This window comes from Mytilus trossulus, chromosome 4 (assembly GCF_036588685.1).
Source record: "Mytilus trossulus isolate FHL-02 chromosome 4, PNRI_Mtr1.1.1.hap1, whole genome shotgun sequence".
In the NCBI taxonomy this organism is placed as follows: Eukaryota; Metazoa; Mollusca; class Bivalvia; order Mytilida; family Mytilidae; genus Mytilus; species Mytilus trossulus.
This window is the reverse complement of record NC_086376.1, coordinates 52,660,192-52,721,139: the sequence shown is the minus strand read 5'-3', so window position 1 is coordinate 52,721,139 and position 60,948 is coordinate 52,660,192. Positions and strand designations below refer to the sequence as shown.

Sequence of the window (60,948 nt, the reverse complement as noted above, 5' to 3'; positions counted from 1 at the left end):
ATAAACAAACGACAACCACCGAGTAAATGGCTCCTGACTTGGGACAAGCACATTCATACATAATGTGGCAGGGTTATAAACATGTAAGTGGGATCCCAACCTCCCTAATCTGGGACAGTGGTATAACAGTACAACATAAGAACGAACTATAAAAATCAGTTGAAAAAGGCTTTACTCTGTCTCATCAGATGGACAAAAATACAAGCAAGTTCTTTCTTTCAGTAATATGTTTTAATGTCAATATGAATTACAATGTATGTTGATTTCATATTCAGAATAGAAGAAATAGATACTAGTAATCAGGATCATTATGAACAAACTATTAAAGAATTAGAAGAAAAACTTAGGAAAGCACAGGTATACTTCTTATTCTATATCCTTACTAGTAAAAGATCATTGTATACTTATGTTGTATGAATAACCTTACTTTTAACTTGAAATTATAACATCCATAATATATATCATTGTTTTGTGTTTTGCTGCACGTGCTTGTTGTTAGCATTTAGAGTTCATAGTTAGGCTATTGAGGATCAATACTTAGTCACATTCAAAAAGAAAACAGCAGCAAGCAGATAAAGTTTTCCAAAATTGTGTTATTAAATATATTTATTCCTGGATAGAATATTGTGGTGAATGTTTTGTAAGTTTCCTGAGGTAGTTACCCAGAGAGTTAGTTAAAAGGGTCCTTATTTTCACCTACAGGATGTGATGTCTGAGCAGTCTAAGGCAACAGCAGCCAATGCAGAGGCTCTGAATAATCTACTGAAGAAACTGAAGTCTAAGGACGAGGACATACAAGAGTTGAAGGAGAGATCTAATAAAGAAATGTCAGATCTCCATAACAAACTTCAACAGTTACAAGCAGAACTTAATAGAAAACAACTAAGTTCAAAGGTAGGTCAAGTTTTCATGAATTATTAATAAGTTTTTTCAACTGTTTGTCAATATATAACAGTCCAAAGGCATTTCATAGTTTTGTTTAGGTCTGAGAATTATCTTTTTTTAAAGAATTTGGTATCGGCAAATGGCAGAATTGTCAAAATCTTCTAAATTTATTCACATATTGTTGAGTCTGGTTGATTTTGATCCAGGCATATGATATAGATACTTTTAAAGGATGACTGAATTATATTAAAAAAAAAGAAACTATTATAGCAACTCAGATTTATATCTAATGATTATATAGAAATATTAGCTAATAAGTCTTGTACTAATAAAATATCAAATTTATCGACAACTTTAAACTGATTTTGTTTTATTTAGAGTTCAGAAGACCAACTTATTGATATTGAACAGGATCACAGACAGGGCATAGACAAACTTGCTGGAGCACTTAAGGATAAGGACAAAACTATTGAGGTAAGAGGGAGAATGTAACCAAGCTTTTTAAAATTGTTTGTGTGTGAAGTTCATAAGTCGTTTTCATTTCTGCGCATTATTTGTTGATGCCCAGTTGTCTCATTTTGATCTGAGTCACAAACAAGTTTTCTCAAACACTGATTTGTCACAGAACTGAATTGGATTGATGATTAAAAGTTTCAATATGCATCTATAGTGTACCATACCAGTTCATTTTTTTTTTAAATTGTTGAAAATATAGGGGTTGTGTATTTCAATGATGGCTTATATCAAAATTCTTGAACATGTCCTGGATATATTAATATTTTAGTGTTGGCTTAAGAAAAAAAATCTGTGTTACTATTAACATAGAGTGTATATGATTTTAATATGTGTTGCTTGTCAATTTATGCCAGAAAAGATAAGGAAAGATAATAGCAATTTCACAGGCAGTTGTATAAAATGACAACAAATAACTATAGATCTTATTATTTATGTAGGCTTTGGTAGAAAGTTGGCAGGAAAAAGACAAACTAATCAAAAGATTACAGCAGGTAACTGCAGCTTCACGTGGAACTATAATGGATAATAACAGGCTTAGAGATGAGGCCGATGAACTTAGGAATCAGTTAGCTAAGAAAAAAGGTATTCACAATATAGTTTTAGTCTTAGTGGGGTTTTTAAAAGAAAAACTAAATTAAAAATGTCCTATTATAGGACTTTCATAACTGCCTATAAGGTATGGGTTTTCCTCATTGTTGAAGGTTGAACAGGTTGAACTTATAATTTTTTTGATCTTCATCATTTTGATTGCTGTCTCATTGTTAAATATATATAATCATATCACATTTTAAAGTGAGATTTATTTTATGGAGATCATTGATAATTTTTACCATAAAAATGAAATAGAATGTTTAACAGTTGAAAGACTTGCCATTAAATGTTATCATTGAAAGAAACTTAATCAAATACTATCATTTCACAGATGAAATTAGCGAATTAAAGCTTCAGTTAGACAGAGATGGATCAAGGAGTCCCAAAGCAGGATTTCATGTAGCCTTAGAGGAACTGAAACTTCAATTGGCAGTTAAAACAGAGGCTCTTAAAGCTGCTAAACAAACAGAAGAAGACTTCAGGGAACAAATTGTAAGTTGGAGTGAAAAACTTTGTTAAACCTATGTGAAGCTTTAATTTTTGATAGATGGGGCATTTAGTGTAACCATTGTCTGTTGTATGTATGTCAGGACGTCCCAAAATAAGTTTGTGTTCACTTACTTAAGTTTGCCTTTACCAAATGTTAGGAAATTATACACAATGCTAATTCCCATAAATTTTATAAAACACAGTTCAAATTTGGATGGAGTCACTTTTACAGTTCTCAAGTCGCAAATGTATGTCTTTATAACAGTATCAGGATCACTTTTAATTTTATTAGCAAAAAGTATGTTATCTTTCATTTTGTTTCTAATTTTATAGAATTCTTTACGAAAGCAACTTGAATCGGCTCACCAGAGTATGAAAGAAGTACACACAACAGAAAAACAAGTGTACTACATGAGAGACAACTCTGATGGAAATGGACATTCTGACCAGGTTAGAATTATCTCCCTTGGAATATGTATTTATTTATTCACTGAATAGATCTTTATAATAAACATTTATGTATTAAGTTTAAATTTGGTAGAAGATTAAAGAAATTATCCAGGATGTCAAAATATTCAATGTGTTTTTTATATAAAAAAATAATGAAATTCTTAATCAACTTTCCTTGAAATATTAAGTATGGTTGAACTAAATTATAAAAAAAATAGGTTGTTCAAGGATGATATGTGTTTTCTTTTCACAGTACCAGGACTTCATACAAAGAGAATTGAATGAGTTGCAAAGGATTCAGGAAGCTGAGAAACAAATTCTGTTGGATCTAAAGGAAAAATCAATGTTGTGAGTACTTTATTATTTTTATTGCTTTCAGACCCCTCTATAATGTAATTGTTACATATAGAGCCCATGTAAGTCAAACATATTCTTTTTGAAGGAGACAATTTTGAATTCCATATTCCCAAGACACACAACTGATAAAAAAACTGATTTTATTCCTAAAAGTTTATTAACTTTCAAATAGAAAATAATATGTTTTTGACAATATTTAATATTATAATTCTTAATTCTCAATGTCAATAAAAAAGTAAAACAAGATTGAGTTACTGTTTGTCTAAAGGAACAAATATTCCACACACACAGACCTGCCAACTTTTGAAAATCTCTATGGGGGATTTAGCGCGCGACAAGATTTTTAAGGGTTACAATTTTAGCGACTTTTTTGTGAGCATTGTTTTTTACTCCTAAAACAGTCTAAGTTCTCTTCTTTTTTCTGTTGGTATACTAATGATGAGCTTATAGGCCTTGATTTCTTTTATTTGCATGATTCTTGTACTATTAAATTATAAAATTGACAAAATAACTGAAGAATAGAGAAAATGGCATTAAAAATAAAGGATTCAAAGTAGAGACCCACCCCCTTTTCCCCCTCCACAGACCTTTTCATCTATGAACCTTGACTAAAAACACCTAGACAGATTTTGATTTAGTCTTACTCATGGTCTTATCAGTATCAATGAGAAAATGGATAAAATTTGAGTTATCTTTCTTTGTATTCAGAGGTGCTCTTACCGGCGGAGGCTTATACAGTAACACAGTAAAAGTGTATACAAAATGGCGTCGATTTTAAATCAACAGACACACGATGTCTGGTTTCAAAAATTAAACAGATTTTAAGATAAACGATGTTTTCTTGAGAGTTCATTAGAGTTCTCATCTTTCAATTAATTATGATTTTGCTGTGGAACTACGGCAAATGTTTCAAATTGTGCTTGTATGATGAATTGATTATTAAAAATTGAAAGGCTGTTTGACCAAATTTGTGTATACAAATTAATTTTGAGGACTGTTACGACCAATTATCTAATCTGATTACATACATCCACTAATTATGACACCTGTTGTGACTGTTGATTAGCGTAATGGTCATTAACTTGTCATAATATGTCCCCAGGTAAAATGATTGATATTTTTAAATTGATCAGAAAAATCGGTAAACAATAATTTTTTTGGGTATATTTGTTGAAAATCGGGATTTTGACTAATTTTACCACCCCGATATCGGGATTCGGGTTGAGGGGTAAAAATCGGGATGATACCGCGAAAATCGGGATAGTTGGCAGGTCTGGTCTGCACACAGTACATTTAAAGGGGATTAATTATGTTGATATTTAATGGAATATTTTCATTTAAATCATAATTTGAATTAAAATATAAAATATTTGATTAAAAATGAATTCAGCTTTGTAGTAGTCAATTCACTAGTGTGAGAAATTAATTAACTGGTTAAATTAAATTTTACAATCAAAATTAAAAATGTATCACAATAATTTAACTGTTATAGAGGGGGTAGACCTGACAAACTTAAAGGGAAAGATAATTTGTCTATTTAGGAAAATAAATTATTATACTAAAATAGTTTTTAAATGCATCAATACAGGAAAATTATTCATTAAAAAGAATCAAATATTAAAACTTATGTAGATTTTAAAAGCAGCAATTTTATATTCTATAGTGAATAATTCTTAGTACCCTTCTGAAACCCCTATAATGATTTATAAATGAGGGGGAAATCTAAATATGCTATTAAGCCAAATATGTGGTGAACTGTCCATTGGTCAATAGATTTATTCCAATTTTTCTAATGCATGTCCACCTGATTGTGTCTGAGGTTATGGATTAAATCTTGAAAACTAGGAAATAAATATTTTGATAATCCAAACATTTCTTATTGACAAATGTTTTCAACAGCTGGTATACATTTTTAGAGAAATGTATTATTTTTCAGTGAGAAATCACACAATATAGAGGCTGAATTAGCTGCAATACAGACACTGAAAAGAGAATTAGAAGCTGGAATTCAGAGGAATAATAAACTACAGCAGCAATTGGAACAACAGAAATCCAGGTCACCCAGGAAAGGTAACTCTTCCCTTCTCATACATTTCTGGATTGTAAAATATGTGGTTTTGAGATATTTTCATTGACACTAGCTGATATACAGTTATGCAGATATTTTTTTTTTGTTATTGTCGAGTTGATTTATTTTATTGAGGACTGAAATTGATTTGTATTAGATGCTGGTTAAAAAAGTGGAAGAAACAGGATGTCACCGTTGATATGGTTACTGTTCATATTACTATATCTATGATTGCTATTATATTCTTCTATGCAATTTTTATGCCTCACCTACGATATTAGAGGGGCATTATTTTTTCTGGTCTGTGCGTCCGTCTGTTTGTCCATACGTGCGTCATTATGTTCGTCTGTGCATCCTTCCGTGCGTCCATCTGTCCTGCTTCAGGTTTAAGTTTTTGGTCAATGAAGTTTATGATGAAGCTGAAGTCCAATCAACTTGAAACTTAGTACACTAGTTGCTTATGATATTATCTTTCTTATTTTAAAGCTCAATAGGACTTTTGACACCAATTTCATGGTCCACTGAACATATAAAATGAAAGTGGGAGTTTCAGGTTAAAGTTTTTGGTCAAGGTAGTTTTTGATGAAGTAGAAGTCCAATCAACTTGAAACTTGTACACATGTTCCCTATGATATGATCTTTCTAATTTTAATGCCAAACTAATTTTTTACCCAATTTCATGGTACATTGAACATGAAAATGATAGTAGAGTGGGGCATCCGTGCACTTTGGACACATTCTTGTTATGCATACTTCAGAAGAACATAATTGTTTGATTTTTTCAAGGGAAACAGAAGACCTAATTATGTTTATGCTTCCTTGAAATTTTAAATGAATACTTAAGGGGAACAGATTTTTTTAATTTTTTTTTTAATTTACAATATGTGAATATGGGAACAGTAGAACTTTTTTTAATGATTTCAGGATCCAAGGATAGTTCACAGGATGACCATTTTGACATGGAAAGAAGATTCAGTGACCAGTCCAGTGATACTGCTAATACTTCTGACTCCAGACGGTCAAGTGACACCACTCCACGTAATCAAGATATTGAAGTTCCACAACATTCCTACTCTTGGCCATTGGTCCAAAATAAAAAGCCACAGCTTCTGAAAACCTGGTCGCCATCATCAACAGATTCTGATATTCCTTTGAATCGTCAGAGCTTGTCAGAAAAGTCTGCACCTATGTTGAGAAAGTTTATTCGTCAAATGAAAAATCAGTTTGACAAAGCTGGGAAAGAAAATGATGAATTACGCCGTAAAGTAGATGGTTTTGATAGTCGAGAGATTCCAGGTAGAAATGATAGTGATGTAAGTAGTTTACCCATAATGCATTTGGAAATAGAAAGACTGACACAGGAATTAAGTGTGAAAAATGAAGAAATCAGGAAACTCAAATCGAGCATAGGCTTTGCTGTTGATAGTATGGACTTGAATGATGTACCAAATTTAACAGACTTGCAAAATGAAAACTTGAAATTGAAAGTACAACTTGGTAATCTTGAAGAATTGAATATGCTTCTTAAAAAGCAGATTGCTTTAAATTCACAAAGTGCTAGTCCAGATATTCTCAAAAGTCTTTTGATGGAAGCTAGAAGCAGATTGCAAGCCCTAGAGGGCAAACTAGAAGCTACTGAGGGCACTGTTAGACTAGCTAGAGGCAGATTGCAAGCCCTAAAGGGCACACTAGAAGCTACTGAGGGCACTGTTAGACTTCAGACCAAAAAGATGAAATATTATCGTAACTTATTAGAAGAAAATGGACTAGTATTTAAGAGTCCTCTAGGAATTCGCTCTAACAGTGAATCAAACATTGTCATGGCTCTTGGAGGTAGTAACTTGTGTAAGAATAACCAGACTCTTTCTTACGATAACATTCCTGAATTACTGGTGGACTCACAGACAGAATCTTCAGAGTCTGATTTCTCAGAAAAATACGAAAGTTACGGAAATACAAATAATGTTTCTGAGTTGAAGGACCAGGTCAGACAATTGAAGATAGCCATGTTTAAATATAAAGCTGTAATAAAATCAAATATGTCACAGGTACGTACAACTATTTATTAAGTCATTGTACTTTAAAAAAAAAAAAGGATATGTCAATGGCACTGTGCCAAGGTTTTTTCAATTTCTAGTTGTATATGTTTAAAAGATTTAGGTTTCTAGAAAAAAAATTGATTCAGATAAAAATTTAAAAGAGTAATATGCCTTGAACAGGGTTACTTTTTTATTTAGGTTTTGGTAAAAATGGCTTCATAAATACTTTAGAATCTTACATAAATTGTAAAGAAAACAGGATTCTGAAGACACTTTTGAGTGGTTGCGAGACAAAGTGGTAAACGGTTAAAACAGCAATGTCAAGATATTTGTAGCTGTAAATTTTCAACATTGTTTTTAGTATCTTAATTATCATTGTGCATGATTACCTGTTTGCTTGCAAGAGGAACAAAAATGTTTTGATTATATTTTCAGTCTTAATACTTTTAAAGTATGAGAATGATGCATTGAATTAAATATTCAAACTAAAAGACATTGTTAATAAAAGGTCTTCACCAACAATTATCCGATTTGATGTCGGGTATACTAATATAGTCCAGTCAATCTAGCACAAATTTGACCCTAACCTGAAAGTAATTGCAACAGAAGATTTTTAAGTTTTAATCTTAAGCATTATACCCCAAATATACACTGAAAAAAGTCCCATAAAACTTACTTGAGGAAGACTGAAAAAATCACCATTTAACATTTTTGTTGAGATTTGCATTGAAAAGGGATATAATTCTTGCAAAAAGACAGAAATATCAATAAAAATTTATACAAAATTATAACTTTACCGCTTCTATTCATCAGAATGTATTGATTCTTGATTTTGTAGCGCTCTTTAGAGTATAACAAACAATTCTAAAGGTGTTTTCATATATTTTATCAAGCTATAATCTTGATTTCGTAATTCATTAGTTGACCATTTATTGAATTTTTTTAGTTTATGTGGTTAACAAAATGTGGCTCGGGCATATAAAACTTTTGGTGATAAATGATGTTTCATGCTTAAGAATAACATTTCAGCAAGGGTTGGGTCACCGTGACCTAGTTTCATGATACAGTGTCTTGGTTAAGTTGTGTATAGGACAATATTTTCATATAGTCAGGAATATTTATAAATGACTTTTCAAAATGCCATTCCACTGAAACCAAAAAAAAGTATTCAGTAACAAATTAGTCATTGTGACCTATATGTCACATTTGACTGAACTTTATTTCAGTATCAATTGTGGTACATAAATGACACTTTTCTGACCCAATTTATTTTCAACAATTTCAACAAAAATTTGAAATTGTATGACAAGCTCCAAAATTAATCAATTTAAGCTTCCATTAAGTAATGATGAAATGCAATATCTTGACAATTTATATTCTTTTATTTGATAAATACTCTTATTTTAGCCTTATTTTTGACAGATGAAGAGCTTAAACACCCTTGTTATATAGACATGTTAAAATAGTTCTTGTTTCACTCTGAATAAAAGTGTTCAGTTTGGGCGGTATTTTGTTATTTTCTGAGTAAAAAATAACATAATTTATTTTATTTGCAGGACTTTTTTTAAGTTTAATTCTCAATATCAGTCATGTTATCAGTTGTTTTATTGATATGATGAATGAAATTCTCAATATTATTGGTTCTTACCACGAATGTAAAAATATCTTGATTTCTATAAGTATTTACATGAATTGTTTCATTGAAATCTATTATTCATTATTTTTAGGTGGCAATTTGTTTCATAAATCACTGTTTTGATGTTGGCATCTGTTTATAAGAATCATTTAGATTTCTCCTTTTGCGAAAAAATGAATATGCATATCGTTATGCTAGTACTACAAAAAATATCTTATCCTTTGAAAAGTTGTGTACAAAGGAAAACTATGTATGCCATTTTATATACTTTGCAGGCCAAGGCCCAGAAATTAGAGGAAACAGGTGGTTTTGTAGCTAAACATACATGTCTAAAGGAAAGGATAAGAAAATGGGAAAGAAAGTGCCATGAGTGAGTATTTTAATTACTGTATTAGACTGAATTACTCTCTGCTTACAAAAAAAGCATCCCTTTAAAAATGTTCAATCGACAATAACGAAAGCTTAAGAAATATCCATGACAGATAATAATTGAGGGCAGTATAGGAATGAAGATATTTAATGTATTTGTACGAGATATGGCCTGCTCTCATGCAACTTTTTGAATACTATTATCTAGTATCTTAGAACTATGCATTACCTTCATTCTTGTTGACACACTTTGCAGAATCCACCAATTGTTTTTTATCAATTTGTATTTATCCTATATATGAATGAAATTTTTACTACATAACATAAAGCAAAAAACAACTAATCAGTTATAAATGGGAAAAATGACAAAAATCAGAAAGGAAACAACTAAGAAAATTAAGTTGTTTAGAATAGAAAAAAGAGAATGAAAATGGGAAATGTATCATAAAGACAAAAACCTAACCACAAAGTAGAAAACAGCCCAAGGCCACCAACTGGTCTTCAACGCAGCTAGAAAATCCCCCATATGGAGAGCAGCTGAACAATAAGGGATACTAGTTCAGGGAAATGGAAGCAAACAAAACATAAAAATGAACCTGAATTAGAAAAAAAACATAGAAGACTAACAGCAACTAGAAGTTTATTATATGTTTAAAAAATTATAGTACAGCATGTTTGTTATAATGGTATAAATGGATACAGTAAAAAGTTTTGTATCTTTTTGATAACGTTTTAATTTATTATTACAGAATTGAGTGTTATTACAATGAGGCCACTGCTAGAATAAAGAAAAGTGCTGATGTTATTGTTAATAGAATGTTGATAGAAATAGAATCTGGAGGAAATGTCCGCTTTGAAGAGGGTTCTCCTACAGATATCTGGTAAGAGAGAAATGAAAATAATTTAGAATTTTAAGATACTTAAGTTGCTTAACTTTTTGTAAAATTTTCTCAAAGATAAATGCAGTATATGTTATGTGTAATGCATTCACAAAGATTTCATAGGTATTTGACCTCAAGGTTCATCGAACAAAACCTGTTTCATTGGCATTTTCTCAATTTTAATACACTAGTTCAGGGAAAGCTTGTTCGCGACCTAGAATTCTGAGTGGGTGAAACGTTTAATTAAAATTCATACGAGAATATGCGAGATTTGAACGAACTGGGGGCAAAGTCATATATGGTACACATCAATATTCGATGTTTAATAGGCGTTTATTAGGACGCCCGCCGCTTTCCCGAATACCTGTGAAGTCGTTGAGTGTCATCTGTTTTTTTGTTTGTTTATGTTTAAATTAAATAAAGTAAAATAAAAATATTTTGAAAAATTTCGAGACATGGTGTTTGAAAATTACGGGAGAAAATTGGAAAAGAAATTTGAAATTACGGCTTGCAAATAACCAAAACGAAAAATTTGATAAAGAAGATACGATCGGATCCTCCAAGTCACTGGAGGCTGTTTCGAACTTTGAGGAAGTTTATGTGAAGAAATATCATTTTTGGCGAATGAGATCTGAATAATTTCCTAAAACATGCTGGCGTAATGGCATTAATTGCCAAAACAGTATATCATACAATGGTGACACTACACTATATATAGATAAACAATATAAATACTATGATTGTTTGTAAAACGGAGCTTTTTGAAAAGTTGTTGCTGGTCATCACACATAGTCGCAATGAATGATATTATGCGATGTCTTCAATAACAAATAACCATGGGTTCATAAATGTTATGTTTTCAATATTGTATAATTAATCTGATAGCTAAAACTTGGAGCAGTATATACGTTCCTTGCTCAAACCATAAAAAATAAGTTCACATAAAATCAAACAGCTACAGGTCGTCATATGGAATAAAACTCTTAGCAAAAAAGCTGCACCCACTAATAAGATATATATACAAGGTCTTTACTCTGACTGTTGCATTTAGAACAAACGAGTGAAAATTCAGCGCAATGTAGAACAAAATATTTTCGACATTCATATATCATTATCATGATCTTGAGATGCATGGATATCATGGATATACATTTAACTTGCAACTGGACGTTTAAACAAAACGATTATTGATGACTGCGGGAATATATTTAACCTCAGACAAAACATAAAATTAACTGTTCAGGAAAAACGGAGTCCATCTAGTAGTAAAATACGGAAAAATAAAAATAAATATTTGCAAAATTTTGCCCTTGATACTGTATTTTGGACATAAAGAAGCTTCTATCCCAATTTCCCTAAATTCCATCATGTTTGACAACGATTTTGATGTAAAACAAAACTTTAACCACAGAATGAACTTAATGCTGAAGTAGTCGGCGGAATCTAAGATCGCTAACTATCGCTTTCGCTAAGTATCGCTTTCCCGAAACTTGTCAAAAAGAAGCTTGTATGTCAAAAGATCCAAGTAGGCAGTTATTTCACTCATAAATCTTAAAGACCTCCGTGTTTTCTACAAGACGACAATAATTGATTTTTTTGGTCTATAGGGGGGAGGGTGTGTGTCTTTTTTCTATAGTAATTGTAACATAACAATTTTTTCTCACATTTAGTATCATTTTTCTACATATTAACGTGAATTTTCTGACACAAAAATAAAATAACAGAACTGTTCATTAAAAGTATGTAATCAAATGCCAAACTATATATGTGTGTGAAAATTTACTTTCAGTGAACTTGAGAAACAACAAAAAAATATAAATTATCTTTTATTCTGTTTAAGATCTTATTAAATCTGTTTGAAATTAATTAGACATTCTGTATACAATATTATATATGCTTTACAATATGTCAAAATAAAATGCTGAACGACCCAGACCCCCCTCCTTTAAACAATTGTCAACATTTGATGCATTTCGGAATTAAGCACAATAAACTTTATGTAAATTCAATACACGCATGCAATCAGGGCTTTATATATTTTGAACATATATGTTAATGGTACCTAATTGTCAGAACATAATTATGATTATTAAGGGTATAGTAATTGTATCATAGGCTAACTGTCGCCTGGTGATGTTAATAGTTTAAGGTAAAACTTCATGATATTGTCCATTTGACTTCTATATATTTGCAGAAAAAAATTCTTAAAAATTCATTTTTAAAAATTAATATTTGTTTTCTTGATGTGTGTTGATATATAATACATACGAACTCTGACTATTAATTTCATAATTTTGGGTCAATAAATAAAAAAGTTTCCCATTAGGTCTCTATGTTAATTTCATTTTTTGAAGTGTTGATTACCTGATGGAGTAAGTATAAGTAGTGTAACGGCCTTCCAACCAAAACAAAAACAACATACATGTGCTTTTAAAGTTTGTTTATTTGTACCATGTGACTTTACCAATTTAAATATTAAAGGACACAAATGAAAATAATCATCACTTCAGATTATTGATTTTATATCATTATATAAGTTGACTATAACTATACACAAACTTTTCATGCTTTTAGCATGGTGAGTTGCATAAAAAGACAAAGAGGCTCTGCGAAGTGTTATTAAAAAAACAGACTAAAGTTAATATACATTAAGGTATTCATTAATGTGCAAAATGCACATCTAGGAAGCAAACAATTTAGAATATAATTTTTTTTTATAGTTGATAAATTCTGTCATAACTCATGTTCACTAACATAACATATGAAGGTAAACATATAAAACAATATTCATTTTCATATCCTCTGCCTATAATGTACTGTTTTACAAGTTTGTACTATATCTAATGTTTTTTAAAACAGAAAATGGAAAATGCAGAATCTATCATACATGTCATATAAAGAACAATTATAACAATCACATGACATGAAATCTTATTTTGTTTGTTGGTCAGTATAGGTCATCTTTATATTCAAATATACAAAGTCACATGGTACAAATAAACAAACTTTAAAAGCACATGTATGTTGTTTTTGTTTTGGTTGGAAGGCCGTTACACCACTTATACTTACTCCATCAGGTAATCAACAATTCAAAAAATAAAATTAACATAGAGACCTAATGGGAAACTTTTTTATTTATCGACAAAAAATTATGAAATTAATAGTCAGAGTTCGTATGTATCATATATTAATATACATCAAGAAAAAAATTATTAATTTTAAAAAATGAATATTTGAGAATTTTTTTCTGCAAATATATAGAAGTCAAATGGACAATACCATATGCCCTAGGTGTTGATTGACTTTTATTTTTATGACCTAAGATCAGTGCTTCAGATATAGCACCCGTACCTTCTTGAATATATAGACAATCTGCTAAGTGAACCATTGTGAACATCACAGCATGAATCTGTCCATTTTTGGACGAAGGTAACACTCAAAGTCAGGTGACATCAAACCGTTCCTTTTGTATTTAAGATTAATTAACATAACGGTTAAAATATTCTGTTTTAATATATCAGTGTAATCTTCAGCTTTAGAATAATGTGACAAACTTTATATATAAACTAGTATTTGGTTTTGAAATATGCTATGCAATTATTTAAATCAGACTCATATAATACAAATTGTATTATATGTCTCTGTTTAAATGCAGCTTGGAAAATTAGATCACATATATTATCAAAATATTATTGTATACTCTGTAACTTCTGTTCTCTGTTGTCTTTTGTTTTTCATATATTATATATTTTCGTTTCCCATATTATACATGTATATGCTTCTTGAAATACAGTATTCATTAATCTGACTACAGTAATAACGATGCCGATCTACTGATAATGCCCCCAGTTCGTCAAATCTCGTATCTAATTAGTCGATAACGCAAAATCCCGATCAATCTTGCACATGCGCATTGTTTCCCTGAACTAGTGTATTGTTGTATCATCTTCTTACAGCTGCCAAACAAAAAGTAGATTTCTGTTTTCATGAAATACTACTTTATTTCAAGTTTTCCTATACTATATGTAAACTTCTCTAGAATAATATTGAATATGCTACAGTAAATAATTTACTATTTTATAGAAATATACATTGTAGAATCCAGGTCACTAGGGAACCAGATGGAACTGTATATAAATTTAAAGTTGATTTTTAATGTTACAATTTTTTTCTATCTAGAATTTATGTTTGTCTTACTGATAATCCTGATATCTCTTTGTCTTACTGATAATCCTGATATCTCTTACTGATAATCCTGATATCTCTTTGTCTTACTGATAATCCTGATATCTCTTTGTCTTACTGATAATCCTGATATCTCTTACTGATAATCCTGATATCTCTTACGATAATCCTGATATCTCTTACTGATAATCCTGATATCTCTTACGATAATCCTGATATCTCTTACCAGGTTTGTCTTACTGATAATCCTGATATCTCTTACCAGGTTTTCATCATGTCCTGATTTGGTGCTGTCCAGATTTTGTGCTAGTGATTATAAGGATCACAATGTATCGGGAATCAAAATCCACAGGATAATAAGGATACACAACAGGATGTTACGGACACGGTTTGACGATATCTTGTCTTCCATTGTGGATGATCCTGATGGAGAATACTATCCATGTAACAGGTAGGTATATATGAAATAATATTACTTGTAGGAAAAGGTTTCTAATGTTTTGTTGTGGTTTCATATTTATGTACAAGACAGTACACAAAAACATGGTATATCATCCACATAAATTGAATGTGATCAGTATTATAGAAGTTTAGAAAGGAATAATTATTCCACATAAAAAAGAAGTGATATATGTCATTCTGTTCTTTGTTCATCTTATGGGTCAAACCAGGCTTGAATTTATTTTGGCCTTATTGATTTTATTGAGTTAAAATTGGGTTGTTATACTTCAAGAGAACTGGCTACAAAAAAGCATATGATATATACTCATATCAACAAGTCTAAATTTAAAACAACGTTCAAACCTATGATTACGTTAGATAAAAACAGCAATTTTTATATGTGGCATGTAAAAACAAATTACGTTGTAGAGGTGTCTAAATACTCATATATATATGTTCTCGTATTTTAAAGCATGGAAAATACAATTTATTATATTTTTAAAAGTCATCTATATTTAATTTAATAATACATGCTACCATAGCTTGATTTATTTTATTATTTCAGAAATACAGGCTACAGAAAGTTGTTAGAATATTTATTTTGGATGCAGGACCCACAGTTATCTAATGGTGCTAATGAACAAGGACATTTGTTAGAGGAAGGTTTCCTAGAGGCTCAAACATATAGTGTAAGTTAAATTTCTATGATTTATACTTTTTAGCTCACCTGGCCCGAAGGGCCAAGTGAGCTTTTCTCATCACTTGGCGTCCGTCGTCCGTCGTCGTTAACTTTTACAAAAATCTTCTCCTCTGAAACTGCTGGGCCAAATTAATCCAAACTTGGCCATAATCATCATTGGGGTATCTAGTTTAAAAATTGTGTCCGGTGACCCCAACCAACCAACCAAGATGGCCGCCACGGCTAAAAATAGAACATAGGGGTAAAATGCAGTTTTTGGCTTATAACTCAAAAACCAAAGCATTTAGAGCATATCTGACATGGGGTAAAAATGTTCATCAGGTCAAGATCTAACTGCCCTGAAATTTTCAGATGAATCGGACAACCTGTTGTTGGGTTGCTGCCCCTGAATTGGTAATTTTAGGGAAATTTTGCTGTTTTTAGCTCACCTGGCCCGAAGGGCCAAGTGAGCTTTTCTCATCACTTGGCGTCCGTCGTCCGTCGTCGTCCGTCGTCGTCCGTCGTCCGTCGTCGTCCGTCGTCGTTAACTTTTACAAAAATCTTCTCCTCTGAAACTACTGGGCCAAATCAAACCAAACTTGGCCACAATCATCATTGGGGTATCTAGTTTAAAAAATGTGTGGCGTGACCCGGTCAACCAACCAAGATGGCCGCCACGGCTAAAAATAGAACATAGGGGTAAAATGCAGTTTTTGGCTTATAACTCAAAAACCAAAGCATTTAGAGCAAATCTGACATGGGGTAAAAATGTTTATCAGGTCAAGATCTATCTGCCTTGAAATTTTCAGATGAATCGGTCAATCGGTTGTTGGGTTGCTGCCCCTGAATTGGTAATTTTGAAGAAATTTTGCTGTTTTTGGTTATTATCTTGAATATTATTATAGTTAGAGATAGACTGTAAACAGCAATAATGTTCAGCAAAGTAAGATCTACAAATAAGTCAACATGACCAAAATGGTCATTTGACCCGTTTAGGAGTTATTGCCCTTTATAGTCAATTTTTAACCATTTTTCGTTAATTAGAGTAATCTTTTACAAAAATCTTCTCCTCTGAAACTACTTGGCCAAATTAATCCAAACTTGGCCACAATCATCTTTGGGGTATCTAGTTTAAAAAATGTGTGGCGTGACCTGGTCAACCAACCAAGATGGCCGCCATGGCTAGAAATAGAACAAAGGGGTAAAATGCAGTTTTTGGCTTATAACTCAAAAACCAAAGCATTTTGAGGAAATCTGACATGGGATAAAAATGTTTCTCAGGTCAAGATCTATCTGCCTTGAAATTTTCAGATGAATCAGTCAATCGGTTGTTGGGTTGCTGCCCCTGAATTGGTAATTTTGAGGAAATTTTGCTATTTTTGGTTATTATCTTGAATATTATTATAGATAGAGATAAACTGTAAACAGCAATAATGTTCAGCAAAGTAAGATCTACAAATAAGTCAACATGACCTAAATGGTCAATTGACCCCTTAAGGAGTTATTGCCCTTTATAGTCAATTTTTAACAATTTTCATTAATTTGGTAAATTTATGTAAATTTTTACCAAATATAGTTCTCTGTTACTAATGGGCAAAGTTCATGATAGATATAATTGTAAGAAGCAAAATCGTTCAGTAAAGTAAGAACTTCAAACACATCACCATCACCAAAATACAATTTTGTCATGAATCCATTTGTGTCCTTTGTTTAATATGCACATAGACCAAGGTGAGCGACACAGGCTCTTTAGAGCCTCTAGTTTGTTATTATCTTGAATATTATTATAGATAGAGATAAACTATAAACAGCAATAATGTTCAGCAAAGTAAAATCTACAAATAAGTCAACATAACCAAAATGGTCAGTTGACCACTTTAGGAGTTATTGTCCTTTATAGTCAATTTTTAACCATTTTTCGTAAATCTTGGTAATCTTTTACAAATATCTTCTCCTCTGAAACTACCAGGCCAAATTTAAACAAACTTGGCCACAATCATCATTGGGGTATCTTGTTTAAAAATTGTGTGGCGTGACCCGGCCAACCAACAAAGATGGCCGCCATGGCTAAAAATAGAACATAGGGGTAAAATGCAGTTTTTTGCTTATAACTCAAAAACCAAAGCATTTAGAGCAAATCTAACAGGGAGTAAAATTGTTAATCAGGTCAAGATCTATTTGCCATGAAATTTTCAGATGGATTGGACAAACTGCTGTTAGGTTGCTGCCCCTGAATTAGTCATTTTAAGGAAATTTTGCTGTTTTTTGTTATTATCTTGAATATTATTATAGATAGAGATAAACTGTAAAGGGAAACAATGTACAGCAAAGTAACACCTAAAAAGAAGTCAACATGACCTAAATGGTCAATTGACCCCATAAGGAGTTATTGCCCTTTATAGTCAATTTTTTTACAATTTTCATGAAATTTGTTAATTTTAACTAACATTTTCCACTGAAGCTCTTAGGCCAAGTTCAATATAGATAGAATGATTGTAAGCAGCAATAATGTTCAGTAAAGTAAGATATACAAACACATCACCATCACCAAAACACAATTTTGTCATGAATTCAAATGCGTCCTTTGTTTAATATTCACATAGACCAAGGTGAGCGACACAGGCTCTTTGGAGCCTCTAGTTTAGTAGTGTTGTCAATGGTTAACTGGTTTATAACCGTTTGAACGACTGAATACCAAAAACACTACTCGGTTAACCAGACTTTTTTTTCAATTTTGATAGATTTGATATAAATTTGAAATGAAATCATTAAATAGTTATGTTGTCTATAAAAATTGTTGATGTGGTTATTAATTTGACAGATCAATTATCCAGTAAATTGATTGCTATTATTAATAAAAAAAATATAAAATTAATTAGAACCCTTATCTCTCAGCTCAGGGCAAGATCTTAAGGAAACATAATTAGTATATATATTTTGTTAACAGTAACTATAAATCAGTTATACGATTAAGTTTTCCCCTTTACTTTATTATTTCATTTTTGTTCTTATATTGTGTAGACCTACATTTTAATGTGCAATTTCCGTTGTGCAAGGCTTTGTCATACTTTAAACGATATGCTAACTCAAAAATGGTGAATTGCAAACCTATGTGAATGTAATCAGTGTATACTTGATAGTAGGAGTAACAAGCTTTGACTTAATCATTTTAAATTGAAAAACTCCACATTATTTTCAGAGACAACAAGAGAAAATGAAAGAAACATCAGTTTCAGACATATTAAATTCTACGAGATCAAAAAGTTTTTCTTTATTTTTCAATCTGAAATTAGTACAAACACTATAGTTGATATGGTGTATTTGATTATTAAAAGTCAAACCTCACCAGGAATCTTCATAAACAAGCATTATAATACCAAAGTACACTGAACTTCAATTAAGCGTATTATAAAAATGTAAATGTATGTCTCTGATGGAAGATTGTCACATTAACACTCATACCACATTTTCTATATATATATATATATATATATATGTGTAGGGTACTAAAGATAAGGCCTTCAAACATCAACATAAACTACCAGTTGACCGGTTAATCGGTTGAACGATTATCCGAGTAACCTGTTAGGCAAAAGTGTACGATTTGACAACACTATTTTTTAGTGTTAATTTTTTATTGCCCCCTCTATTCCAGGGGGCCAAATTTGTGGATCTTTATGTATTTAAAAATGCAGGTTTTTATTTTTGTGAAATTTATCGCATTGCAATAAAAAAAAACATCTCAAAGACCTCAAGTTACAGTGATACTTCTATAGCACAAGGCCAAAACAGAAAATACTTGAATTAGGCAAGTTATATGTCATTAATTTTTGTTGACTTAATTTTCTTTCTTTCTTTTAGGATTTGGGAAGAGATGGTGCTGTTTCTCTTAGTAATAGTTTGAGTTTAGCAGATAGACATCAGAAAGAACATTTAACCAAAAATGGCAAGAATTCAGATTATAGTGATTCATGTCCATTTAGATATGGTAAGTTAATACTCAAACATCATAATCTTATTGAATGTTTATCTTCATTCATCTTCTGAAATGTGCAATATATTTGGTGATTTTTTGTAATTTACACATTTGATTTTATTTTAAGTTTTTCAGTGTCAACATTATTTGATTTTATCTAAATTCTGTTCATTTTTGTCGAGCCTGCAACTTTTGTTGCAGAAAGCTCGACATAGGGATAGTGATCCGGCGGCGGCGGTGTTAGCTCACTTCTTAAAAGCTTTATATTTTAGAAGGTAGAAGACCTGGATGCTTCATACTTTGTATATAGATGCCTCGTGTTACGAACTTAACGTCAGTCACATGTCCAATGTCCTCGACCTTATTTTCATGGTTCAGTGACTACTTGAAAAAAAAGTTAAGTTTTTTTGTAATGTTAAATTCTCTCTTATTATAAGCAATTGGATAACCATATGTGGTATGTGCGTACCTTGCAAGGTCCTCATACCCATCAGACAGTTTTCACTTGACCTCGACCTCATTTCATGGATCATGCAGTGAACAAGGTTAAGTTTTGGTGGTCAAGTCCATATCTCAGATACTATAAGCAATATGTCTAGTATATTCCTTGAATGGAAGGACTGTAAGGTGTACATGTCCAACTGGCAGGTGTCATCTGACCTTGACCTCATTTTCATGGTTCAGTGGTTATAGTTAAGTTTTTATGTTTTGGTCTGTTTTTCTTATACAATATGCAATAGGTCTACTATAGTTGGTGTATGGAATGATTGTAAGGTGTACATGTCTAGCTGACAGGTGTCATCTGACCTTGACCTCATTTTCATGGTTCAGTGGTCAAAGTTTTTTAGTTTTGGTCTATTTTTCTAATACTTTATGCATTAGGTCAACTATATTTGGTGTATGGAAATATTTTATGATCTTTATGTCGGTTACGCAGGTTTTATTTGACCTTGACCTCATTTTCACGGTCCATTGCTAAGTTTTAAGTGTGTGTGTTTTGGTCTGTTTTTCTTTATTTATAAGCAATAAGTCAACTATATTTGTTGTATTGAAGAATTGTTAGCTGTACATGTCTGTCTGGCATGGTTCGTCTGACCTTGACCTCATTTTCATGGTTCATTGATCAATGTTTCATTTTCTTGGTTAATGTTGAGTTTATGTGACAGTTGTAATAAAGCTTTATATTTAGGTCTATCAAGATAGTATCAAGGATTAGTAAAGAAGGCGAGACATTTCAGTGTGTGCACTCTTGTCTTGATAATTGCAAGATAAAAAAAATCCCGGGAATATGACATGAAAAATAACTATTGAAAATAGTAAAAACATAGATGAACAGAAAATAAAATCTGTCTTTAAATATTTTCAGGTCAGTTGGTTATTTCTAAAGTTTATCTTGGTAAAAGTGTCAAAGCTTTAGATGATAGACAGTAAGTGAACTTTAAAAGATTAAAGTTAAATAAAATGCATGTAGCGAAATATATTTACAGAGTTTTTCCTGATTTTTTTGCTTTGTCATTGAATTATTCATTCGGATGTTTCAAGCGCAAACATGACCAGAATATCGTAGATTGCAATGCAATCCAAAAAAGATTGCAAACCAATCATCGTTTTAAGTGAACGATAATGATAACTCCCGAAATACCCTGAACGCTCAGAAATTTGTCAACAAAATAATACACGATACGGAGATACGACAATAACAAAATCTCGCGACGATGTCCATATATGATTGGGAATTTTAGAGCTGAAAATTGGGAAAAAAAGAGCATATTTCTCATTGGGAATGGGGCCAAAATTCAGCCCCAAAATGAGGGTTGGAAAATCACTGATTTAAATTATTTATGTCACTACATTCTTTAAAATCATTTTTTTAAATCGTTCAAATTTTACTACCATACAAGTAATCTTATTAGTTATCAAAGGTACCAGGATTATAATTTAGTAAGCCAGACGCGCGTTTCGTCTACACAAGACTCATCAGTGACTCTCATATCAAAATAGTTATAACCAAAACAAATACAAAGTTGAAGAGCATTGAGAGTCCAAAATTCCAAAAAGTTGTGCCAAATACGGCTAAGGTAATCTATGCCTGGAATAAGAAAATCCTTAGTTTTTCGAAAATTCAAAATTTTATAACAAGTGTGTTGTATTTTAGGCTCTACACATACAAATAATTAAAGTATTTACTATACCCCATGCAATGAGTTCAGATAGTAAGGACATACTATGTAGTTGTGCATATTGGCGGGAAATTGCGATTCAATTTTTTTTCTAGGAGTAACGCCCCTTTGAACTTATTTGCTTTAATGTACTACTGCAACAGTTTGTCATCGCAACTCCTCTCAAACCACACAACAGAATTTCACGAAACCTTTTCAGATAATAAGGACATACTATGTAGCTGTGCATATCGACGGGAAATTGCGATTCATTTTTTTTTCTAGGAGTTACGCCCCTTTGAACTTATTTGCTTCAATGTGCTACTGAATAGTTTGTCATCACAACTCCTCTCAAACCACACAACAGAATTTCACGAAACCTTTTCAGATAATAAGAACATACTATGTAGTTGTGCATATCGACGGGAAATTGCGATTTCAATATTTTTCTAGGAGTTACGCCCCTTTGAACTTATTTACTTTAATGTACTACTGCAACAGTTTGTCATCGCAACCCCTCTCAAACCACACAACAGAATTTCATGAAATTTTGTAGATAATAAGGACATACTATTTAGATGTGCATATTGGCAGGAAATTAATTTTTCTTGTACAATTTTTTTTTCTTTCACTTATTTAATTTCTCCAATGACAATGTGGGGACGTGGGGTATGTGAGCGACTTTGCTCACTAAGGTTCTTTAATTTTATAATTCTTTACAAATATTTGGTTAGATATTCATGCAGATAATAATAATAAAAAAAAATAGAAATGTTTTACTCAAACATTGAACAGAGAGAATTGAAAGCATTTAGGATAAAAATATAAAAGATTTCTACTAGCACACATTTGTGCTGTTAATTTATTGCATTTTGGAATTAGGAAAAGCTTTATAAAACTCAAACTATAATTATATTTAAGACTATGTCCAACATTCTTTACTCATTAAATTTGATGACAAAAATACTGTTTTTTATAACAATCAGTCAATGAATTTAGATGGTCACAAAACCTTTTATTGTTTTTCAGAATAAGCAAAAGTTCATATCCCAAAATAGATGCTGTGTTCAAACCAAGGAAGATGTGTATTTCTATCGGTGAGTTTTATCGTGTTGTATAACAGCAACTATTACTGTTGTTAACAACACTTAGGAATATTGTTTTGCATACCTGTCAACCTGTGATGATGAAAATGCAGGTCATGACCTGCATTGAAGAATCAAATCTCAGGTCATAACGCGTACAAACTTTTTCGAGCAGAATTTCAATATTAATGGTTCATTTTCTTAAAATTTAAATGAAAAAAAAAAAACCAAAACATCAATGCATGTTCACTTGGTTAAGTCATTTTAAATTCTATTAATTTTTTTTTTATTGCACTTTTAAAACTTTTTTTTATAAATTTGAGTATCCTGTTTGCTTTTTAAGATTGTGAAACACTACAATATAAAGTGTAATTTTAGAAGGTTTGACATTATTGGCTCTCTTGCATTAAAACACATCCTCTGTTAGTTAAAAAGAAAATTAGACTATGTTAAAATATAGTAATACAGTTAAAGGAAGTATAAATGTAAAATATAATTTTCAACTATTTTTTAAAAATTGTATAAAGGTATAAAAATAATGATAAGTTATTTTTCAATATGTATTTGAATTTTATATTTTAATTATTAAATATTTTTCACCTATAAAACGTAAATATAAGGAATAATTTTGAATACTGACAAATAAGGGGAAGTAAATCTTGGTTGAAATATTTTTGTAAACGAATAGAGCAATTTATTTACGACCTAAAGCTAAGGTAATTGGTATTAATTAACAGTGTGTGTTGACACCAAAGCTGTCAAGTGAAGCCATGCACTTAATGGGTCACTTAATTTGACAGTTTACATAGCTAGATAAACTTTCTGTTCATGGAAGAATTACGAATTTGCCGCGGTATTTCAATTGAATATTGCTTATGAAATAAAAAATACGTGAAAAATCGGGTCATTTTCGGAATTCCCGCGTTATATCAATGACCTTCCGGGTGATCCCTCAGAATTGTGAAAATCTCTGGTCACACCCGCAGAATACGGGTCAGTTGACAGCTATGGTTTTGATTTCTGATTAGTGACACACTTTATGTTTATCTCAAACTCCATGAAAAAGACTGGACAAAATCAGACAAACATTTACAGATTTTCATACAGAACATATACTGTGCTTCTGTTATTTAGATTTTTAATCTGAATGACTTTTAAGGTGTCTAATACTAAAACATGAACTCAGTCATTCCTGCTTATATTATTCAGAGACACTTTTTCCTTGGAACTCGTACATTTTTAAATTCATTTAAAATTTAAAAGATTGGGAAAGTAAATGGCTTCTTTATGTCAGCCTTGTAAAATTGCTGAGAGCAAGCCAAATTCTTCGTTAACTAAATATTTCCGCCATACCTGTCAACCTGTGACGATGAAAATGCAGGTCATGACCTGCATTGAAGAATCAAATCTCATGTCATAACGCGTACAAACTTTTTCAAGCTGAATTTCAGTATTAATGGTACATTTTCTTATTATGTATATGGAAAATACCAAAACATCAATGCATGTTCACTTGGTTAAGTCATTTTATTCTAATTCATTATTATTTCATTGCACTTTTAAAGATTTTAATAAATTTGTGTAATTCAGTTTTATGTTCTTTACTTTTTGTAATTATGAGATACTAGAATTTTTTTTCAATTGTAATTTAAAATGTTTGAGACTTTTGGCTCACACAGCAACTCTGAACAGAGTAGGAAATTAGACTAAGATAAAATATAGTAATACAGTTAAAGGCAGTATAAATGTAAAAAATAATTTTCAACTTTTTTTTTTTAAATTGTATAAAAGTATTAAAATAATGAAAAGTTATTTTTCAAAATGTATTTGAATTCTAAATTTTTTATCATTTTATCTTTTTCACCCATAAAACGTAAATATAATGAATAATTTTGAATGGTGACAAATTAGGGGAAGTAACTCTAACTCTATTTGTAAACAATGTAGAGCAGTTTATTTACGACCTAAAGCTAAGGTAATTGGTGTTAATTAACAGTGTGTTTGACACCAAAGCTGTCAAGTAAAGCCATGCACTTAATGGGTCACTTAAATTGACAGTTTACATAGCTAGATGAACTTCCTGTTCATGGAAGAATTACGAATTTGCCGGTATTTCAAAAGAATATTACTTATGAAATCAATCGCAAGGCTAAGAAATACGGGTGAAATCGGGTCATTTTCGGAATTCCCGGGTGATTTCAATGACCCGGCGGGTGTCCGGGTGATCCCTCAGAATTGTGAAAATCTCGGGTCACACCCGCAGAAAACGGGTCAGTTGACTGGTATGATTTCCGCTGTTTTCAAGGTGACAATTAAGATCATCTTTTATCTGAAAATACCAAACAAACATTCATATTCAAAAGAAGGTTCATGATTCATCTCTGTTCCCAGGGAACTGCATTTTTTCATGATTGACAGTTAATAGAAAGGAGTTATATTAATATATTTGTCCTATTTCAGAAGGTGATACTCTATGTGAATGTAGCGCCAGACAATGTGAGTGGTATTTATTTGACAACAGACTTGTACTGCCAGAATATGTGGTAGAGTTTGAATATGTCACAAAGGTAAGAATAAAACTTTTGAACTTTTTGTTAAGAATGTATATTACTCTGTTTCAAAATAACAAGACTGTTATAAATTGATAGTATATAAAGAAACTAAAAAAGCAGAAAAAAATAAAGTGTCTAGCTGTTTGCTTGTTTTTGAGATATAAGCCATTTAAAATTTGGCAGGATATATTTCTCTCTAGACTTTGCACAAATTTAACATTGGCACCCTTTTCTTTTAAGAATTATGAAAAATAACATGAATTCTATAGGATTTTCAAATATGGCATTTTAGAATATATTTAATTTAATTGTGAAAAGAAAACTATTCCTGGGATTAATTGGGAAAATTTAATAATGACAGACAGTACATGGATAAAACCAGAGGATTCCGAAAAATTTGACAAAATTTCAAAAACAAGAGGAGCAAACATCCTGAATCTTGATGTGAACTCTCTTTTTGATCCTTTATTGGGTACCAATGTACAAATTATATGAGAATATTTCACAGCACATAAGCTTGTACATGAGGTATTATTATTCTTTTATACTTTGTCAAGAAAGGCCTCTGGAATTGCTAATTTAATGACATTTCTTCAAAATTGTTATAATTGTGCAGTTGACTAGTTTATTAGCTCACCTGGCCCAAAGGGCCAAGTGAGCTTTTCTCATCACTTGGCGTCCGGCGTTAGCTTTTACAAAAATCTTCTCCTCTGAAACTACTGGGCCAAATCAAACCAAACTTGGCCACAATCATCATTGGGGTATCTAGTTTAAAAATTGTGTGGTGTGAACCAGTCAACCAACCAAGATGGCTGCCACAGCTAAAAATAGAACATAGGGGTAAAATGCAGTTTTTGGCTTATAACTCAAAAAACAAAGCATTTAGAGCAAATCTTTTAGCAAAGCATAGATTAACTTGTGTTAGCTGCATATAATTGTGAGATTTGTTACGTTTTGTATAAATATTCAGTCAAAGAAATATATTAAATGTCACAAATTATAATATACTGACCTACTTTAGAAACGCAACACTAGATTATTTTTGTGTTATTTTTGAATGAATTTGTCACCATCAAAAGCCATGACTGCCTGTTACAGACTCCAAAATGATTGTCAGAAAGATCAACAAATTCTGTCTGACATGTTTAAGGTTCTGTTTTACACCTTCTGATTTTGCATTTGTTCAACCCATTAATTGGTTTTGGCAATTATGCAGTTGGAACATGAGAGCTTCAAGGGTTGTCCTTCAGTCAATTCTTTGGCAGTTTAGTTGATTGAAAGCATTTATGGTATGAATCTGTTTTCAATGGCACTCTGCAGTTTGATTAGCAGTTAATGTTGCGGCCATAAACATGTCTTGCAAATGACGTTGTGTATTCAAATTTTGTTGATGTTTCATTGTCACAACACGTTGATCTGTTCATTTATGGCCAGCAACAAATCATATCTACTTGTATCGTTGTCGGAAGGACAGTAAAACGAGATTCTGAAGTCATAAAGTATGGTTGCAGCACGTTTATGTTTTCATGTTTGCAGTATTTTTAAGGGCTAATTCAGTTTTTTAATTATCAGTCTTGGCCAAATGGAGATGCAACATTTTTAAACTGAATAAAGTGAGGCAAAGGATTGAAAGAACTGTTTTACAAAGCCAAAAAATTGAAACAATCTTTCATGGGTCCAAAATTTCGCTTTAAGTAATTTGTGCGACTTAAAAAATTTGGTATGTCCAATAACCACAGATAAGTCAGATTTTGATTTTTTGTAAGGAGAAAGGAGTATGATAAGCATGAAAAGAAGTTATAAGAGAATCAAACAAGATTTGTTAAAAAAAATCAACAAAGTGAGTGTTGCGTTTCTAAAGTCGTTCAGTATACTATATAAGATTAAGCTTTTTTAAAAATACCCTAACAGTGATTTAGGGTTTTCTTGAACAAAAAGCAAAAAGTATAAAGTGATGATTGTAATTATTATATAACAGTTTAAACATGTATACATGTACTGTAAATATTATATAACAGTTTAAACATATACTGTAAACCAACTAAATTTCGCGAGCGATTTATTTTCGCGACTTTCGCGAGTAGAAAAATAACGCGAAATTAAATCGTCGCGAAAAGGAATAACCTGGCTCTTTCCCTATCAAACCGCATAAAGTAAATAAGAAAATCGCGAAATTAAATCGCCCCGAAGTTGACTAACTTGGTATAAACGCGAAATAAAGTATCCGCGAAAATAAGTTGGTTTACAGTACATCATCGTCTCATGGGTTTTCATTCTATTAAGAATGCATTAATACTGTGATGTCACACTTTCCATTGAAAAAGCATGCATAGTACAAATTCATATGACAAACAAAAACATGATCTGACCATACATGTACTGCAATTGTTATATAACAGTTTTAGCATATATACATGTACATGTACTAACATTTTAGATAGAAAGACTTCGAGCCTTACTGCAAGATCCTGAGGTAACAAAAATAAACTTTGCCAGTTTTGATGATTTGCCTCTACCTTTAGATCTTAATATTAAAGTGAATGGTATCTGTGTTGAAAAGGCTACGCTGTTAAAGGTGAGAAAATATTTAAACTTGCACTTCTATATATGGCATAATTCTTAATGTGTATGTGTCTGTCCCTAGTCAGGAGCCTGTTATTCAGTGGTTGTTGTTTAGTGATGTGTTTCATCTTTGTTTTTTCCTTTATTTTTTGGTACATAAATTAAGCTGTTTGTTTTCTCGTTTGAATTATTTCACATCTGTCATTTACATGTAGGGGCCTTTTATAGCTGACTATATGGTATGGGCTTTGCTCATTGTTTAAGGCTGTATGGTGACCTCTAGTTGTTAATTTCTTTGTCATTTGGTCTCTTGTGGAGAGTTGTCTCATTTGCAATCACACCACATATTCATTTTTATATTGTGAAGGTATGCTTTGTCTACAATGCCCTTCAACTTAATTGCTACTGAAATTTATCATTTTAACATTGTTGATGTGTCTGAACAGAGTCTTTCCATTAACAATTGATTAAATTGGGGACAAAATTTTAAGCTTACTTAAGATGTAAGCACTGGTCCATTTTTTAAGGTCAACACGTCTCTATTTTTTGTCATTTTTTGTTGTCAAGCCTGCAACCTTAGTTCCAGATAGGTCAACATAGAGATAGTGATCCAGCAGCATTAGTTTACTTCTTAAAAGCTTTATATATTTCAGAAAGCAGAAGAACTGGATGCTTCATACTTTGTACATAGATGCCTAATGTTATGAAGTTTCCTTCTGTCATATGTGTATTGCCCTTGACCTCATGTTAATGGTTCAGTGACCACTTGAAAAAAAAGTCCTGTATTGTATAGTTGATGTCTCATTTACTATCATTTATACTGATCAAGCTACAGATTTTACGTTGAATAAAATAAAAAATGTAAAAAGTGTTTATACATTTGGTGTATAGAATGATTGTAAGGTGTACATGTGTAACATGCAGTTGTCAGCTGACCTTGACATTTTCATGGTACAGTGGTCAAAGTTAAGTTTATGAATTACAGTCTTTAATATGCAATAAGTCAACTATATTTGGTGTATGGAAATATTTTTATTATGAACATGTTAGTTTCACATGTTTTATTTAATTGACCTTCAACTCATTGTATGGTTCATTGCTCAGTGTTAAGTTTTTGTGATTTGGTCTGTCTTTCGTAAGCCATATTCAATTATAGGTCAACTGTATTTGTTGTATACTATGGAATGAATGTAATGTGTATATGCCTGTCTGGTAGGAATCGTATTACCTTGTCCTCATGTTATGTGTACTTGTAGTAAAGCTTTATATTTAGAAATATCAACATAAAATCAATGGTTGTAAAAACGGCGAGACATTTCAGTGTGTGCACTCTTGTATACAATATATTGTGGATTCATTTTTATTCGTGGTATACCAATTTTCGTGGGTCACAGCGAACCACTCGTTTAAGAATTCAACAAAGAATAATCCCGATAAATGTGTATGGAGTCTGCTGTTTATTTCTGGTTATGTTATGCAGTTCTAGTATAGTGTTGACTAGCAATAAACATTGTAACATAATTCATGTTTTTTTTAAAAGAAGATACAAGTATTTTAATTAAATCAATAATAAATATATTGAATATCAGTGGTATTTTACTTTTTAAAATAGATTAAAATTGTTCATGGAAAATAACAGCAAGTTCTTAAATACTGTGTCATAGTTTGGTTTACTAGTGATTAAAAATTAATAGGATTAAGTACGGCGATATTGCCCGTAGGTGATATTGTTTATGACAGGAACATTTATTTTCACACCTTTTACTTATGTCTGTTTATTATATCGTGATTAGGGAAATGAGCATTCAATCATAAAACTTTGATTGCCTTATAGAATCCCGACAAGCATTTATAAATTGTAAAACAAACAAATAATTAGTTGTCTTTGTCCATTATTGTAATAGAAGTTTTTGATGAACACTTTAACCTGAAATGACCAAGCGAGGATTTTGACAATTCAAAACTTTTTCAATGAATTTCTTTCTTCTTTTTTGTTTGTTTTATTATTGATCAAACCAATGAGGTTATATGTTCTCCTAAATCAAAAAGAAATCCACCAATTATGTATCTAATTTATTTTGTTTTGTAATCAGCAATCCACAAATTATTTTTACGTATACCACGAAAAGTCTTTTTTACTCTATCCGCGAAAATAAATGAATCCACAGTACAATGTATATTCACTTTTACTACCAACTGATAGATTAAAACAATCTTTACCATTCAGTGATAACAAGCACTTTTTTACATTTTATATTGTATGATGTATTTAAATGAGTAGTTATTGTTAGGGGCCATTAGAAATTTGAATTGAGATCAGTTTTGGAATAAGGAAAAGGGGGATGTGAATTTTTTTTAATTTATATTCAACAGCATAGTGAATTGCTCAAAGACCAAACAAAAAATTTAAGTTCATTAGACCACATTCATTCTGTGTCAGAAACCTATGCTGTGTCAACTATTTAATCACAATCCAAATTTAGAGCTGAATCCAGCTTGAATGTTGTGTCCATACTTGCCCCAACCATTCAGGGTTCAATCTCTGCGGTCGTATAAAGCTGTGCCCTGCGGAGCATCTGATTGAAATCTTTTACAAAAATCTTCTCCTCTAAAACTGGTGGTTCAAATTTAACCATACTCATCATTGAGGTATCTAGTTTGAAAAATATGTGTGGTGATCCTGCCAACCAACCAAGATGGCTGCTATGGCTTAAAATAAAACATAGGTGTAAAATGTAGATTTTGGCTTATAACTCAGAAACCAAAGCATTTAGAGCAATTCAGACAGGGGTTAAATAGTTTTGGAAGTCAAGATCTATTAACCCTGAAATTTTCAGATGAATCCGACAACTGGTTGTTGGGTTGCTGCCCCTGAATTTGAACTTTTTAAGGAAATTTTGCTGTTTTTGGTTATTATCTTTCATATTATTATAGATAGAGATAGACTATGAACAGCAATAATGTTCACCAAAGTAAAATCCACAAATAAGTCAACATGACTAAAAAGTCAGTTGACCCCTTAAGAAATTATTGCCCTTTATAGTCAATTTTTAATAATTTTGTTAATTTTTGTTAATTTTAACAAAATATTTTCCTCTGTAACTAATGGGCCAAGTTCATTATAAATTGATATAATTGTAAGAAGCAAGAATGTTCAGTAAAATAAGATCTACAAACACATCACAATCACCAAAACACAATTTTGTCATGAATCTATCTGTGTACTTTGTTTAATATGCACATATACCAAGGTGAGCGACACAGGTTTATATAGATTAGACTGTTGATTTTCCCGTTTGAAAGGTTTTATACTAGTAATTTTGGGGCCCTTTATAGCTTGTTGTTCTGTGTGAGCCAAGGCTCTGTGTTGAAGGCCATACATTGGCCTATAATGGTTTACTTTTTTTTTAATTGTTATTTGGATGGAGAGTTGTTTCATTATCACTCACACAACATCCTCCTATATCTATTTAACTTTAAACGGTTAAACATTCTGTTATTTTTCAGTGGAGAGGGTTGGAGGCTGAACGTTATCAGACAGCATTAGATCAGAGAGCTAATGCTCTCAACAGCAGAAAGAAATTAGAAAATGACATTAAGGATCTTCGACAACAAGCAGAGTTAGCTGTTTTTGTAAAGGAAGATGCTGTCATTCAGTTTAAACATGTACAGGTTCAGATGAATGACAATCAAACAGAACTTGATGAAATGCAAGCCTCCATGAAGGATATAGAAAGGAAACTTGAGAATTATAAAGCTGATGTACTGAAATTACAAGAAGATTTGCCTGCTTCTGACAGAAGAAATCATGAAGCTGAAAGAGATGAGCTATATATATTTACACTGTTTACAAGTTTGAGTTTTGGTGGGGTTATTTTAATGCTTAAATTTAAAACAATGCAAAATTTGTAGTTTCCGTTCTCTAACTTAAAGATGCCTTAACCAAATATTATGAAACTTATACACAATGTTTTTTACGTACCACAAAATACAGATCAAGATGAATTTGGTGGCGTCACTTTAATAATTATCGAGTTACGGCCCTTGATCATTCCAAATGTACCCCACGTGTGCATACCAAATGTATCCTTAAGGATAATATTCTCCATCATGTATCTTGTCTTGTAACAGAGGATTTTAATGGTCTGGTTCAGCATACAAAAATTTTAAAAGTTCTTATGAAAAACAAATCTGTCATGACTGTTGACAGAGAAAAAAAATGATAATTTTTTTTATCTAACAAATTGTAATATTGTCAAAGAAGGAAGTGGGGGGAAAATATGTGATTGAGAACAACCATTTTTGACACTAGGAAACATCTCTTTTGTGAACAAAAAGAGACTTTAAATGGTATTTAAATTGCTGCTTCTCTCAGAAGCATATATATAGGAGTATAGAGTAAGAGAACAGACTGATAAAATTTGAGTTGGAATAATGGGACCAGAATAATCACCAGATTAGGGACTTGTGACTGTTATCTTGTAAGTCAGCTTCTTAAATTTACACTGTTTATTGGACTAGAACATGTAAGCAGATATCTCCTTGCCATGTTGATATATAGGCTTATATGTTAGAACACTTGCTGGTGGATGTAAAAGATTGATCAATAGACTGGTACCAGTGGTTAAAGTATAACAACCTCACTCAAGTAATTATATGTCTCATTTATGGGCATTATGTTTTCTTGTCTGTCTTTTTGTTCTGACTGTTTTTCTGTCTGTCTGTCCCACAAGTAAAATTTTTTGGTCGAGGTAGTTTTGATGGAGTTAAAGTCCAATCAACTTGAAATTTAGTACACATGTTCCCTATGATATGATTTTTGTCGATTGTCGAAAAAGCAAAGTAAGCGATCCTACATTTCGTCGTCAGCGGCGCCCACAAATATTCACTCTGTGGTTACAAGTTTTTGAAATTTTAATAACTTTCTTAAGCTAAACTGGATTACTTCCAAACATGAACAGAAGCTTGTTTATGATCACAAGATATAGTATCCAGAAGTTAATTTTGTAAAAATAAAATTCCATTTTTTCCGTATTTTACTTATAGTTTCTCTGCGGGAAAACATTTCATTCACTCTGTGGTAAAAGTTTTTAAAATTTTAACAACTTTCTTAAACTATCCTGGGTTTGTACCAAACATGGACAGAAGCTTGTTTATGATCTAAAGATAATATACAGCAGTAAAATTTGAAAAAAAAAATAAATCCGTTTTTTCTGTATTTTACTTTTAAATGGACTTAGATTTTCTGCCAAGAAAAAACACATTCATCTGGTTGAATTTAAAAAAAATAATTAGCAAGTTCCAGGTCGAAACCAATACCGATACCAATAGTATATTCACAAGTTACCTATACCTTATCTGTACGGTCCACATCTTACAGGCGCATCACCAAACGGTGTATTTAGGATTTGCTATATATACACGGGTCATAATCACAGGGTAAACACTACTAAGTTATATCATTGTCACATGTATCCTATTGTAGTACTTTAATCAGCATGACTTTATCAGATGACAATATCAATACTAAATATCCAGGCTAAAATAAGGCTTACACAAAGTTATATACTTTAATTCAGTCACGGACCAGCGATTTCACGGGTGTGTTCTAGTTATGTTATAAAACAAGTACGCAATACTGAATATTTCATAACACCGATCAAGTTTAAATTTTGTTGGCAACACTTTTTTGGAATTGTGCCCCTTAATATGAAAGCTAAGGTATCAATGTGTCCCATGCACATGTGAACTTTTAATTTTTTTTCTATATGTTTTTCAAATTTGAAATTTTAACTTTCTATAGCTAAGATTGAAAACATTTATTAGATTCATAAACTATCCTGGATTTTTACCAAACTTGGACAGAAGCTTCTTACAATCAAAAGATAGTATCAAGAAGAATATTTTAATTTTTTTTCCCTCATTTTTTTTTAGCCTGTGATTTTCAGCAAAAGTAGGCGAGACACTGGGTTCCGCGGAACCCTTACAATTTTTTCTAATTTTAATGCCAAATTAGATTTTGTCCCATTTTCACAGTCCACTGAACATAGAAAAATGATAGTGGGGATGGGGCATCCATGTACTGAGGACTCATTCTTGTTATATACTTTTTGACAAACCATTCCATTAAATAGCCCAACAATATAAACAAGCAAAAATAAAAATTTCCATTGTCCCCACTCAATTTGAAAATAAGTTTATGATATGAATCCTATTTAATGCAGCACAATAAAATAACACAAATTCTATCCATTTCTACAGCTTCAAAATGTTATTACACACTATCAGCTCCTGGATGTAGCTTTCCATAAAACAGATAATTTATGTTGTCTTATACATCATTAAGCCATCATATTCATTTAGGTTAAAAAAAAAATAATTTAAATTATAGTTCACATTCATTTGAAATTTCATGGAATTAATCACTTTCGTGTAAATTTGCTTTTATTTCTTGGAAAGCTTCATCTCATTTCCATGTGAAAGCATTGAGGCATTACTGGAGTGATGTCATAAGGTAAAGAAGTCCCATCGATTATTATTGAAGTTAAAAAAAAATATTTCATGATCGCACATCAATGTGGGGGATATTACAAAAATGACATTCCAACTATAAATTACTGTATGGCCATATTGTAGAGTCTGCTAAAAAAAGGCCCCAAAAATGACAAATTTGAATACCAAACAATTCAAAATGGGTTAAACAAGTTTGATGGTGCCAATGCTCCCTTTACCTTTCAAATCTGTAGTATTTTTAGCTCAACTGGCCCGGGCCAAGTGAGCTTTTCTCATCACTTGGCGTCCGGTGTCCGGCGTCGTTTACTTTTACAAAAATCTTCTCCTCTGAAACTGCTGGGCCAAATTAATCCAAACTTGGCCATAATCATCATTGGGGTATCTAGTTTAAAAAGTGTGTGGTGTGACCCCGACAACCAACCAAGATGGCCACCAAGGCTAAAAATAGAACATAGGGGTAAAATGCAGTTTTTGGCTTATAACTCAAAAACCAAAGCATTTAGAGCAAATCTGATTTATGTAAAAATGTTCATCAGGTCAAGATCTATCTGCCCTGAAATTTTCAGATGAATCAAACAACCTGTTGTTGGGTTGCTGCCCCTGAATTGGTAATTTTAGGGAAATTTTGCTGTTTTTGGTTATTATCTTGAATATTATTATAGATAGAGATAAACTGTTAACAACAATAATGTTCAGCAAAGTAAGATCTACAAATAAATTAGCATAATCAAAGTGGTCAGTTGACCCCTTTAGGAGTTATTGCCCTTTATAGTCAATTTTTAACCATTTTTCGTAAATCTTAGTAATCTTTTACAAAAATCTTCTTCTCTGAAACTACCAGGCCAAATTTGAACAAACTTGGCCGCAATCATCATTGGGGTATATAGTTTAAAAAATGTGTGGCGTGACCCGGCCAAGCAACCAAGATGGCCGCCACGGCTAAAAATAGAACATAGGGGTAAAATGCAGTTTTTGGCTTATAACTCAAAAACCAAAGCATTTAGAGCAAATCTAACAGGGAGTTAAATTGTTTATCAGGTCAAGATCTATCTGCCATGAAATTTCCAGATGGATCGGACAAACTGCTGTTTGTTTGATGCCCCTGAATTAGTCATTTTTAGGAAATTTCGCCGTTTTTAGTTATTATCTTGAATATTATTATAGATAGAGATAAACTGTAAAGAGCAACAATGTACAGCAAAGTAAGACTTAAAAATAAGTCAACATGACCTAAATGGTCAATTGACCCCATAAGGAGTTATTGCCCTTTAAAGTCAATTTTTAACAATTTTCATAAAATTTGTAAATTTTAATTAACATTTTCGACTGAAACTCTTAGGCCAAGTTCAATATAGATAGAATGTTTGTAAGCAGCAAGAATGTTCAGTAAAGTAAGATGTACAAACACATCACCATCACCAAAACACAATTTTGTCATGAATTCAAATGTGTCCTTTGTTTAATATTCACATAGACCAAGGTGAGCGACACAGGCTCTTTGGAGCCTCTAGTTTTTACATAGAGCTCTCTTAAAAAAAGGGATAAAATAACAAAAAATAATATGAAACCAAAATTGTAAAACAAAAACAAAAAAAATATATAAAAATAAAATACCCCTATTAATAAAAAATATCCAAAATAATATTGAAAATAATAAATATATAAAAAAAAAAATGTGAAAAAATCTAAATACCAAAAAAATAATATGAAACCAAAATTGTAAAAAAACATTTAGAAAAATATAATAAAATGAGAAAAATTGTAAAAAAACATGAAAAAATAATTTGAAAATAATAAAATATATATAGATAAATAAAAAATAAATAAAAAATAAAATACCCAAAAATGATATGAAATCAAAACTGTGAATAGAGTTCTAGATAATAAACATGGAGGGTGGTGTAAAAAATGGGATTATTTTGAATATTATTTATGCCCTGCGGTACGTTCATTCCAAAATTGATCTTCATTCTCATAACTTCAGCCTGACTTGACATCTATAATACTAGAATAACAAGGTCCAATTATCAGCTGTCATCAGGTAAAAATGACGAAGAAAAGAATTCAACTTTATTTATAGCTTATATTTTCCACATAATTATTATTGCCAATAATAAACAAGTTCCAGGTCGAAACCAATAGTATATTCACAAGTTACCTATGCCTTATCTGTACAGTCCACATCTTACAGGCGCATCACCAAATGGTGTATTTAGGATTTGCTATATATACACGGGTCATAATCACAGGGTAAACACTACTAAGTTATATCATTGTCACATGTATCCTATTGTAGTATTTTAATCAGCATGACTTTATCAGATGACAATATCAATACTAAATATCCAGGCTAAAATAAGGCTTACACAAAGTTGTATACTTTAATTCAGTCACGGACCAGCGATTTCACGGGTGTGTTCTAGTTATGTTATAAAACAAGTACACAATACTGAATATTTCATAACACCAATCAAGTTTAAATTTTGTTGGCAACACTTTTTTGGAATTGTGCCCCTTAATATGAAAGCTAAGGTATCAATGTGTCCCATGCACATGTGAACTTTTAATTTTTTTTCTATATGTTTTTCAAATTTAAAATTTTAACTATCTATAGCTAAGATTGAAAAAAAAAAACTAAAGATAAAATGACAAGAAATAATGTCAAAACAAAATTGTAAACATTATATATATATGGCAGGCTGAACACTAGAAAAGATAATGGTAGGCATCTTTTGTAATTAAGTCCCTTATTGTCTTTCAGCCTCATTTTAATCAGGAAATAAAGTTAAAAACAAGTCTATTCCTTAATTTATTGATTTAATGCCAGCTAGAGTGCCTAGAGAAAATTGACAACACTAAGCTGAAAAATTTACTATCCTGTTTATCCAATATTTTTTTCTGCCGCAAGTTGGATTCAAACTTGTAACCTCCGTAGGTATTGACATGCTAGGTATATACAGATGTTGACTATTTAGACACCTCAGCCATCTAGACCACTAATGTCAATTAAATATAAATCGTACATGTAAAGTCTTGTCCTCAATTTCAGTACAATTTTAAAAAATGCATTTATGAAAAAAGTGCCTACTTTTTTGGTTTTGCCTGCAGCATCCTACAGTAGGATGCAAAATTTAGATTACTATATATAGTTAGTATAATTTATGCACTCATTATAGCTAATGGGCTGATTTTTTTATTTACACCAACCGCCAATATCAAATTTTTTTTTTTTTATTTCACTCAGAGATTTTCTACTAGTGTAACAACTTTTTTTTTTTCTTGACAAGGTTTGAATTGAAAATCAATGTGCAACAACTTACTAAATCACCAAGAGCATAAATTTAGGTTCTTTCATGCAGTTATGAACTAAAATTTATTTTTTTTGCATGAAAAACACTGGGTCGGAGGAGAAAAATTTTTTAAAAATCAACATTTTTAATTTTATTTTTTTTCCTATTTGGCAAAAATTAGGGTAGAACTAAAAATAAAAAAAACTACGGCCTAAGTCACATGGTATCTCTCAAAAAGTCATGTGACATGCTGAATTAAAGTTGAAAAAATGTGTCAGTTTAAGGGGAAAAAGATGTTGTACAGACATTTAGTTAGAAAAATAGAACATAATTATAGTGTAAAATAAATGCATGAAGACATTTGGAAACGTACTAGGTGAAAACTTTATACAGAAAGATGAAAAACATGCCAGATGGGTAGAAATATCTATGCTTGAGACACCGAAAAAATATTGGATTTTTAAAGAATTTTTGTCAAAGTCAAATATATGACCCAAGTTTATGTAAAAGATGTGGTATTCACTACTGCTTACAGAATGATTAAACCTTTAAGAAAGAATTTTTTTCAGTGAACAAATTTAAAGAAAATCTGTTATGGTTTAGTTCCCAGGCTAAACATGTAACAGAAGCAGAGAGAGAAAAAAAAGGGGGAGAGAATTAATTTTCTTATAAGCTTAATAATGCATTTCAGTTGTAACTCTAATTGAAAAATAGCCGTTATATTACACATCTTTTGGTGGTGTGGCAGTATATTTCAGGAAAATGAAAAAAAATTGAAGAGAACTGTTAGAAAAAATATGATACTGCTGAAAACTTATGTAATCCCTTCTGGTGAATTGTTGCGGCAGATCTGCCGCAAACTCTGCAGTAAGGTTGCTGCAAATAGGTTGCTGCAACTCATACCTACTAACTTTTGAAAGTGCCCATGGGCGTTTAAGTGCGCGACAACAATTTCAAAGGTTACAATTCTTTGCGACGACTAGCTGCTATTTTGCGCTTGCTGTTTTGTGGTCTAGAAAAAGTGTCATATTTGTAAGATGAGCTTACATGCCTTCTTCAGTTTATTTGTATGATTCTATTTATTATATATCAGTAGAAAGTATGAACATGTGACTGCAAAACGAGGAATTAATTTCATGTGTAAGGATATTAAATTATTGTTGACTTTTCCAATTTAAAATTATGCACAAAGAAGGACCATTATCAGGTTGGGAACAACACCTAGGGGTAACCCCTCAATGGATGGACATTAAAAACCACTTTTAAAGAAAAAATGAACACATATTCATATTATTTGAAGAAACTTTTCCAAAAGAACTATACATCTTAATTACAGAAGAACTATACATCTTAATTACAGTTAACGCTCGTTGTCTTGAACTGGCTTGACTCGAAATTTTGGATGAGTCGAAGTTTTCATGTGGTCCAGAACTGTTCCATATAAATGTATGTAATTCGACTCAAATATTCGAAACAAATGTATATGATCTATGTGGTATTATATGGTCAACACATGTCTAAGAATTTGATATGTTATTGGCCTAAAATCTACTATATTTTTCAAAATTATTGGACCCTTCTTTTAGAAAAGTTGATCTAAATATAATGTCAGAATTTCTCATTTTTAAGTTAAAAAATCTACATTTAATGATTATTCTATTTTATTTTTTACAAGAGTAAAATGACCCCTTGACTAAGATATGTCCCTCATTTAAGAGATTCCTCATGTGGGTTTTTTTGTTTTGTCCATGTGAAAAATAAAGAACAGTACATTTTACTTTAAATAATTTGGTAATTTAATTGTAATTTGAATATATAAATTTATAGCATTTGTGCAGCAAGTGTAATATATCAATTAATTAGTGAATAAACTACTATTTATTATCTTTATGGTAGTACTGCATCATTGAAGTTTGTCAATCAGTCAGGCTTTTATTCTTATTCTGTGTTACAGAACCTCCTTGCAGGTAAATAACAATTTGCCAGGTTGACGATTTTTAAAACAAATTAGAGGAATACAACAAATCTAGGATGCTAGAATATTCTTGAGAGAAAACTTTTTGGATTGGCTGATTAATTTGATCATGAGAAACCTAGAATTTGATTGGCTGAACACAATTGTATTCCATTGTATACAGTTCATAATCAGGAACAATCATATTTTTTGTGTAGATTTTCACCAAATCGTGTTTTGGAGGGCTTTTCAGGATCACGATCGTGCCATCGTGACAAAGAGTCAAAATCGTGTATTACACGCCTAAATCGTGAAAGTTGCAGGTATGCAGGTTGCAAATTAAGGTTGTGGCAGACTTGCTGCAAAGTTTTATAGCTTTATATAGTTTGTGATGAACTTCTAGCGACTATTTGTGGTGAACCTCTTGCAAACTTTGATAGCCTTATATAGTTTGTGGCGAACTTCTGGCAATTTTTGCAGTGAACTTCTGACAAACTTCCAAAGCCTTATATAGTTTGCAGTGAACTACTGGCAAATCAAGTGACTGTGGTAATAATTGCAGTACCAATAATAGCAAATTTACATGCAAAAACTGCCAAAAACTAACAACTACAAAGTTGATTGATGATGTATGGCCTGTTCAAAGAACTAATTGAATCATAAATAATCTATCATATATAACATCCATTTACTTTTTATATAAAAACACCAACATTAAAACTTCCCTCCTATCATCAAAACGGGGAGATTTTAGTACAGGGATCATGATCAGTATGCTATTAAAAAAAAAAAAGGTTTGTGTAGAATGTGTAGAAGTTCCAGCACACTTTAGGACTGCTTTAAAGTTTGTTTGCAAAGTTCCTTTAAATTTAAGAACATTAAGAGTTTGTGACAACCTTGCGGCAATTTTTAACACACTGGTGAACAACTTTCAGGTCTTCTTTCAGGTTGCAGCAATGTTTCTGTTTCTCTTTTTACAAGGGATGTAGAGGTTTTGAGTTTCTCTAAATTTGAGTTAAAAGAAATTGATTTGTTATACAAGACATTTATTTTTTAAAGTGTTTTATAAGGCTGAAGATCTTCTTTTATTTTTATTAATACACATGTCCTCAGAAATGAAGTCTGCAGATGATTTATTGCAGTGAAACTACACCCTGAATGTTAGTTTATGAATCATGGAAAGACTTGACTTGAAACTTTATCTTTTTTTAAACTCTAATTGTTCAGTAGAATCTTTTTAAGCAGCCATTGAAATTAAGATTAAGATTTTGAAAAATACGAAATATTGGATTGGAGTCAAATGCACCCGCACAATTGCATGGTTATAACTCACAACCTCAGTGTTTACTGTCTAGTGATTACAGTGATAACTTCTAAGACCACTCAGCCACCGAGGCCCCCTATTAAATTTGAATATAAAGATCTTAGTATTAAGGACCATGTACAGTGAAGTCTGTTTTAAGCATGTCACTCGTGGGAAGTGTCAAAAGTGACGGCTGGAGAAAAGTTATAATACCTTTTAAAAGAGGTTCTGAAATATTCCCAGTCCAAAAAAAAACACGTGTGGCTGGGATTGAAACTTGGTTAAGTGTTACAGTTGGAAGATTTATTGTTCTGACATGTGAGCAGACAAATATTGAATGGTGGATTCTTGCTCTGTAAATTTAAAGAAGACATTTAAAGGTGTTGATACAATTGGCTTAATAAATTGGTTTAACACTTTCAGTGGTATTAATTGAAGGGAGTGGAATTAATACAAGGAGTCACAAATTTGCTTCCTATTTCTAGATCCATAAATAAGATGACCACTGAAATATATAGAGAAAATTCTTGATATAGTATCCAAGAGACCATTTATAGAGATAGTTGACTTAAACAAGTGATGACCTTGAGGCAGGTTTGACTATACTTGATATGGTATCCAAGAGACCATTTATAGAGATAGTTGACTTAACCCTTTCGCGGCGATTGAGGATACACAATGCGCAGGGCGAGTGTATCTTTCAGGATACATAAATGTTGTCCCAACAAAAGCCGCAACTTTCCGCTATTTACCGTTCTTAACAGTTGAAATGAATGTTTCAATTAAAATCTACGATATCTGAGGGTATTATTTCAGTTCTTCAACAGCATTAAAAACATCGTGAAAGGTAGATAAATCAAATTGAAAATTTTATTTTCTAAAATTAGAACCGGAAACCATTTTGAGGTCATGTTGGGTTTCAAAATGGCTTCTCTCGACAACGAGGAGTGGAAGTACAGCTGTTTTCTGTGTTTTGATGAAGCCCTTTATAATTCTTAGGTAGTTTTAATTATATAATAAAAATAAATGGTTAAATATATCTTAAATACATATGATGGCGATCTTTTTAAAGCCTTTGATTCCCCCACAAATCGGAACTATAGACAAGTAAGTTTTTTCGCGTTCATGGCTTTGCTACAAAAACAATTCCCGATTTCGAGGGAACAGAGATATGGCTTTGAAAGGCTGGTACTCGAGTGACACATACACTTTGATTGAGTATCGGGTGAAATAAGCGGATAGGGCTTTGAATGTACAGGAGAACAATGCACAAAATTGAAAGTAGTTTAGGAAGTGAAACTTCGTCTGCTAGTATTGCAGTGGGAAAATGTTGTCAGACGAAACTAAAATTTCCAGTTTCAGTGAAACTGATATAGTTAATGTCGGACAAGAGGTCTTACTTTATGTGGCAAGGGAAAGATGATACTGAGAGCTATAGTGAGTCAAATATGAATGAGAAAGCCAAAGTCAAAGGGGAGCAGGAGGTTAATATTAATTGGTGAGGAGATGGTGGTGATTGGTGGCACAACCAATGAGATAAGTAGTGTTGAAAAAGGTCTACACATATATTTGCTCCTTGTGGGAATACTGGGCTAAGTCATGTCATGGGTGCTGAAAAGGATCGAGGTGTCAGATCATTTTAGACAACTTTATATGGACAATCCTTTTCGTGAATGCATTCTAAATTAACAAAACTGATAACTTTAAGCTTTCCCCTGATTTTTATAGGTGCTGTTATGACACTATCCCAGGGGAAAGGTTGAGCGCTCACAAAAACTTTTAACCCTGGCACACTCATTATGTGCCTGTCCCAAGTCAGGAGCATGTAGTTCACTGGTTGTTGTTGGTTCATTTCTGTCATTTACATTTTAGATTAATTGTTTTGTAATCAAGTACATGTAGCTATATATATAGACAGTTAGTTTTCTTAGTCTAATTGTTTCATATTTCCCATGTCTGGCAGGCCTTTTATAGCTGACTTTACATTATGGTTTTTTTCTCATTGATGAAGGCTATAATTGGTTGCCTTAAATTGCTTACATCCACTGTATTTTAACTTTGTTAGATAGTTGTCTTATTGGCAATCATACCTCATCTCCCTATTTTCATATTCACTACAAAGGCAAAGGCCAAATGACAATAAAAATGCCTTGAAGCTACAAATTACAAATGTAGAAATGAAAGCATTTCTTGGTCTTGCTTACCATTTACTAAGTTATGTTGGTTAACAGATCCAATAATGGTCACCTCAATATTTTCTTGTTCAATGATTAGGGACAGGTATACCCATATTTTATGGTACCTTCATTTCTCTAACCATGGTAAATGAAACTTGATTATGTGAACAAAATGTTGATCCTTTCTGTAATATTAAACCTGTTTAATTGTTTCATTAGTTGAAACACTAAAGATCAAAACAAATGTCTTGTTGAATATAATATATATATTGGTCAAGTTAAATGTGTAATAAATGTTTGCCATTTTGCAAGATAAGAGGTTAAACTACCTCTTTGCCATTGTTGACTACAGTACACTTTTGACAGGGGTGGCTGACCAATACATCTACATGTATTATTATTGTTATTATCAAAAAACCTTGCAATGGCTCAAAAAAGTATGTTTCATTTTACTTGGGATAGCTTAATTTGTACTGCCTACATTTTTTACCATTCATCCAACCTAAAATTTCTTCAGTTGTCTTGTTTGCTGGATTGATAAATATATATTTTGTGCTGGGGTAAGTAGGGGAAGGCCTGATTACTAGACATAAGTTCACACACATGCCTTCAAATTGGAACAATAAAGAGAAAAGTCAAGTTTGCTGTATTTAATTTGTTCTTGTTGTTTGTTAAAATTTTATTGTTGAAAGTTCACAATTTAGTTATCAAATTCTCTTAGTTAATTGTAATACTGATTATATAATATAATAATATTATATTAATGGAAAGATATTGCTTAATTTAAAAAAAATCTAAAGTTTTGTGACTTGATATGGAAAAAAAATATGCTCTGAATTATTAAGAAAGGATGAAACATATGACAGATATATGTGTACATATGTAATGAGAATAAGAAATTCGTTGTGTAAGTGATTATTATCACATGACTACAATGTATTATGATCTATTATAATTATATATGATAACTATTCTAAAGATATATAATCTATCATAATTAAAGTAGTAATTTAATATATTGTATATACTCAGTGATTAAAGGTTTTTCAAATTACACAATCAGAAAATCTAGAACAAAGCTGTTGCATATTGGTAATAGAGGAAGTTGAAAAAACACCAAACCTTTGAAAAAAAACACCAACTACAAAAGTACTTGTATATATTATAATGGTTGACCCTGGTAAATTAATTAATCTATTTTGTTTTATCTACTTATAAAAAGATAATCATGTCCAACTATATTCTGCTTTTTTATTCTTCTAAAATAGGCAGCATGGACTAATTGAACTAGAGACGTATATGTCTGATTGAACCAAAAATATTTTTTTTTAGCAGATTTTTTTTTTTTTTTATAAAGTATTGTAATGTTTACCAGGGAAAATGAAACAACAAGCATATCTTGTTTGTTTAATAACACTCTTTAATACCAGTGTTTACAATATCAACAACGTATCCGTGGTATCCGTATATGATCGTAAAGGATGATCTATCACTTTGAAAAGAGAAGTCGTTCGTCGATTGACAGAGTTGTCTTTTCATCAATACAAATGGCAGTCGGAAACGAAAAGTCAAACGGTCAATTTATGAGAGATAAAAAGCTTCGGTTTTGCTATAGACGATGTTTAAATGACAAAAACGAGGGATAAGATAAATAAGAAGACTCGGTAATAATGATTTGCTGAATATTATCCGTTTAAACATATTTTTAACGTAAACAAGTGCATCCGAATGTCGACATTTTGGCAACATTGAGCTAACAAGGTAACAAAAACCGATCTTTCAAGCATTGTAAAGACATTATTCTTTGTTTTAATTTTAATTCACTAGGAAAATCTTTTACAGAGCAACCTTTAGAAATTCTGTATCAGTTGTTTAGGCGATCTGAGACTGCTTTCTCGAGTTGGAGCACGTTTTTCAATTTGCAACTTTTCTTGAAGCACCAGACACGAAATTAATTCAGGCTGGGGAATCTGAGCGTGCAAATTTGCCTTGGCCACAGAAACCCGCGGAAAAAATAAATTCAGGAGTGAAAGTGTTAAACAAGTGATGACCTTAAGGCAGGTTTGACTATACTTGATATGGTATCCAAGAGACCATTAGAGATAGTTGACTTAAACAAGTGATGACCTTAAGGCAGGTTTGACTATACTTGATATGGTATCCAAGAGACCATTAGAGATGGTTGACTTAAACAAGTGATGACCTTAAGGCAGGTTTGACTATTCTTGATATGGTATCCAAGAGACCATTAGAGATAGTTGACTTAAACAAGTGATGACCTTAAGGCATGCAGGTTTGACTATACTTGATATGGTATCCAAGAGACCATTAGAGATAGTTGACTTAAACAAGTGATGACCTTAAGGCAGGTTTGACTATACTTGATATGGTATCCAAGAGACCATTTATAGAGATAGTTGACTTAAACAAGTGATGACCCTGAGGCAGGTTTGACTATACTTGATATGGTATCCAAGAGACCGTTTATAGAGATAGTTGACTTAAACAAGTGATGATTATTTTTTTCACATTTAGAATTTTTGTTAACAATAAATCATGTAAGGAATGACTTTCCTTCAACTTGATCATTAACAATCCTTGTTTCAGAAGTATCATTTTAAGCAGCAACTGTTTTTTAAAGGAATCATAGCTACATGCATGAAATGCAAAGAGTGGAATAATTATCAAGGAGACATGAAATTCATTTACAGGTATAATTGGATTGCTGCTACACATGGAAAGTTCACAATGGGGAAATTGAAGTCTCTTTTGTCAAATTATAGCTCTCAGCTGGTCCTTGCTGATGGCTTCTAGGCGACGGCAAGAATGAAGTACAGCGCCATATCTGTTGTATCCTTCTGGTTCAGTGGGTTAGTTGGGATCAACTTTTTTTAGTTACCTTTTAAGAGATCACCTACATTGTGGAATGTGAAATTAAGGGAAAATGCTTGATTCTTTTTATCCTTGATTAGTGCCTGTATGAAGTCTGCCTTAAAAGGGGCAGGGTTCCCATAGCAATGTCAACATTTTTTATTTTAGTTCTTTTTTAAATTTTTTAATAGTTTTCTTAATAAAACTTTTTACTGTTTTTTCCTCTTTTTTTTCAGATTTATCAAACTTCTCCCTCTTCAACATTTTCATTATTTAATTATTTAACTTTTCTTATTCTGAATCAGTATTAAGGTCTGCAGCAATGCTTTTAGAAATTTAAATTGTTATTTTCCTGTAAATTTACAGTTTATTAAGTATGAGATAATGATATCTCTTTTGGCTTTTTAATGATCATGTCAATTGGCTAAACAAAGTTTTAGTCTCTGGCAATCTCAATGAAGGTTATTTCACTAATCAGTTAGCTACACTGAAAATTGTAACATCCATTCATTTAAGTTTATGAAATATTTTAATTTCTTTAAAAATTATACTTATGTCCCTCCATGTCTAGTACTTCATTTATAAATCTTTTCATTCTATGAAGTATCAACACTAACCTGGGGGGTTTACTAACATGATACTTCCTAAATAGGTTGTTAGGTATTTAAGTGGCATGATAGAGTGGCACAAGGGAGAGAGAGATTGGTGTATGCAATTCTAGTAAGGGTTTGGGGTACTAACCAGATGGAGGGATATGGTTACTTTTTATTCATTAAGTATGTGTGCAGAATATAATTTATTGGGTTGAGACTGACTGTCGTTAGTAAATGACTTTCTTAAGACAAAATGCCATTATTAGTCTAACATATTATTACAACTTCAGATAAATACCTATATAATACCTAAAATTCAGAATGGGACAGTTAAATAAGGATTTTTTTTGGGGGGAGATGAAATGTAAAATTTGAAAAATGTTCTTTAGACCTATTCATGTTTACAATTTTTTTATTTCATTTCTTTTCTTCAATTTCGATTGACCATTATGATGATATTCAAATTTCAATTTGATGGGATAAATGGCAACCTTCTTTTTAAAATCAATTTAATGTCATATTTTTGAAACACAGTTGACATTTCTATAGGAACTAATTACTGTAAACCAACTTATTTTATGGACATTTTATTCCTGTTGCGCCATTTCTAACAATTTTCGCAGCGTGTTTTTTTTCTTCGTGTATCACCCTTTCTATCATATTTCACATAGGATTTTTTCCTGTGTATATACGAAAAAAGAAGATGTAGTTTGATTGCCAATGCGACATTACACTCCACAAGAGACTAAACGATACAGAAACTAACAGCTATAGGTCACTGTATGGCCTTCAACAATGAGCAAAGCAGAAAAAGATGTGTTATGATCGCCAATGAAACAACTCTCCACAAGAGACTAAACGATACAGAAACTAACAGCTATAGGTCACTGTATGGCCTTCAACAATGAGCAAAGCAGAAAAAGATGTGTTATGATTGCCAATGAAACAACTCTCCACAAGAGACTAAATAACATAGAAATTAACAGCTATAGGTCACTGTACCGCCTTCAACAATGAGCAAAGCAGAAAAAGATGTGTTATGATTGCCAATGAAACAACTCTCCACAAGAGACTAAATAACATAGAAATTAACAGCTATAGGTCACTGTACCGCCTTCAACAATGAGCAAAGCAGAAAAAGATGTGTTATGATTGCCAATGAAACAACTCTCCATAAGAGACTAAATAACATAGAAATTGACAGCTACAGGTCACTGTATGGCCTTCAACAATGAGCAAAGCAGAAAAAGATGTGTTATGATTGCCAATGAAACAACTCTCCACAAGAGACTAAATAACATAGAAATTAACAGCTATAGGTCACGGTACGGCTTTCAACAATGAGCAAAGCAGAAATAAAAAAAATGTATTGTAATTGCCAATGAAACAACTCTCCACAAGAGACTAAATGACACAAAAATTTACAGCTACATGTCACTGTACAGCCTTCCACAATGAGCAAAGCAGATACCACACAGTCATCTATAAAAGGCTCAGAAATCACAAATGAAAAAAGAGGAGAAAAAGAATCCCATATTGCTGTTTTTTTTCACATATTTTGCATGGATGTGTTTCGTGACTATCTTATTTTTCGGATTACTTCATTCTATTTTGAAATATTTGTGATTTATATTCGGCTTATTTCTTTTGGCTTGAAGTCTCGTTAATAAATTGCCTGAAAAATAATTTGGTTCACAGTATGCTCCTCTTCTAGTCTTGGTTTCCCCCTCCCTCCCCCTTGTAGCAGTCTCAATAATCCTTTATTCCATGCCCCACCTGAGTCAAAGGCAGGGTCTTAAATTACATATGATATGATTGCCAGTAAGACAAACTCTTCATCTGAAGACCAAATGTCACAGATTGATGCAGCTGGGGTCTGTAACAAATATGGAGATGTGATATGATTGCCAATAAGACAGTCTTCATTAAGACCAAATGACAGAGATTGATGCAGGGTCTTTAACACTGGAAAAATGACCTTATATTTCAACACGTGACAAATATGGAGATGTGATATGATTGCCAATAAGACATTTATTAAACTCTTCATCAAGACCAAATGACAGAGATTGATGCAGGGTCTTTGACAATGGAGCAATGACCTAATATTTCAACACGTAACAAATATGGAGATGTGATATGATTGCCAATAAGACATTTATTAAACTCTTCATCACGACCAAATGACCAAATGACAGAGATTGATGCAGGGTCTTTAACAATAGAGCAATGACCTAATATTTCAACAATTCAAGTATGGAGATGTAATATGATTGCCAATAAGACATTTATTAAACTCTTCATCACCACCAAATGACAGAGATTAATGCAGGGTCTTAAACAATGGAGCAATGACCTAATATTTCAACAATGCAAATATGTAGATGTGATATGATTGCTAATAAGACAAACTTTTCATCAAGACCAAATGTCAAGAGATTGATACAGGGTCTTTAACAATGGAGCAATGATCTAATATTTCATATACAAATCCCATTTACATATAAACATCAGATGTGGTATGATTGCCATTGGTCGAAGTATTTTGCTGGTTTTAGATATCCACCCTATCATTCATCTTTACATATGAAGTAGACTTGATTCAGAGGCTTGTTGGGGATAACCAAGGAACTTGCATTTGTACTTTTACCTCACATTCCTCAATTTAGGGATTTCTTTTTTCAAAATTCAAAATTATTTTTTTTATTTTTATTATTTTTGGTTTTCATTTATATAAAGATAATTCAAATAAAGGCAACAGTAGTATACCGCTGTTCAAAGTTTGTTGACATTATTGATTCCCTCTGTAATTCCTACATGTATATATGTATTAAAAAAACCAGCTAGTTGTAAGGAGCATCCGATATAGGAAGACTGGCTCATATCTTGACCTTAGCCTGGGGTTGTTGGTGAGGTCAGTTGGGAACTATAAAAAATTACAACAAAGGAGACTTCTTTTTTTCTGATTGTGAACCTACTATTATTATGTAGCAATAATCCAGGTATACTTGAATACATGGTTTTTGTATCTCCATGTTGATTATTCCACTCTTTGCATTTGCTACTTGTTTCCTTTATAAAATGTCTCCACAAGAGACCAAAATGAATAGACAACAGTAGTATACCACATTAATTGATTGAGAGAAAAATAAACAAATCTGGGTGACAAACTAAAACCAAGGGAAATACATCAACTATCAGAGGAAAACAACAGAACAACAGAAACACTGAAGTTCAATGGTAAGGGAACGTACATAGAAACAACAAAAAATGACATATATGTATGCATTCCAACTATAAGTTACTGTATGGCCATATTGTAGATTCTGCTAAAAAAAAGGCCCCAAAATGACAAGTACCAAACATTTCAAATGGGGTTTAAACTAGTTTGACAGTGCCAATGCTCTTTATTTTCAGGCCACTGCCCTGTTCATTGTTTATTTGATACTTTTAATAGTTTGAATAAATGTTAATAAATCAAATATATGTGAATTTGATTAAAATCAGTGACTATGAATTTGACAGCTAGTTCCCCTTCAATTTATAAGCAATAGGTCAATTATATTTGTTGTATGGAAGAATTGTTAGCTGTACATGTCTGTCTGGCATGGTTCATTTGACCTTGACCTCTTTTTTATGGTTCATTGATCAATGTTTAGTTTTCTTGGTTAGTGTAAAGTTTATGTGACAGTTGTAATAATATGTTATTCAGGTCTTAGACAGGGTATATACTGTGATATTCCCGGCTTAGAGTTTATATCCCCTGAGCCAAAGGCGAAGTGGATATAAGCCCTAAGCCGGGAATGTCACAGTATATACCCTTTCTGAGACCTGAATTACACATATATTACGGATTACCCCTGACTCAATGTTATTTTCCAGTGCAGGTTTTTGTTCACAACACATGTAAGTTGAAAACCCTGATATGTTCGGCATACCTGAAGGATATTCTAAGTTTGCTGCGATCATAATTTTATTAAATTTAAGTATTAAAAGTGTAAATTGCGTGTTTTTGTATCAAAAATGTATTATCATGATTATTGACTGAAGCACGTCAACCATCCTGCTAATGGGAAATTTAAGCTCTTAAATTGGCATACTCGAGTATGTTAGCCTTTTATGGTCATACAACATGCATGCAGTTAAGACTTGACTCCAAGTTCTTATTTTTGCATTTTTTTCTGATTGAAATCAATAAAGCATGTATTTTATGACTTGTATATGGAACAGAATAGCTCTTGGTCAAAGTAATCTTATGATTTTTAAGTTTTTTTGTTTTTCTTATGGTAGCCTTTTACAATCTAGGCAAATGGTATATACTCATATAAGAATTCTAAAATCTCACTGTACATACAATTTTGAACCAGTTTAGCAAGTTATCTAGCTGAGGGATATATAAATTGCTCTTATTAATCTATGTTTTACCACATAATTATGGTTCATACAAAAAAAAAGCCTTTTTCCAATTTCAAGAAAAAAGGGGGGATAATTTCTCATTTATGTCTTAAGTTTGGGCTAATATATTTTTATTTAATGAAGAACCTCTGATAATAGTATGACTGTTAGTAAAGACATAGCTTTCCTAATAGAAATTAATAAATAAAACAATGATATTGAGAATAAAAAAAGTATATTGGCCAATGGTAATATACATATGCAGTTTTCTTTGAATAACCCATATGTTACTACCAGTCAAATTTGAGCTTAAAATTAATGAAATAGTACTAGGACTAAAGCTCTGTGTGTTTTTTATTGCTTGAAATATATCATAGAATGAAATAAAGTAATGCTCAAGTCAATATAGCAAGTTTGGTACTGTTATAGGTGTAACAACACTAATTCGGGCCCGGCCAGAAAGCACATACCAGAAAGAAGTACATATTTGTACCCGATATTGTCGATCGGGTGACATAATAATAATAATACAGAAAAAGAAACAGAGGAAAAGCAATATGTCACCCGACATTGTCTATAGGGTGACATAATAATGAGAGTCTAAAGCAGCAAATTCTAATGCAATTTTTATGTAACAACTTTTTTCACTGGCTAAAAGTTAACATGTCCACAATAGACTGTCATATCCTGTTATAAGCAAAGCATGGATACAAAATCTGTATTCTAATCAAACTGTACCTACTATATATATATAATTTTCATTTGAACAGTGTGCTCCTTTTGAACACATTTGTGTTTGCTGGTAATTTAATACAATGTACTCAGCAAGGAATGAGTTAAAGCATAATTTATTAACTTATATACAGTACTATTTCTATGTACCTGCAGAAAATGTAAAAGGGGCATACTTAGCCTTATGCTTGATTATATTTTGGAAATTTTAAAATATTGAATTTAAATGTTATTTCAATGAAATTGGTAAAGATAAATTTTTATTTGATAGAATTTAAAAATAAAAACAGGATACACAAGGTTATGTTGACCTACATTAAGCATATTAATCTATTGCAATAAAAAGCATAATACCTAATAAAATTTGTAGATTTAGCTACCTAAGTCCTTATATATATGTATAAAGTAACATTCGTTTATAGTGGAAAATTGTTTTAACGCTGAATAAGCTTCAATTAAAAATCGCTCGCCGGTCCCTCTCTGTGATTACCATTAGATAACGCTGGTTCATTTGCCAATCAATCTTTCATCAAGAGAAGATAAATAATACGATTTTCATTCATAGTCTTTTTCAAAAATGTTGAACAGTTCTTTATATTGGTGTGTAATCATTTTAAACGTTTCAAATTTATGAAATTATATTCGTTAATCAATGTTTTTTATACTCCAATAACAAAAACTGAAATAAATTGAATTGATACATTTTGTAATTATTCAAAATTATATCAGAAACGTAAACTTAATTATAAAAAAATGAACCTTTTAAGTGGAGAGAATACTCGCATAACTTTTTCAAATTGGCACAAAATACAACGGAATGTCACTCTTGCATACAAATGGCGCACCAATAGAGTTAATCAACTGTGCAATCGCCCTCCACCTTCAATGATGATTCTAAATTGTAAATATAACCAAAAGTTACTTGACTTTCAAAGCTCAAATTAACGTTTTTACACAATATTTGAATAAAGTAGTTAAAGATAATTCGCTTCTCAAAATGTAAGACGCAATAAAAATCGTATGCTTGTCCCCCCAAGGGTGACTGGGGTTTAGAAATATGGTCACTTGGTCTTCTCCCGACCGGCAGTAAAACGCTTGCCGAAGTGGGGCGTCCGTTTGGCTGTGTGGGATGTATCAAGTTCGCAGTCACGTCCGGTCAGAAGGGGGACGTTAAATCCGATGCCTCGTGTAAGGAGATTGCCACGCTCTGCATGTTAAGAACCCTTGCAACAACTCTTTGAGGGGTCCATAGGTGGCCTGTTGCAAGGCAAAATTTCTGTCTCTATCCTATATACCCTCATTTTCCAGTGGCAGTCCAAATTTCCCCGACCATCATCCTTTATTATATCAACCTACCTATTGTATTTATTGTTAACTTGTTCTCGTCCTGAATATGCATGAAATATTTGCCACTGGACGTTAAGCAACCAACAATCAATCAATCGTATGCTTGCACCATCCTACCGAAATACGGATTTAATTAAGTCCTGAACATTTCTACATTCCTCATATATTTATATCAAAACCGGTTTTAACCAAATCACAAGTATGTGTTAAGATCCGACTAAATACCTCCGATATCGTCAGGTGAAGTTTCTACTACATTCCGTTCTTGAGTAAATTTGATCTCAATTTGTGTTGAAGTCAATATTTCATTAACTAATAATTACATGTTATAGACTTTTTTTATACTGCAACTGTGCCATTTTTAAAGTTAAATTGAATTTGCTGTACTGATAAAGATTTATAATCTGCAATCACAGACTGTTAAACAACTTGTTTCACCTACGTTAGTAGAGGGGCATTATGTTTTCTGGTCTGTGGCTCTGTTTGTCTGTTCGTTCATCCGTTTGTTTGTTTGTCCGTCCGTCCTTTAGTTTGTTCGTCAGTTTGTTTGTTCATCCGTTTGTTTGTTTGTTCGTCAGTTTGTTCGTTCATCCTGCTTCAGGTTAAAGTTTTTGGTCAAGGTAGATTCTGATGAAGGTGAAGTCCAATCAACTTGAAACTTTAAGTACACTTGTTGCTTATGATATGATCTTTCTAATTTTAAAGCCAAATTAAACTTTTGGCCCCAATTTCATGGTCCATTAAACATAGAAATTGAAAGTGTGAGTTTCAGGTTAAAGTTTTTGGTCAAGGTAGTTTTTTGATGAAATTGAAGTCAAATCAACTTGAAACACTTATTGCTTACAAAATGTAATATTTTTTTTCGTTCTCAATTCTATTCTGTATGTTATTGTGATTTAAAGCTTTATTCTATACCTAGTTTTATTTGAAAAATAAATAAATAAATGCCTTCAAACGACATGTGTATATGGGAATTTCAACATTTACTATTTCATTATGGATTTATAAATACATTTATCTTAATTTAGCAGAAAAGGATTTGCAGAACAGGATGCAACCCTCTGGCGCACTGTGAAAAGTCGTAAGGTTGTAAGTCCCTGGCGTAGATGGAAAATGCTCGTAAACTTGGCCTGCTGCAAATCAAATCTTGCATATGTTTTTTTGTGTGAGGGTGGGGAGGAGGGAACATTTCATTAAAAATAAGACTTGTATGCATGTCGTTTTGTGAGGTATATCAAAAGTTAATTAATTTGTTTTTCTTGTTTTTTTACTCTTCAAACATACAGACATTTCAAATAATTAGAAAAATATTGCTTTTAAACTAAATTTATCACCAAAAAAGTAGTTATTACTTGTGAAATAAAAGGCTACTTGTCAAAAGCAAATATTTTGCTTTTTTTTTTGGTCCAAATTCAATAATTACCTGATTTACTAAATCTGCACACTAGTTTCGTGATAATGGATGCCATGCTAAATTCTGAATTATACATGAGAAACTGAAATTAAAAATCATACTAGACTAACAAAGCCAGAGGCTGCTGACTTGGGACAGGCGCAAGATTGCAACAGGGTTAAACATGTTTTTAGCTCACCTGACCTGAAAAATATGCAACTAAAAAAAAGTCCAGAACCTAAAATTTTATGGTGCTGATTTCTATTTGGAAAACTAGATATAGCGATTCTTTTCATATGTCCTGATTTTCAAATGTATCGCAGGACTGGATTTGATTTAAGGTACCCATTCTGATAAGACTTGGCTGAGTAATTGTAAATTTATCACTGCCTTGAGTGGTTTTGAAAAAAAGTACAATTGTTTAGTCATAACATTATGATATCATTTGACAGAACTAGTGTTCTTACTAATCATTTTTTTTTAAAACCACAAAGATTGTTTCCATGACATTTGGTATATGGATGTAAAACCCATGATTTAGGAAGACTTTTGTTTGACTGATAAAATAAGATGACTAGTGTTCGCACTGTTTTATCTTATAACATTTTAACAACACTTTTACTTTTTGGGAATTGTGCCCCTTAATATGAAAGCTGTATCAATGTACACGAGTTCAAGATAAAAAAAAAGCCATTAAAGTTGTATTTTAAGTTGACAAATTTTAAATTTTGGAATATTATCTAAAAATGTGAATATCTTCAATAATAAAGAAGAATTGGAAGGATACTAATAATAAATCCTCACAACAAAAACGACACTGCCATGTCGTAACAGAGACCTTAAGAGTACAAGCTGTAAGAAGTTGCTGATAGCTATTTCAAAGACAATAACAACTAATAGAAATATGCAGCTAGGACTAAAATATCAATCAGTACAAGTCTACACCAATGGATTTAGTCATTGAAGAAAACCATGACCTTGTGCTAGTTAGTATCTAGTTTAAAAAATGTGTCCGGTGACCTGGCCATCCAACCAAGATGGCCGCCATGGCTAAAAATAGAACACAGGGGTAAAATGTAAATTTTGACTTATAGAGCAAATCTGACAAAGGGTAAAATTGTTGATCAGGTCATGATCTATCTGCCCTGAAATTTTCAGATGAATCAGACAACTCGTTGTTAGGTTGCTGCCCCTGAATTGGTTATTTTGAGGAAATTTTGCTGTTTTTGGTTATTATCTTGAATACTATTAGAGATAGAGTTAAACTGTAAACAGCAATAATGTTCAGCAAAGTAAAACCTACAAATAAGTCAACATGACCAAAATTGTCAGTCAACCCCTTAAGGAGTTATTGCCCTTTATAGTCAAATTTTAACAAATTTTCGTCAGTTTTTGTAACTTGTACAAAAATCTTCTTCTCTGAAACTACATGGCCAAATTAAACCAAACTTGGCCATAATTATCATTGTGGTATATTGTTTAAAAAATGTGTCTGATGACACCGCCTACCAAACAAAATGGCCGCCATGGCTAAAATTAGAACATAGTGATAAAATGCAGTTTTTGATTTATATCTTTAAAACTAAGACATTTAGGGGAAATCTTTCAAGATTTAAATGTCCATCAGAATAAGATCTATCCCCTTGCAAATTTTCAGATGAATCTGACAACTCGTTGTTGGGTTGCTGCCCTAAAATTGGTAATTTTAAGGAAATTTTGCAGTTTTTGGTTATTATCTTGAATACTCTTATATTTAATGCGTTTCCCTCGGTTTTGGTTTGTTGCCCCGATTTTGTTTTTTGTCCATGGATTTATGAGTTTTGAATAGCGGTATACTACTGTTGCCTTTATAGATAGAGATAAACTGTTAACAGCAATTTTGTTCAGCAAAGTAGGATCTAAAAATAAGTCAACATGATAAAAATTGTAAGAGTACCCCTTAAGGAGTTATTGTCCTTTATAGTCAATTTTGAACAACTTTTCGTCATTTTTGTAACTTGTACAAATATTTTCTTTTTCTAAAACTATGGGCCATATTAAACTCAACGTGGCCACTATCATTACTATGGTATCTATTTAAAAAAAGTGTCTAATGACCCCATCTACCAACCAAGATGACTGACATCAGTAAATGCAGTAACAGGTGAGCGACACAGGCTCTTGAGAGCCTCTAGTTTTTTAAAACCACAAAGATTTTTACCATGACATTTGGTATATATGGATGCAAAACCCATGATAAGGAAGACTTTTTTGATTGATAAAATGACTTGTCATAAGATGACTCATGTCGCAATGTTTTCGGAGAATTTTCTATAGATCAATCAAAGGCTTACTTGATCAAACCTTATCAGATTTTATAAAGAGTTGTCTTTTCCTAGATGCATTACCTCCCAAGGCTGATGATTTTCATCTGGTTAGCTACTAACCTATAACTGGAGCAAGATTAATGAGTGCAAGTCCATGTCCACAGGCAAGGGGCCTCACACTACACCTAGGGTCCCTGCTAATCAGATCTGGGTCTACAGTTATGCCTAGGATACTAGATCCTAGTAACCATATGCTGTCACAATGAGGCAGGACTAAACTTAAAGGTCACCAGGTCACCTAATGCAACCAGATATTTTGGCTGGATGAATATATATCATCCAGATTTCCAAGCTGGCGACAAATAATATTTTGCATTGAATGCATTGAATCCAATGTCTATCCTTTCCTCACTTTATACTTTCATCATGGAGGAAAATAACAGCTTAAGCAATATTGATAGACAGATGCCAAGTGATAACTTTTGAAACCTACATGACATGTAAGCACACAGGAGATAATGAATGGAACATAGGAGACGATCAGCCAAGTGACGCCCCAGACACATTCTATGTAATCCTGGATACTACTGTGCTTTATGATTACCTCAAGTCACCTCTAACTTAACTTTCAGAGATCCTCTTATATGATCGTTTCTTCAAGTGTTGCTCTTTAACCCTGGCATGGCCGGTGTCAAATTATACTCAACATATACATGTACATGTATATACAACATGGGACTGTCTCTCCACAACATTGAATTTCTCATTGTTTTGTCCATCAAATCCTCCAAGCACTTACCACATTGTGGTCTATCCTGTGTTTAGACTGCTCCCACCAGCTCACTATCAGTATTCATTGCATCTTTCTATTCTGCTTATAATGTAAACCAAGAAATAAGATAGACAATGAATAATATCTTATGGCAGATAAATCTCAAAGCACAGCTTTTATGTGTGACCCAAGACAAAAAATATTACAGCTTTTTATGAAAGCTAGTACTTTGTATATGAAATGACAAGCCAGGTAAAATCAAAAGGACAGAACTGGAAAGCAGAGACTAAATAACACTATACTTGAATAAAATGATTAAATTCAGTTCAATTCTCAATAATGATTATGTATTTTTTTTTAAAGCGGCCATTTTGAAAATAGTCACCTTTTTAAATTTGAAATATAGATCAAAACAAAATCTTGTTAAGTACACCAAATCATTAAAATATGTTGAATTTTGTGTTTCCAGCATCAAATCAACTTTGGGTTGTGTAATACTTGAAAATCATTTTAGAATGTATGACCGCCATCTTGAAATAAGCCACCATATTGAATTTTGAGGGTGGATCCATAGCTAATATTGCTCAGTACACAAAAATGTACCTTCATGCAAAATTTGGTGCTCAATTCCTCATTATTTGAGCAATTTTTTCACCTATCAACTAGAATATTCATCAAAGAATTACACTTGCCATCAGGCCACATTGAGTCCACACAAATACTATAGGCAACCATGAAATTGAACTGTATTCAGTGGTAATGAATTTAAAAGTTTCTTTTGTCAAATACTAAATAAAAGTTTTCATTGGTAACTTTCAAGAAGTTAGAACTGGTAAAAAAGGGTGACTCATTTATTAAACTAAAGACCAGCCTACATTTACTTTAAGTTATCAATTTTACCCCAAGGGTGACTGGGGAATAGAAATATGGTCACTTGGTCATCTGACCGGCAGTAAAACCCTGACCTGGCCAGGCTGTCCAGGATGTACAAGTACTCAGCCAAATCTGATCAGAAGGGGGACCTGAAATTTGATGCTTTGATCTGTAGTAAATATATTTGAAAATCAGAAAATTCAAGAAGTATTGGCATATTTATAGTTTACAAGTAGAATATCAGAGACATGAAATTTTGGTTTCTGAGCTTTGTTTTGGTTGAGTGCATATGAATGTTACAGAAGCTGAATTTTGACAATCCTCGAGAATTTGATAATCCCTTCAGGCAATTGGGTACTGTAGAGAGGGTTTTTCTGTTTGACCGCCAACACAATCAGAAAAATTCTGCCTAGGTATCTTAAACCCAAAAGTGATTATCTGGTTCTCAAGGATTAACAAAATTCAGCTTCTATAAGCGTCAATATACACTCAACTAAAACAAAGTTCAGAACCCAAAATTTTATGGTGCTGATTTTCAACTTGTAAACTAGATACAGGTATGGCAATACTTCTTTAATGTCCTGATTTTCAAATATGCTTGCAAACGGCTTCAGATTTAAGGTACCCATTTTGACAAGACTTGGCTAAATAATTGTACATCCTTCACTGCCTGGCCTTATAGAAAATTGGGTACATGTTAAACATCACATCATGATATCATTCGACAGAATTAGTGTTCTAAAAAATCTTTTTTTTGGGAAAACCACAAAGATTTTCATGCACATGTTGGTTTTTTTATGTGAGGATGGGGAGGAGGGAACATTTCATTAAAAATAAGACTTGTATGCATGTCGTTATGTGAGGTATATCCAAAGTTAATTAAATTTTTTTTCTTGTTTTTTTACTCTTCAAACATACAGACATTTCAAATAATTAGAAAAATATTCCTTTTTAAACTAAATTTATCACCAAAAAAGTAGTTATTACTTGTGAAATAAAAGGCTACTTGTCAAAAGCAAATATTTTGCTTTTTTTTTGGGTCCAAATTCAATAATTACCTGATTTACTAAATCTGCACACTAGTTTCGTGATAATGGATGCCATGCTAAATTCTGAATTATACATAAGAAACTGAAATTAAAAATCATACTAGACTAACAAAGCCAGAGGCTGCTGACTTGGGACAGGCACAAAATTGCAACAGGGTTAAACATGTTTTTAGCTCACCTGACCTGAAAAATATGCAACTAAAAAAAAGTTCAGAACCTAAAATTTTATGGTGCTGATTTCTTTTTGGAAAACTAGATATGGTGATTCTTTTCAAATGTCCTGATTTTCAAATGTATCGCAGGACTGGATTTGATTTATTTAAAGGTACCCGTTCTGATAAGGCTTGGCTGAGTAATTGTAAATTCATCACTGCCTTGAGCGGTTTTGAAAATTAGGTACATGTTTAGTCATAACATTATGATATCATTTGACAGAACTAGTTCTTACTAATCATTTTTTTTTGAAAACCACAAAGATTGTTTCCATGACATTTGGTATATGGATGTAAAACCCATGATTTAGGAAGACTTTTGTTTGACTGATAAAATAAGATGACTCGTGTTCGCACTGTTTTATCTTATAACATTTTAACAACACTTTTACTGTTTTAGAATTGTGCCCCTTAATATGAAAGCTGTATCAATGTACACGAGTTCAAGATAAAAAAAAAAACCATTAAAGTTGTGCTTTAAGTTGACAAATTTTAAATTTTGGAATATTATCTAAAAATGTGAATATCTTCAACAATAAAGAAGAATTGGAAGGGTACTAATAATAAATCCTCACAACAAAAACGACACTGCCATGTCGTAACAGAGACCTTAAGAGTACAAGCTGTAAGAAGTTGCTGATAGCTATTTCAAAGACAATAACAACTAATAGAAATATGCATCTAGGACTAAAATATCAATCAGTACAAGTCTACAGTACACCAATGGATTTAGTCATTGAAGAAAACGATGACCTTGTGCTAGTTTATTTCTAATTTGTATGATTTATTCATGATTAACCAAAATTATAGAAACAAAAAAATATTCAAATATTAAATCGTTTTTGTTGTAGCACATGTAAAATTAATTCCAGTCAGACAAAGGGCTCCTGCAAATGAATATGGACCAGGGAATCCCATGAAAAAAAAATTCAGTAGTGAAAGTGTTCAGCCGTTCACTACTTCACTGACAAAAATATAAATTCAAAAAGAAAACAAATATCTTTTTTAAATGATTACAGGCAGTTGAGATACATTTTGTTGCAAAGTCGCTGTCACGAAAAACAAGGATACAAATTCAGTTTACCTTGGGCTAGAAATAGTTCATGTGAATTCAGGTCATTGTTTGGTCATCTATTTAAAGTTGAAATGCATCGTTTCTTTTCAAGAATAACGAGAGAGACATTCTGATTATCATTGAACGATAACAAAAGAGATGTTTTGATGGTCATTTACTCGTTGGTTTTGACT

The 60,948-nt window shown here is 31.9% G+C and overlaps 1 protein-coding gene across 1 annotated transcript; it reads left to right on the top strand.

The window, feature by feature from the left end:
* Nucleotides 1–252: 252 nt before the first annotated feature.
* LOC134716668 (myosin-11-like) lies at nt 253–38,384 on the top strand. Its single transcript, XM_063579673.1, has 20 exons — nt 253–357; nt 703–894; nt 1,264–1,359; nt 1,839–1,983; nt 2,324–2,484; nt 2,815–2,931; nt 3,185–3,279; nt 5,225–5,358; nt 6,281–7,404; nt 9,307–9,401; nt 10,150–10,281; nt 14,732–14,917; nt 15,473–15,596; nt 19,448–19,574; nt 20,929–20,989; nt 22,751–22,818; nt 25,267–25,373; nt 27,796–27,933; nt 31,428–31,773; nt 38,293–38,384. The coding sequence occupies exons 1-20, from the start codon at nt 253–255 to the stop codon at nt 38,382–38,384; spliced, it is 3,645 nt and encodes a 1,214-aa protein (XP_063435743.1).
* The last annotated feature ends 22,564 nt before the right edge of the window (nt 38,385–60,948 follow it).

What these genes read in the sequence shown, in the direction of transcription:
- LOC134716668 (XM_063579673.1), top strand. Translation starts at nt 253, where the DNA reads ATGTATGTTGATTTCATATTCAGAATAGAAGAAATAGATACTAGTAAT. An exon ending in GAAGATGTGTATTTCTATCG is followed by an intron (nt 22,819 to 25,266) that starts GTGAGTTTTATC and finishes GTCCTATTTCAG; the next exon opens with AAGGTGATACTCTATGTGAA. An exon ending in TATATTTACACTGTTTACAA is followed by an intron (nt 31,774 to 38,292) that starts GTTTGAGTTTTG and finishes AATTTTTTTCAG; the next exon opens with TGAACAAATTTAAAGAAAAT.